A 72,089-nucleotide genomic window follows, 5' to 3' on the forward strand; every position below is an offset into this window, starting at 1 on the left:
GCTGACGAGTTGATGGGTGCAGCACACCAACATGGCACATGTATACATATGTAACCTGCACGTTATGCACATGTACCCTAGAACTTAAAGTATAATAAAAAAAAAAAAATATGCCTGCAATGGTTAATCAGGAAATTGACAAAGTGAGCAGATATTGTGTAATATTACATCAACCAGAAAAAAGAAAAATGGAGCAGAAATCATTCTACTCATCAGGGATGATTTTCTGAGGCAGCAAAAGAAGAATCAACCATCCTGTCTCTTCCCACATGCCAACTATCCCTGCTTCTCCACTGAGTGGGCTAACATGACTCATAAGTCACAGCACATAGGAATGAGAAGGTCACAGGTAGTGGGATAGTGGGTAGTGCCTTTTCTCAAAGCATGGAACTGGAGGCATAGAAAAGAGCCTCAGTGGCAGAGCATGCTAGAAATTGCAATGAGAGATGCTAACAGCAATAACAGAACTATAAACAAAAGCAAGGGGGTGATTATCACAAAATGAGGATAATGTTTATTCTGGGTTACAGGAAAGGTGCTGTGTTCCAGGACAGGTACATGAAGGCTGCTCAACTAGCTGGTGGTCTTACATTTCTCCACTTGAATGGTAGCTTCATAGGTGTTCACTTTATAATTATTTAAACTCTACAAAACATTTTACACATCCTTTCATATGTACATTTCATAGTTTTTTTTAAAAAAATGTTAAGGCTCCTAGAAATCTCATAGCAAAAAACCTCTAAACACTGGATTACAGTAGATAGACCATTCTAAGGTTTTAGACCTGAGGAATACTCTCTATTGGCAAATGTCAGTATATTATCAGTCTCCTCATTAAAAGATGAAGAAACAGCAAACAAAAACCAGCCTTGTAATTCACAAAAAGCACTATACAGCCCAAGGTAAAGGGTGCATTATCCTTTAAAATCAGAGGAAGTACATACCTCTAAAAATTACTACACAAAAAATATTTCAGGAAACATCTGCTGATGTTCATTGTATATCCTGAAATGCATACAATAAAAGTTGATCTCTGTGAAACAAGAGAAGGGAGACTTTAGGAAGAAAACGTGCAGGTTAAAATATATAGATGAAGGAATATTAGTTGAGATGTGAAGAGCATAGTTTGAAGAACAGGCAACACACACATACACACACACTTAAAGACAAACTGTAGGAAGTACTAAAGAGAATAGAATTACAACCCATTCTGGAATTAGCAGCTGACAAATTGAATTAGTGTACATAGAGCTCTGGCTGCCAAACCCAGTTGGTTTCAGAATTACCTGGGGAGCATTTTAAATATGCGTCTTACCAAACCCCACCCTAGACCTAATGAATAAGGATCCTCCATTGTTTTTGTCTCTAAATCTGAATGCTATTAAAAAAAAAAAAAAAAAAAAAAAAAAAAAAAACACACACACGCCCCAAATGACTGACAATCAGGCAGGCTTAGAAAACAATGGTGTAGAGAATAAATTTTAAAAGTTCATCAGGAGAGTAGAAGAAGGAACAAGAAATAAAAGTGTGAGAGGAAATAATTTGGAAGAGAGAGTACATATCTAGAGCACCAATAAATCAGTGATAGAAGTACCTGGGGGAAAAGTCAGGATAATTGAAACAGAAGGAGAAACCAGCTATGATAGAAGAGAAACTTCCTTGAGTTAAAGTATATGGCCTTGACAAGGCTGGGCACAGTGGCTCATGCCTGAATCCCAACACTTTGGGAGACTGAGATGCATGGATCACCTGAGGTCAGGAGTTCAAGACCAGCCTGGCCAACATGGTGAAACCCCGTCTCTACTAAAAATATAAAAATTAGCTGGGCATGGTGGTGGGCACCTTTAGTAGTCCCAGCTACCCAGGAGGCCAAGTCAGGAGAACTGCTTGAACCTGGGAGGCGGAGGTTGCAGTGAGCGGAGATCGTGCCACTACACTCCAACTCGGGCAACAGAACGATACTTCGTCTCAAAAAACAAAACAAAAGAAAAATAAAGTATATAGCTATAAACAGTACAGTATTAAATTACACAGTATAAACAAAAATGCTTTAGGCATTCCACCTCAAGAGGAACCTAACTTCTACCCAGGAACTGCTGTTTCTCTAATCCATTCACTCCCCGCCCTTTTAGACTGCCATTTCATGCTTTCTCCTCACTCCTCAAATCTCCACACCCTCTCCTTGACTCGACGTGACCTTACTTCCTACTTCCGTTAGAAAGAACTTCCATGAGCACCTTGCATTGCATCTGCCCACCTACCTCCATCTGTGCCTCAGTTCTTGCTCTATCATCCTATTACCATAGATGAATTATTTATGATCCTAATTAAGGCAATGCCTGGATCCCATATCCTCAAAGACTCTGCTCCAGCAGTCTCCCCATAGCTCCTCCATCATCAGTTTTTGTTTCCTACTGAATGCCTCTCTCCCCTCAAACATGCTATTATTTCTCCCTGCCTTGGCCCATCTGGCTATGGCCACATATTTCTTCCTTTTACAGATGAAATCCTCAAAAAAGCTGTCTATACTTGCTGAGGTCTAACTCCTCCATTCTCCTTGAACCTGTTCCTATCATGCTTTTGCCCTCCCACACCCACCAGTCTACCAGCCTCCTCTTCCATAATGATTTCATTTCAAGGCTGCTAACTCCACTGACCAATTGTCTTGTCTTCCTCTTACTTAAACTTACCAGCACTTTTTTCACTTGGCTTCTTGGACATCATACTTTCTTGGGGTTCTGCTTTCCTCAGTATTTGCATCTTTTCAGTCTTTTCTGGTGATTTCTCCTCATCTCTCTAACTTCATAATGCTGGAGGGCCACAGAGCTCAGGCTCTGGACACCCTCTCTCCTTCAGCTATATTCATGCCTTTGGCAATATTATCCACCTCATAACTTTAAACACTACGTGCATGTTGACAACCCTAAACTTTACATCTACCACTTAAGCTTATCCTCTCAACTCCAGATTCAGATAACCAACAGCCTACTCAACATTTCCAATTGAACATCTAATAGGCATCTCAAATTTCAATGTTCTAAATTGTGCCACACTTCCCTCCTTAGCTGCTGGCCCCTCCCGCAGACCTCCCACCTCAGCTGAGGGCCCCTCCCACAATTTCCACCCTCAGGTGATGGCCCTATTTAAACTGTCAAACATTTACTCCCCAAACTCCCTATCTATCTACTTTTCTCCTTTACTTTCCCCATGGTGCATATCACCATCTAATGAATATGTTTTACTTATTTGTCTTTCATTCCAACGTAAGCTACACTGGGGCAGATATTTTTATAAGAGTGTACCTTGCTACGTCTGTAACACTGAGAACAGTGCATGAACATAGGGAATAATCACTAGTATTTGTTGAATTAAATAAAAGAAATACTCCTCCAAGAGCTTAAGCTGACAGAAGTCAGAACTCATATTCATGATAAGTTAAAAATGGTTAGTTATACTATAATAATTCCTCACATAATCCAAGCATATGCTGATTACAAGAGATAGACTTAAAAGTGACAAAAATGACTATCATTCATAATATAGTAACAAACCCTGGACTTAATCTTCTATGGTAAATAACTAAAATGTTGAACAAAATACATGGAACAATTGTTTTCGGACACAGGGCAACAGCTAGCACAAGACTGTGGTCCCTGAGAAAAGGGAAACAAAATAAAGAGCCCTACAATTGCCCTAGTTTTCTGGATAGAGGCAGTTTCCAAATGGCAGGAGCAGGAAAGGAGAATTAAAACAGTGCTTCCAAACTGCAGGAGCAAGAAAGGAGAATTAAAACAGTGCCTGGAGATGTTGCTGAAGAGAGAGAGAATGGTGCTAAAAGAGACTGAGATTCCACAAAGTTGTGCAAAGAATGCCTGGAGAACTGTAAAAAGAAGAAAATCTCACAGCTAACAGGGAGCTAAGAGAAGTTCAAGCCAAAAGTAGATAGTTCTCCGTGACCATTCTAGATCCACCCAAGGAAAGATGAAAAATAGCACTTTAAGGGATCGAACTGATTAACCAGTAACTGCTGGCCAAAACAAAGCACAACATTCCTTACAGGAAGATTTTTTTTTAAATCTGGATTCTAAAGAATATTGAAAGTATCTGGCGTTAAATTTCTGAATGAAAAAACTGAAAACTGGCGATGTAGAATTCTATATCCACTGAGATATGAAAAGGAAGACAAAATTTAAACTTGAGCAGATAAACCAAATTTGGAAAAAATTGTCAGACCTGCACTACAAGAAATGTTATATGAAGTTCTTTCAGTAGATGGAAAATGACACCAGATGGAAACTCAGATTTACATAAAGAAATAAAGAGTACTAGAAAGGGTACATATGGGAATAAATTAAGAAGATATTTTCTTCTCATTAAAGAAAACTGAAGACAGTAGACTACTCATAACAAAAATAACAGTCATTTATTGATGGGCTTATAATACATACAAAAGCAATATGTATGACAATAATAGTGTAAATGATAGGAGGGAGAAATGTAAGTATTCTGTGGTAAGGGTCTTGCACTATACATAAAGTAGTATAATTTGAAGGTAGACTATAAGTTAAATTTCTACATTGTAAGCCTTAGAGCAATGACTTTATAAAAAGGTACAGCTATATGTTCTATATCTGGATTGAGGTGAAGTTTACACAGGTAGGTCTGTGAGTTTGTGTGGACACACACATAAATATTTGTCAAAATTCATTAACTTATAATCATAAACTAGGTACATTTTATTGTATGTGAATTCTACCTCAATAATGTTTGATTTTTTTTTTGAAGTGGTCAGGCAGATTTGAAAACCAAATAAAATTTTTTAAATGTTTCAAAAAACATAAATGCTAAAGTTATAAAATTAGACATCATGTTAAACAGATTAGATACAGCCAAAGAGAATATTAGTGAGCTGAAAACAAATTTATGAAAATTGCCAAAATACTATATAGAGAAACATTGAAAAATTGAAATAAAGTAGAGACACAAAAGATAGAAGAAGTAGTCTTTAAAATGTCTTATCAAATTCTAAGAATAAAAGGGAAGAAACAGGATAAGTAATCATGGTGATGACAGATAATTCTGCAAAACTGACCCAAAAAAACTAGAATCTACACAGAAAGCACAACATATTCCAAGATAACACTTTTAAAATTCATAAACATTTTATAATAAAATTGTAGAGCTTAAATAACAAAGCCAAAATATTTAAAAGCAACCAGAGAGAAAAGATAGATTACCAAACAGCAGTTGGTTTTATAGCTGATTGTTTTTTTTGTTGTTGTTGTTTTTTTTTTTGAGACGGAGTCTCCCTCTGTCACCCAGGCTGGAGTGCTGTGGCCGGATCTCAGCTCACTGCAAGCTCCGCCTCCTGGGTTCACGCCATTCTCCTGCCTCAGCCTGCCGAGTAGCTGGGACTACAGGCGCCGCCAAGTCGCCCTGCTAGTTTTTTTGTAGTTTTTAGTAGAGACGGGGTTTCACCGTGTTAGCCAGGATGGTCTCAATCTCCTGACCTCGTGATCCGCCCGTCTCGGCCTCCCAAAGTGCTGGGATTACAGGCTTGAGCCACCGCGCCCGGCCATAGCTGATTGTTCAACAGCAACAATGGAAGCCAGAAAAAAGTGGAATAATATCTTCAAGGTCTTACTATAGAGTAACTATCAACCAGAACTATCTTTTTAAAATGAGAGAGAAAAAAAGAATGAAGACGTTTTTGGCAAACCAAACTGTGTGTATGAGAGTCTTCATGGGAACTACAGTTTTACTCTCTGCAGCTTTTTGCATATAGTTTTGTGCATATAGTTTTGTGTGTACTTGTAGTGTTATATTTATGCATAAAATGTTTATTACAAAAGATACAGAATATATAGAAAGAATTTCATATATGTACATAGAATTATGTTTCATATGTATATATAGTCTAGGTATAAGTATACCTCTAAATAGCTCTACCAATAGAACTTTCTGTAATAATAAAAAATGTTTCATGTTTGGGCTAATACCATTGCCACTAGCCACATGTGGCTATTGAGCCCTTGAAATGTGACCTAAATTTTTAGTTTTATTTAATTTTAATTAATTTAAACATAAATAGTTACATGTGGCTAGTCACTACAATACAAGAAAGCACAGCTATAGACCGATGGTGGGAAATGGAAGCAAATCCACTGAAATTGGACAGTGACTGTTTCCAATTGGTAGAATTTTGCTTTATATCTGTATTTATGCATTCCTTTTATAATATGAAAAAAACTTATTTAAAATTATGCATTACATTTCTAATACCTAATTTGAAATAAGTAGTGATTTTACCAGAAAATTTTAGAATTAAACTTTAATAGGGCAGAAACTGAATTAGCACTTAATCCTTATAGTGTTTATCTCTGGATATTTTTATGCCAACAAGGAGTCTTGCAATGGAAACTTCCTGTTTTTAAATTCTTTTTTCTTTTTTTGGTAGAAAAGAGACATGTTGTCCAGGCTAATCTCAAACTCCTGGCTTCAAGCCATCCTCCTGCCTCAGCTTCCCAAGGCATGAACTACCACACCCAGCTAGAAACCTCATTTTAATTTAAGTACATCAGCTTTGAGTTTTCACATTACAATAAAATCAGTAGTTTCTTTACAACAATATTTCTTTTGCACTATGATGGATCTAGATAGGATTATTTGTGAAAAATGCATGAAAAGATATTCTATCTCAGAGACATAATGGATTTATACTCTGAAAATATAAAAATAAGTTAGAATGATGAAACTTTCACTCATTTATCTAATTGTATATCATAATTTTAAAAAAGAAAGATCTTTAGGTTTGTGGTTGCATACAATCTAACAAATATTTTAATAAAGTCAAAAATAAAATAAGTTTAACAATTGAGATGAAGAAAGGATTTAATATTAGATTTTTAGGAAATTGGGAGGACACACTCTAAATTCTTCCAATTTGCCTATGACCTCCTTACCATCCCTCTCCCATACCAATTTGCTTGAATTTAGCAAGAGTAAGAATTATCTTAATGGGTCTCATTAGTGCCTACAATATGCAGTCTGCATAATACATTTGAGACATCAGCATTCTGGTATTTAGGCTGTAGCTTAACTCTGATTTTAAAAGGAATGCCAATGTTCCATTCATTGTTTCACCCATTGTTTGAAAACAGAGTGGGGAAAAAAAATGAGCTATTTTCAAATGTCAGCAAACCCGGGTAACTGTAAATGTTTAGAGCTGTCAATCCACGGCACATCACGGAGGTTTAATTCAGCAGTACGTGTATAAGCAAGTATCACTGCCAGCCATGAGTTCAGACTACTAATGCAAGTTTAATTTCTACTTTGCATATCCTTTAGTACTACAAGTTTCACTACATTTAAAAAATAACCAGATGCAAGGAAAAAACTTGGGTATGTTAAAGGCTCTCTTCATTCGATCACATTTGAAAGTATCACTTTGAGATATTACAAAACAGATCAGTTTCATGATAATCATGTTTTTCCAAACCATAATGTGCATTGTTTTTTTAAGTGGAAGACTTAAATGCTAGCTGTCCTTAAGTGGCCCACAATTTGACTGGGACACAAGATAGTCACAAACACACATCTAGAGTAAAATTCTGAGGTAATAAACAAATGATGCTATGATACTATAATCTGTGTGGTGTAAATCCTAAAATTGAGGGTCAATATTGTGAGTTGCCTTGACATCTGGTGTAATTGGGAGGGCCTCAAATGGGTTTCCTGAAGTTCCCTTGCCCCCAGCTCTGTTCCCATGAAAAAGGTTCCCTACCCAAACAACCCTCCCTGCTTATCACTAAATTCGGTTCCTTACCAGCCTGCAGAATTATTTAAAGAAGCCAATCACATCCTTGGGCGGAAACTGCAGGTCATCCCATTTTCTTGATACCCCACAGCCTGCTTCCCACAGCTTCTGGTTCCTCATTCTGTTTTCAAATGCAATCCCCATGTGGCCCTGCATGGCGTCCTCTTCCCCTTGGCTATTAGTATGTGTGACTAATAAACTGCTGCCAATCACATCTGCTCAGTGTCAGGTGTCATGAGTTTAACCATTTCCCCTAACACTAGGACAGGAATCTCTGCCTCATCAGCAGGGTGAATAGAGGTGATTAAAACAGGATATACCTCATAATACTGTAAGAGGTATAGTTTTAGAAAAAGACCCTTATAATGGCTGTCTGGAAAGGTTTTGTGAAAGAGGTTGGTCTGGATGGAGACTAGTATTAGGATCTTACCTCTGGGATTCTCTGCTGAGGGAGCATATAGGCAAGAAATGATGACAAAATAGTCAACAAAACACTGATTTCATTAACTAGACAAAGACCCATTGCAATAATAAAAACTTGAGTAAAAACTAACTACAGAAATTGATTTAGGGTAAGAGGCCAAGATGAACTCTCTTATTTCTTATACTCTCTGCCTTGAAGTCTATACCCTCTCTCCAAATAGTTGTGTGATTATGGATGACTGGTCCATCAGCTCCCCTAAGGTGCAGGTAGGACAGAGAGAGTTGAGATGAGGAGGCCAGCTAAGACAGGCCCTGCCTGCTTCATCCAATCACTGGACACAGGAAGTGAGAAAGGGCAAGATTGTGTACCATCCCTGAGCACAGACCTTTAATACAATGAAGGTGGTCCCAGTCAAAATCTGCTTCTTAATATCTGATTAGCAAGTTCGTTCTCCAGTGGAATGAAAGTGGGTAAAGAGACGGACGCCAGAAATGAAGTGATAGTTTCCTTCTAATCCATGAACTAAGGCAAAAATAAGTCCATTCCCCCACAAATAGGATAGAACATACCCCAGAAAAGTTAATTAGATCAACAAACAGAGTAAAGCAGAAATGAGGATTGTTTGTGGAAAACCAAAGCACAGTTTGGAGCAAGGAATCCAAATTGTGGAGGTGTGAAACCAATGGAACCAGTGGTAAGATATTCATATTTTTTTTGACTGTGTGAAATCCAAAGCCAGAAAAGAGCTAAAAAACCACCCAAGAAAAAAAACATGAAGTCTCATCATAAAGATGAAATCTTTTTTGCCTATCACCAGCGTCTCAGGATACCCTTGGTAAGTCCAGTCTCTGGCACTCATAACTTCAAGTGAACTATTCCAGAAGCAGGGCGATACCAGTGGGCTGGAGAGGAAGACAGGGGTCTGTATAAAACTTAACGAGATGCTTTTGCCATTCATTCAGGAAGTATCTACTGAGAATCTGCCAGGTACCATGTACTATGCATGGGGCTAGGCACAACAGAGAGGAGTAGACAATCTCAACTTTTAAAACACTCATATTCTGTGAAAATACTGATGGATAACAAGTCAATGAGCACTTGCTTTGTGCCAGGCAGTATACTACGGACCACCTTATTTTTATCCTCACGAAAACTCTATGAGGAAGGCAGGGGCTATAATTATTATCATTTTATAGATAAGGAAGTATCAGAAAGATGTAACTTGCTCAAGGTCATGCAGCCAAGAAGTGGCTCCAACTCCAGAGCCCAGCTTGTAACTATTCTGCTATAGTCCTTCAAATACTGAATGAGAAGCAAAGAGAATATTAAAAATAGGAAGTAAAATTCAGTTCTATCTATATTCAGTTCAGAAAAAAAGACTTAGAATCTAGGTTTAAAAATGTTCATAGAAAAGGTAAAAATAAAAAGTTTCAAGAGTAGTACCCATAAGAAGTAACATAAGCCTCATGATACTATATATGAATAGAAAGTGATAGAAGATAAGAAATTTGGAATATGACCCTATGAAATATGCCCAAGATAAAATTAAATAACTTAAGTTTCCACTACTTACATAACTTCAAGCATTCATTAGGAAAATAACATACTTACAATCATTATATTTTACTCTTGTGAGGTTTTCTGCTCTCATCCAAATTAACCAAACCACAATCAAGTTAAAGCAAAAGTCTAAAATTAGTTCTTTGGTCCTATATTCTACATTATTCAGGCTCATGTTTAGAGAGACAGATATGAGTTTGGAATAGCTGAACTCACGAGTGGGCTCCTCAGCCTGATATTCTTATAGAAATGAAATCTGGTTTAAAATAAGGATTAATAGCAGGCTCAGCAAACAAACAGAATCTAAAATATAAACAAAAAAGCAAGGGCAAGCAACAGTTTTGCAGGGGAGGCTGTTACCAAAGTGCATGCTGATGGAAACATAGTTTACACACCGGAAGTTGTCTCCTCCTGGGAAACTAATCCCAAGAGGGTGAGGTTAGGACATTAGCATAGCCAACTACTGGATTTCATAACGATGACGTCTCCCACTTGCTAAGCAAAGGCAGTTTAACAAAGTTCTTTCGTATGTAACTGCTCCTTCAAGCTTGCTATGTAGGTAGGGTAAATGGTAGCATCCCAGTCTACAGATAAAGACAGAGGCTCAGAGAGGTCAGACTTGCCGACTGTCTTAGGGATGATAAACAAAAAGCCAGCCCCAAATCTGGATTTCCAGCAGGAGAATCTCCTGCCCTTGTTCACTGTGGTGGCTTAGACAACAATGGCTTGCAAGGCTTAGACCTGAGGCAACAATAGCCCCCCCAGGCTTTCCTGTAGTCCCCATAAGGTTGACTAGCCATGACCTAGGAGAAGCAAGGTCTGTGATGCTTTCCATATCTATTCTCTACGTGACAAAAAATTGTAGAAATGCTGCATTTCTTTCTAATGGTCATTTCTTTTATAAATAGAAAAGGTTTTCTAAGATTTCTTTTCCTGAATCTTACAACTCATTGAAGTCTTAGAGGTTGGCAGAGAAAGCAAGAAAAAGAGAAGCTCATATCAGCTAAATAGTTTGCTCCCAGGCTTACTATAAGAGGATAAAAAATTTGGCTAAGTTTCCAAACTCTTGAAAAGCTTATAAATGCTGCAGTAATTAACTATAACTTAATGCCATTATAATTAAATGCCATCATAATTAAATAAGGGGAAAAGTGTAGGTTAGAATAATAGTTTAAAAGAAATGATTTGCAAAACCTTTCTTTGTCACATCATTTTGAAAAGAATGGCATAGGTCTAGGAGATACTTGCGGTAAACTAAACCAACACTTATTAGCGTTGTACTTTTCTTTTTAAAAGCTATAATTGACAAATAATAATTGTCCATATTCATGGGGTACATAGTGATGTCTCAATACATATAATATATAATCACATCTCTGAACTTCTTCAAATAGAACGAGGAAAATTGCTTTTAAGAGAAGCTAGGAGACATAGAAAACCTTCAAAACTAAAGAACTTAGGCTAATGATATGGTTTGGCTCTGTATCCCCACCAAAATCACATCTTGAATTGAAATCCCCATGTGTCAGGGGAGGGTCCTGGTGGGAGGTGACTGGATCATGGGGGCAGTTTCCCAAATGATATTCTCATGATAGTGAGTTCTCATGAGATCCAATGGCTTTAAAGTGTGGCACTTCCCGTTTACCTTCTCCTGATGCCATGTAAGACATGCCTTGCTTCCCCTTCGCTTTCCACCATGATTGTAAGTTTCCTGAGGCCCCTCAGTCATGCAGAACTATGAGTCATATTAAATTCCTTTTCTTTATAAATTACCCAGTCTCAGGTAGTTCTTTATAGCAGTGTAAACACAAACTAATACAGAAAACTGGTACCAAGAGAAGTGGGGCACTGTTATAAAGATACCTGAAAACATGGAAGCAACTTTGGAACTGGGTAAAGGTCATAGGTTGGAACATTTTGGAGGGCTCAGAAGAACACAGGAAAATGTGGGAAAGTTTGGAACTTCCTAGAGACTTGTTGAATGTTTTTAATCAAAATGCTGACAGTAAAATGTACAACAATGGCCAGGCTGAGGTGGTCTCGGATGGAGACAAGGGAGGAATTTACTGGGAACTGGAGCAAAAGTCACTCTTGCTGTGCTTTAGCAAAGAGACTGGCTGCATTTTGCCCCTGCCCTAGAGATCTGCGGAACTTTGAACTTGACATTATTTATGGTATCTGGAAAGAGATTTCTAAGTAGCAAAGCATTCAAGACGTGACCTGGCTTTTTCTGAAGTGTACAGTCATCAGCTCACAAAGAGATAGTCAGAAATTGGAACTTATGTTTAAAAAGGAAGCAGGGCATAAAAGTTTGGAAAATTTGCAGCCTGACCATGTGGTAGAAAACAAAAACCCATTTTCTTGAGGGGAAATTCAAACCCAAGCCAGCTGCAGACTTTTGCATAAGTAATGAAGAGCCAAATGTTAAGACAATGGGGAAAATATCTCCAGAGCATTTCAGAGATCTGCATGGCAGCTCCTCCCAACACAAGCCCAGAGGCTTAGGAGGGAAAAATGGTTCTATGGGCCAGACCCAGGGCCCAGCTGCTCTGTACAGCCTTGGGACACAGCACCCTGCATCCCAGCTGCTCCAGCTACAGCCGTGGCTAAAAGGGGCCAAGATACAGCTCAGGTCATTGCTTTGGAGGGCACAAGCCCCAAGCCTTGGCACCTTCTATGTGGTGTTGGGCCTGTAGGTGCACACAAGACAAGAGTTGACCTTTGAGAGTCTCTGTCTAGATTTCAGAGTATGTATGGAAATGCCTGAATGTCCAGGCAAAAGTCTGCTGCAGGGGTGGAGAACTCATGGAGAACCTCTCCTAGGGCAATGCAGAGTAGAAATGTGGGGTTGGAGCCTCCATACAAAGTCCCCCACTGGGGCACTGTCTAGTGGAGCTGTGAGAAGAGGGCCACCATCCTCCAGACCCAGAATGGTAGATCCACTGACAGCCTGTACTGTGCACTTTCAAAAGCCACAGGCACTCAACACCAGCCCAAAAAAGCAGCCGCAGGGGTTGGACCCTGCAGAGCCACAGGGACAGAGCTGCCCAAGGCCTTTGGAGCACAGCTCTTACAGCAGCTTGTCCTGGATGTCAGACATGGTGTCAAAGGAGATTATTTTGGACCATTAAGATTTAATGAATGCCCTGTTGGGTTTTGGATGTGCGTGGGGCCTGCAGCCCCTTTGTTCTGGTCAATTTCTCCCTTTTGCAATGGGAGCATTTACCCAATGCCCATACCTCCAATGTATCTAGGAAGTACATAACTTGCTTTTGATTTTACAGGCTCATAGGCAGAAGGGCCTTGTCTCAGATGAGACTTTGAACTTGGACTTTTGAGTTAATGCTGGAGTAAGACTTTGAGGAACTGTTGAGAAGGCATAATTGTTTTTGAAATGTGAGAAAGACATGATATTTGGGAGAGGCCAGGGGTGGAATGATATGGTTTGGCTCTGTGTCCCCACCCAAATCTCATCTCGAATTGTAATCCCCACGTTATCAGAGAAGGGACCTAATGGGAGGTGATTGGACCATGGGGGTGATTTCCTTCATGATGTTCTCATGATAGTGAGTTCTCATGAAATCTTGTGGTTTAAAAGTATGGCACATCCCCCCTTGCTGTCTCTCTCGCCACCATGTCAGACATGCCTTGCTTCTCCTTCACCTTCCACCATGATTTTAACTTTTTTGAGACCTCCTCAGCCATGTGGGACTGTGAGTCAATTAAATCTCTTTATAAATTATCCAGTCTCAAGTAATTCTTTATAGCAGTATGAAAATGGACTAACACAACTAGTGATTCCTAACCTTTTGAGAATGGTATCACCCCAGCCACGCTTCATTTTCCAATGTTCCTTCTTCAAGAAGCTAAATATCCATAGCCATTCATTCAACCCATCTTCACCCCATGACCACTCTATTTAAAATATCACTGCAATATGGAAATGGCCCTTCACTATTTTCTACACCTAAGACAGGCTTTTTCATTCATCCTTTCTTTGGTCACGCAAGATCTATACAGGAACCATATTTGGGATTATTTAAAAATAAACCTTAAGTCATGAAATCATAGAGGGGCCCGGATTAATAAAATATAAGCCCTCCAAATTCACAAAATACAAATTTCTTCATTCAATCAGGTAAACTTGCAAACTAGTGAGTTCTGATAATTTTGTAGTAACTCAGGCTGTTTTAATTCTTTCAAGAGATCTCATGGAATTAAGATTTTAATTTATACCTCTATATGAATGTAAACATACCCATGCATATATCCAGGATTTGTTTTGTTTTTTGTTTGAGATGGAGTTTCGCTCTTGTTGCCCAGGCTGGAGTGCAGTGGCGCAATCTTGGCTCACCGCAACCTCTGCCTTCCAGGTTCAAGCAATTCTCCTGTCTCAGTCTCCAGAGTAGATGGGATTACAGGGACCTGCCACCAGGTTCAGCTAATTTTTTGTATTTTTAGTAGAGACAGACTTTCGCCATGTTGGTCAGGCTGGTCTCAAACTCCAGACCTCAGGTGATCTGCCTGCCTCAGCCTCCAAAAGTGCTGGGATTACAGGTGTGAACCACCGTGCCCAGCATATTCAGGATTATTTATATCAGAAGTGATCTATATGATTTCTACTAGAGATTTTTACCCTTTAGGAAATGTAACAACTTATACTTATTTCGTAATATGTCTTACGAACATATTAAAAATGTTCTTAAAAGCATGCTACAAATCAATTAGCTTTGAACCTGGACCAGAGGAAAACACAGGGTCCCTTTCATTTCTGTGATTTATTTGAACCTATCCGTCTTCAAAGATAGGCAGACCTAACACTACCATTTTTCATTCCCATTATCCTCAAATTCATGTCTATTTTGGTTTGATAAAATTTTTATAGTGTAAGGTAATGAAACAAAGACAACATAATGCATGCACTTAATGAATCTTCTACCCTACTAGTTATAAAAACAGAAAGACTAACAGCTAACTCTTAATGAGTGCTATGTGCCAGGATAAGTTCTCTGAACATATTTTCTCATTTAATCCTTACAATACATATATACAAGGCAAATAAATTGTCTTTTAAAAATAGAACTAGGACTAGCTTTTGTTTATGTTGTATTTTTGAGATTCTCACCTGGATCACATGCACATCACTGAAAAAAGAACTGAGAGGGAGCTGGATCTCCCTAGGCCTCAGCTTTCCTATCAGGTTATACAACTGTGTCATTCTTTATTTCTGGAATTTTCCTATGGTTGCAAAAAAATGTTGAAAATTTTCTACATCTATAACATTTTGGATGTGCAATTTTCATCTTATTGTGTTCCCTCACATATGGTGTTCTTGCTCAAAGAGCATCAGTATTTTTAACTTGCACAGTATTAGTAACTACTTTGAATGATTCTTTGTTGACAAGTATCCAAATATCTATCACAAATTAGAAAATTACATGTGTTATTTAGGCTAGTGTTTTCATTGATTTTTCAGACAAATTTTCCAGTAGAATCACTGTATTTTACATTTGGAAGAGATCATGAAGACAATTTAATATGAAGTTATCTTTGTACAAGTGAAAATCTATAGCGCAGAGAGGTTTAAGTGTCTCCCCTAGGTCAATGCTTAGTTAGTAGTAAAAACCACTAATGGCAGCCCAGTGCTTTTTCTGTATAAAAACATTAAAAGTTATTATAAAATTTCTATTTTTATGCAGCACCCTGCAGAGGATGCACCAGGAATAAATAATTGGCACATTATTATACTATCAGTACTGCAATGTAATACTTTATCGGTTGTATAATACATTCATATATCATTGATGTTTTGGTCACAGTTTTTTTTACTGTATGTCTTATATCCTTAACTAGATTGTGACTTCCCTGTGGTTGGCACAATTTCTTTTTCTTTCTTTCTTTTTTTTTTTTTTTTTTTTTTTGAGACTGAGTCTTGCTCTGTCACCCAGGCTGCAGTGCAATGGTGCAATCTTGGATCACTGCAACCTCTGCCTCTTGGGTTCAGTGATTCTCCTGCCTCAACCTCCCGAGTAGCTAGGACTACAGGCACGTGCCACCATGCCTGGCTAATTTTTGTATTTTTAGTAGCGACGGGGTTTCACCGTGTTAGCCAGGGTGGTCTTGATCTCCTGACCTCGTGATCTGCCTGCCTCAGCCTCCCAAAGTGCTGGGATTACAGGCGTGAGCCATGGCGCCCGGCCCACAATTTCTTTTCCAAATGTTTCTCATAGCTTTTAATAAGTCCTAGACATATGCAAACTACTTAACAGAGATTGACATAAATATATTTAAAACTAATACCATAATGCTCATTAAGAGAGGCAAATTACTCTAATCCTGTATGGATGCAGGTGAACTTGTCAGTCTGAAAGGAGCAAGTTGAGAAAATGCCCTCATTTCTTATCAAGCCCTGAGACTGTTCCTGAGGGTAAGTGGTTTTAGGATTTGAAGCGATTGGTGAAGGCTGAAACAGAAATTAGAGGGAATGATAAGGGAGTTGTCTAACCCTCAAGGACATGTGGCAGCATAGTAGATCAAATTAATCAATAAAAACAATGACAAAGCTGGCCGGGCGCGGTGGCTCAAGCCTGTAATCCCAGCACTTTGGGAGGCCGAGACGGGCGGATCACGAGGTCAGGAGATCGAGACCATCCTGGCTAACACGGTGAAACCCCGTCTCTACTAAAAAATACAAAACACTAGCCGGACGATTTGGCGGGCGCCTGTAGTCCCAGCTACTCGGGAGGCTGAGGCAGGAGAATGGCGTAAACCCAGGAGGCGGAGCTTGCAGTGAGCTGAGATTCGGCCACTGCACTCCAGCCTGGGCGCGAGACTCCGTCTCAAAATAATAATAATAAATGACAAAGCACTTACTAATCATCGGGCCCTGCTCTCAGTACTCTGCCTGTATTAAATCATCACCTCACAACAACCCTAGGTATTTTCCCCATTTTGTGGATGAAAAAAATTGAGGCTCAGAGAGCCTCAAGTGAACTAGCTTGCCCAAGTGAACTAGCTAGTAAGTGGTAGAGCCAGGTTTCAAACACTGACTGCTCCCAGGCCCTAAGCTCCTAATCACAGTGTGATGGTTAGGATAAGACCAGGTAAGCAGGTGGTGGTTAATACAATGCCTAACAAATGCATGGTCCCCTAGTGGAAGCTCAACTGCTATTAGTTCCCTCTGCTTTCTGGTTTTCAACCCTCTCACCCCGTATTTATTTACTCATCCAATCCTTACTCACCACACACACACATACAATGACACACTCACACACAGTCAAGTCTTTAACAACAAAGTCCACACTCGGGTATCTAGGTCACTAGGTGTCAAATCTATACGTATATTCTTCTTCCTGATAGGATTTCAGGTCACATACATAAAATGAGTCCTAGGACCAACCTCTGCTCTCCCCATCACTCTCCAAGGTGAATGTAAATACACACACGAACACTGACTCTGGATTCCAAACATATGCATATGCATAGCCTAGTATAAGGCAGAATTCAACTCCGGACTCTTCGTTTTCCGTTATCCAGGGAAATGCATGAGTTACCAGGACAGATGCCAAAGACTTTTGGCTCTGGTAGTGGAAACTGGGAGGCAATGGTGAAATGAAGTAAGAAATTCCAGGGCCAGAAGGTGGATGCAAGTCAGCAACGGCTTTTCCCAGGAGCTTGCTCTTTTGGGGTAAGTGCTACACGTACAAGCCCCAATCCGCTGCGTAAGCCACCCTATTCCGAACCCTGCTCAGGCTGCAACAGATGCACACACTGCAGGAAGCCTCATTTGCAGGAGCTGAGTGTTCCCTTGCTCTATTTTAATCCTGGCAGCCCAGCCGCGGAAGGTTTTGTCAGAAATGGTGGAAAACAGTGACAACCAAGCTTTCTGGAGTAAAGGCTAGGCAACTCAGCAGCAACGAATCACGACTCGCACAGTATTTAATAATTCAAGGGAAAACAAGTATCCTTCCTGCAGGCCCGCACTTTTGCAGCCAGCTTGGGCAGCCGTGGTAGCGCCTGGGCAACGACCTGCCAGGCTCCGGACTGCAGGCGCGGCGGAGACGCGAGCAGCGCTGCCCCGCGGCTCCGGAAACAGCCCTTCCCCTATCCTCAAGGGCCAAATCCGTCCTGATAAACACCCCTCCTGGCCCTACAGTGGGAAGGGCAAGTTCAAAAGCAGGGCGTCAAGCCCACACGCCTAGAGACCCGGCCAGGCATCCCCCGCCCTCTTCGCTGCGCAGTCGCGCACGGTGAGCAACAGTCCCCACCAACCCCGCTTACTGCGCCTGCGCACTCCGGGGTGCCCCGACGCCCCTTTCTGAGGCTAGTGCCTGTCGCTCAGCAACGCGCGAGTCATAGTCCTCGCGCTTTGCGCGCACTTTTCCTGGCAGGGCTGCGTCCCTGTTCTTCCCGGGAGGCGCCTCGCTGCCTGGTCCCGTAGAGGCCCATGGAGGGAAAGAAAGATAAGCATCAGTAAGTGCTGGGGTTTCGTGTCTTATTTCCCCTTCCAAAAACTGTTTTCCTCCTTCAGGGGGAGGCCGGGGTCCAGCACGAACAGTCCAGGCCAAGCTCAAACAGTCCTCTTGCTTCTCTAATTTCCACTTGGCTGAGCGCTTACAACAATAATTTTTAAAACACACCGTTTACTGAGCACATACTGTGTGTCAGGGACTTGACTTGCATTACTCGGTCTAAAATTCTTAAAGTATCCACAATTCTCACAATTATTAGCAGATTTTGTAGGCTTTGCCTTTAAAATTATCCAGAATCTACCACTGTTCATCACTTTCAGTACTGTCCCCACCCAGTCCCAAGTACCAGCTTCTCTTGCCTGGATGCTGCAACAGCCCTCCAGTTGGTGGCTTTGCTTTTCTCTTACCCCTCTGCAGCCTCCTCAACACAGCAGTTAGAGCGGTCCTTTTACAGCCCAGGTTAGATCGCCGTTCTCCATCCTACATCGTAGAGTAAAAGCCAAGGCTCCTCCAATGCCTTATGGAGTCTACACAACGCGCCCTTTCCCGTTTCTTGCCTCCCTCTGACAGGACTCTGCTACAGCAAACAGGCCTTTCTGCTATCATCTGCAGTGATAAAGACTAACATCAGCAGCACCTGGTTGTTAGGAATGCAAATTTTGGGGACTTCCCACCCCCGAGACACACTGAATCAGAAACTCCATGGCTGGGGCTCAATAATCTGGCTTCTACCAAGGCATCCAGGTGATTCTGATGTACCTTAAATTGAGACTATTAATCAAGGTAGTACATGCAGCCAGTCAGGAATGATGTGGAGCCAGTGATAACTTCTTCCAAAGCCTGTATTTTTGACCCTAGAACAATGGTTCTCACACTTGAACGTGCATAAGAATCAGCTAAACAGCTGGTTAAAACACGTTCCTGGGAACCAGCCCCAGAGATTCCGAGTTTGTAGTACTCACTAAAAACAAGTAAACAAAAAACTAGGTACATAAAGGAAATGGGGCCCATAAATTTGTATTTCTAACAAGGTCACAATTGATGCCAGTGCTGCTACTCCAGTGCCCATACTTTCAGAAGCAGTGTGCTAAGGATGGTTACACTCCTGCTGGGAAGCTTTGGCAATTACAGTTCACTCTGCTGGAATGCTTTTCCCACAAATATCCACTTAGCTCTCTCCTCCCCTCTTTTTTCAATTGCCACCTTCACAGTGCAGCCTCCACCCTACTTAAAAATGCAAACCTACCTCCCACATACATGCACTCCCTTTTCCCATTCCCTATTTTATTATTGTCCTTAGCACTCAACAGACTATGTAATTTACTTTTTCATCTGCCTTTCCTCCATTAGAATGTAAGCTCTATGAGGGCAGGAATTTTTGTCACTGCTTTATCATCAGTACCTCCAACAGCACCTGGCATGCAACTCAATAAATATCTGTTGGAACAATGAATTATTCAATGTTATTCTCATATCTCTTACAATAGGCATTGTTCCTATCATGCAAATGAGACAAAGGCTCAGTTATGGCAGAACTGGGCTTCCAGTCCCTGTCTGACTCACCTCAGAGCCCATCAGTGTTTTTATCTGTGCTTTTCTTCTGGCAAGAGATTGCTAGAAGCATATATTTCACGCTTACTTATCAACCCATAGGCATTCATACCACAAGTGCTTAATCAAATGAATTTAACTATATAAGCAAATAGCCCCAGTCCTTTTCTTCAAGGACTATGATCACTACAAGTGTATATTGTTGGATGATAACTATGAGAAACAGGTGGAAAAAACTGATGCCAGAAGCCTACAATAAATTGACCCCCAAAGAGTCTACCTTTAAATGAATAATTATATCTCTGGAAAGATAATAGAAAAAGGTTTAGAAGTTTTTTACACTTTACCAGTAATCACTTTTTCCAAATCCTTTGCAGAAAGTAATTTTTGGAAAGAAGGAACTAGAATCCAAGGATTCTGAATGTTGTTTTTATGTGTACTGGAGGGGTGGTTGAGGGTATTCAAACAAAGCCAGAGTAAACAACTCCAGCAGATTCAGCAGAAACATGTAAATATTATAATGGCAGTCCATTTACCTTGGATGAACAGGACACTTTTCCTGATGTCGGGCACGTGATGAATTGAAAAATCTACACCTTCATGGAACTTATTGACTAGTAAAGGATATTTGTAGTGCTTACTAAAAACAAGTAAACAGAAAACTAGGTACATAAAAAATTGTGGTGTTAATAAAAGAAATGAACAAAGTACTAAAATAGAGAATACATGTGGCAGGGGAAGGAAATCTAGGAAAAGCTGCTGAGGAGATGGTTTTAAGCTGAGACCTAAATATCCTGAGCCAGCTGTGCTGGGAGCTGGGAAAGAGCTGTCCAGGCAGAGGGAAGAGCATGTGCAGGTGCCATGAGGGAAAGAGATTGATGTGTCCCTGGAACTGACAGAAGGCAGTCTGGTTGGAGGGTCTTAAGTGAGGTTGAAGAGAGATTCACTGGGGCAACTCACACGGGACCTTAGAAGTACGATTAGGAGGCAGTATTTTATTGCAAATGAACGGAAAACTACTTGAGGGTTTTAATTGAAAAGCGAAGTGGGCCAGGCACGATGGCTCACGCCTGTAATCCCACCACTTAGGGAGGCCGAGGCTGGCAGATCACCTGAGGTCAGGAGTTCAAGACCACCCTGGCCAACATGGCGAAACCCTGTCTCTACTTAAAAAAAAAAAAACAAAACAAAACACAAAAGTTAGTCGGGCGAGGTGGTGCGCACCTGTAGTCCCAGCTACTCAGGAGGCTGAGGCAAGAGAATCACTTGAACCTGGGAGGCAGAGGTTGCAGTGAGTGGAGATAGTGCCACTCCTGCCTGGGACAGAGTAAGACTCTGTCTCAAAAAGGAAAAAAAGGAAAATGATGCAGTAGAAGAGATGGACCTGGCATTCATTTGAAGGAAGGCAGGTGTTATACTTTAAGGGCTGTGTGTAAGGTTAAACAGTGCTCCCTGCTTTCTCTGTGAATTTGGGGTTTCATTGACTCACCTGCTGTGGGATCACGGCTTTGATTTTAAAAGCTTCTATGTAAAAAGTATTCAAATTCATGTATTTCATTCTTTATTTTTCAAGCAGGTGAATTTTAAAAATACTGCCTTTTATAATTTCAATTTCTCCTTATTTGAAAGGAGAAAAATCTGATAAGCTATTTCTTCCCATACATTTTTAAAATATTTTACTTTAGTAATTTTCATATTTGTAACAGTGTACTTATTAGTGGCAAAAAATGAAGAGATTTATTTTGACTGCCATATGGTGTTCTTTTCTTGAAAAGATAATAATGGTGCTCCTTTGGTAGCTTTAAGTTTGCCAGACAAGCTTTTGAAAATGAACTGGTTTATCCTTGTCCAGATAGCTGTTTACTAGGTAAAGGGGGGAATAAAGCCATTCTCTTGGAAATAAAACTTTTAAAGAAGATGAGTTAAGTATAGGATGTAACTTGTCCACACACGTAAGTACTACAAACATGATTTGGAAGCATAATCCCATCACTACTCTTTCTTTACTCCAAGCAAATGAGAGGTGGTGCACTGCACTGGTATATTATAATGAGTAATCATTATTAACACAAACCCCTTTATCGCTTATATGGTTTAGAATTAGAAAATGGCCTCCTACATTTTAATAGCACAAACCCTTTTAACTGTTAATACAGCCTAAATTGTCTTGACTGATGTTTGTAATATATTTAAATCTTATATAATTTTGACTCAATTTTAATGGTTACTTGGGTAAATGATTTACTATTTGTGTTTTTCAGACAGCATAAAATAGAGGATGCTGCTATAGCATATGTAACTGAAAATGAAGAAATTAAACATGAAAAAAAACCTGGAAAAAGCATGCAACGTTCAAAACCACATGTCGGAAGAGGACGTATATATTATGCTAAATTCATTAACACAAATGCAAGAACATACAACGAACCAGTTCCCTACATAGATCCCAAAAAAGGGCCAGAAATACAGGTTGGACAGATGTTCATTGTATACAAATAGAGATTCAGATTCAGACACTGTTTTACAGAATAATTTGGTCACAGACTATAAAGGATGAGACACATCTCAGAGTAGTACTTATCATAATCCAATAGTTAAAAGCAATAACCTGGAACTATTTTGGCACATGACTTTTACATATAAATAATACAGATACAGGGAGGGAATCTAAGTAATTGTTTCCCTAGATTGGGTCAGATTATTGCCACGAAGTAGTGCTTTGGGGTTACTAAAGAAATTTCATGTATATATTGTATTTACAATATATATTCTAATATAAAAATGTCCCATGATACTCAGTAATTCACGTACCTTCTGTAAAATAATAATCATTTATTAAAAGCATATGAAGTTCTAAGAATGAGCCAAGTGTTTTATATATATTCTTTAATCTCTACAATTTTTATGAAGTCCTACTGGAAATAGTTTACAGATAACACATATTCCGATGAGGTTAATTAACATATCGAGATTAAGTAATAAGCAAATGTCACAGTCATATTTCTGACCCAGGGCTATTGGTTTAGCCAAACCACACTTCATTGACTGTACCATGCTAAAAATATTCCCCTATCTTTTTTATAAAGTCAGGTTTGTTGCAGTACAATTTATTGTATTAGTTTCCTATTGCTCATCTTAAAAATTTTCACAAACTTAAAAGATGGTTGAAAGCAGCACATATTTATTCTCTAGCTTAGAACTCCAAAATCCAACTCACTGGCTGTTGCCAGGCCTAGTTCTTTCTGTAGGCTCTAAGGGTGGATCAGTTTCCTTGCCTTTCCCAGCTTCTAGTGGCTGCCCACATTCCTTAGTTTATGGCACCTTTTTGTTCGAAGTCAGCAACACAGCATCTTCAAATCTTTCTCTGACCCACTCTCCTGACTCTCTCTTATAAGGACCCTTGTGATTAGATTGCACCTACCCAGATAATTCAGGATAATCTCCCCATCTCAAGATCCTTAATCACATCTGCAAAGTCCCTTTGCCATGCAAAGTAGCATTCACAGATTTGGGGATTAAAACATGAACAATCTTCAGGGACAGAAGGAGGGAACATTATTATACCTACCCTTACACAGTAAATTAGTTACCCTTGTAGTATATAATTCTCTGAATTTTGGTAAAAGTGTAGTCATGTTACTCCATCACAGTCAAGCCATGAATCATTTCCATCACCCTCAAAGGTTCCCCTATGCCCTTTTGTGGTCATCCCCTTCCTCTACTCAAACAGCCACTGATCTGTTTTCCATAGTTTTGCCCTTTCCAGAAAGTCGTGTTAATGGAATTATACAGTATGTAGCTTATTGAACCAGTCTTTCAGAATAAAGCATTTGGGATTTGTCCGTGTTGCTGCAGCATGTCACTAGTTCATTCCATTTTGTTGCTGCAACACACTTGCCGTGTGACTTTGGGCAAGTCATGCTAAGCTTCAATTGCCTAATTTATATAATAAGGATAGTAGTTGTCCCTCATGGGGTTTTTGTGAGAATTAAAATATTTTTGTCGGTTACTGTTCTAGACACTAGAGATACAGCAGTGAACACAGTAAATGGGGAAAAAAATCCTGTCCTTACATAGCTTACATTTTAGTGAGGGAATAGATAAGTAAGCTGTATTCGAATGTTATATGGTAGTAAGGGCAGCATGCAAGGCAGGATAAGGAATGCTGCAGGCAGAGCTGCAATTTTAAATTGGTGGTCAGAGAAGGCTTCACTGAGCGACATTTGAGTGAAGACCTGAGGGAGAGTGAGGGAATGAGCATGTAGGAACTTGGCAGAAGAGCATTCATAATGCACAAAGGAAGCACTCACTAGACATTAGCTCTTAGTGGCAGCAGAATCCTAGTCTACTGCTCTTTGCAGTGATGGGGACTCATTTGCAGCTGAGAGCGGGATTCTATGAGAGAAGACCTAGTACAGTTGGAAAAGGAAATGTGTACCATCTAAATGGTCTCAGATCACTGTGCCAATGTCAGCCTCCTCCTACTCCACTTCTTTCCTCATCTCTCTGTGTGTTAGGTATAGTGATTTAACATTTAGATGGAGATTGCTTTTTGTGAGCTCTCTTCATACTGATAACATCTGTTCTTGTCATAGACAGCGCACCATGGTGTGAATGTGAGATCTTCTTGGGGCAGGAATTCCTGTGGTTAAATGTACTTTAATTTCATGAACTAAACCCTTTTAAGGGCCATATTGAGAGTACTTCATTTTGTATATTTGCTTATGCTCTCGTACCAATTAGTTCAGATTTTAAAGAAATCAGTTGTTATTGTTAGACCAGACCTACACTGGGGAAATTAATTTGGTACCAAAATCCAAATTAGTGAAGTTCTTACATTTCTTATAAAGCCTCATGAATGACTCTGAGCTCTAGTTCAGGGTTGAATTTAAAACTGTTCACTGAACTCATCCTTACATTGGCAGTACTAAGAAAAAGAAGCTGGTTTGAGAATAGAAATATGAAACATAAAAGTTTAAAAGCTTTATCCCAACTAATTTTCTCTTACTTCTTACTCTATCGGTATGTTGGGAAAAAAATGAACAAAGGTGTTAAGAGCTACTATCCGCAAGACTAGGTGACAGGGCAGTAGTAGAATCATTATTAGCGCTGGACCTTTAAGAGATGGTGAAAGTGAGTTTGAGATGAAGAGCTCAAATAAGGGAAGCTGTCCATGAATACTAATGAGGAGAGTTACAGAGAAAGACTGAAGATATCACTGAGTTACAAGCATGTCTGCTTTGGGTGTGGCAGGAAGGGAAAGTTTATATTTTAAAAACATAGCCTGGGCAACGTGGTGAGACTGCATTTATACAAAAAAAAATTTGTTTTAAATAGCTGGGTGTAATGGTGTATGCCTGTGGTCCCAGCTACTTGAGAGGCCGAGGCAGGAAGATTGCTTCCACCTGGGAGGTCAAGGCTGCAGTGAGCTGTGTTCACGCCGTTGCACTCCAGCCTGAGTGACAGAGTGAGACCCTGTCTCAAAAAGAAAGAAAATAGGCTGGGCACAGTGGCTCACACCTGTGATCCCAACACTTTGGAAGGCCAACGCAGGAGGATAACTTGTGCCCAGGGGTTTGAAATCTGCCTGGGCAACATAGTGAGACCCAGCTCTACATACATACATACATACATACATAAATAGCTAGCTAGCCAGGTGTGGTAGCAAGCCTCCGTAGTCCCCACTACTTAGGAGGCTGAAGCAGGAGGATGGCTTGAGCTCAGGAGTTCAAGGCTGCAGTGAGCAATGATCGTGCCACTGTACTCCAGCCTGAGTAACAAAACAAGACCCTATCTCTAAAAACAAATTTTAAAATAATAAAATAAAAAACAAAAACAACAATGAACCTTAAATCTACTCATTTCTAAGTATCCAACGATAAATAAAGAACATATATTTCACATATTTGTAAACTGTTCCTCTAAGATGACAGGTTTCTTTTTAAAGGTTAGCTTGGTTAAGAAAAAAACTGGTTGACAGTAATGCTGACTTTATAAGAGTAAAGAATATAAACTTGCCTAAATATTTCAAATGACACCTGTTGTTTTATGTGTTTTGCTAAGATAGTATCTTTAGGATGCAACACGAGATTGGTTGGTTTTATTTATTTACACGATTTTTAAGATTTCGTACATTTCTACCTAGGAACATAAAATTGAGGATGCTAGAAAAAGTAAGAAGTTGTTTTAGCTCAGTCACTTCCAAAGAAAACTGGTTTGATTGTCATGTATTTTTGGCTGGGTGAGGTGGCTCATGCCTGCTATCCCAGCACTTTGGGAGGCCGAGGTGCCAGATCACGAGGTCAGGAGTTCGAGAGCAGCCTGGCCGGCATGGTGAAACCCCATCTCTACTAAAAACACAAAAAAATCAGCTGGCCATGGTGGTGCATGCCTGTAGTCCCAGCTATTTGTGAGGCTGAGGCAGGAGAATTGCTTGAACCTGGCAGGCACAGGTTGCAGTGAGCCAAGATCATGCCACTGGACTCTAGCCTGGGCAACAGAACGAGACTCCGTCTCAAGAATAAAATAAAATAAAATAAAAATACTTTTAAATATTGGTACTTTAAAAGAGATAGTGCATACTAGGTTGGTATTTTCAAAAATTTATTTTTCAGAGCACTGACCCTTGTCTACATGCTTGACAAAATAAATTTGCAAAGTCAAATACGTTTTGGAAAACCTGTATTTTTATAAACCTTTCTCAGAGCTTCACAATTCACATTGGTGTATAAAGGTTCTGAGAAATCTTGTGATAAACTTATTTAGCTTTGTTTTTCTATTTCCCAAAGTTATTTAACTGTGGACACCTATTAATATGCTGGAGAACTAGTGTTCCACAGAACACAATTTTCAAATTTTTTATGGAGGGGTACATCATGAACTGCTTAAAAACAGACTTTTGTAAGCACTCATAACATCTATAGCAAAATAGAGGTGAATTTAGGTACAGTGTAACCAATGCGACCTTAGCTGCCCCAGTGTCTGTGATAGTACTTCAGTTTTTTAAAGCCACTGAGCTCTACCAACAACACGTGATTGTTTGTGTATAGGTTTTGTCAAAAGCCCACATTTCCTTGGGAATCCACAAAGTATGATTTTATGTTCCACAGATGACCACCACCAGCCATCTTGGCTAGGCCACTGTGGCTGTGGAGCTTGGCTTATGACCTCTTACATTCGCTTAACTGGTTTCTCTAGGATACTTCACTTGCTTTTACTACTTCTCCTCTGAGGATTCTCCCTTAATTTCCCAAAGAATGGAAAATAGGTAATCTTTACTAGAACATCTCTGAAAGCTTAGGGGTACTAGGAGTATAACATAGAGACTGCCTTGCACTGGCTTCCACAGACTAAGGGACCCACAGTGCAACAGCTACTGGCCTTCCCAGAGCTGCGGGTTAGAAGCAGCCCCGTCATCAGGAATCTCCAAGCACCTCCTGACCATGGAGCCCAGTGACTATCATCCTGGGGCAGGAAAGAAGACAGGCCTTAGACTGGGAGGGATAACTCCTCTCTGGGTCCAAAGTTTGAGTTAGGCAAAACCCCCTCAACAATCTGCAGGATATGGTCTGTTGCCCAGTGCCTAGACAAAGCCATCACGCTAGGTAACTTCCCAGCTTATTTTGTCATAAGTAACTGTGTTAACCCCCCACAATCCAATATAAGTGATGGTACACAGAGCAGTAAATTTTGTGTTAGTCTTTCCTTTCAGTATGAGATAAAGATAAAAACAAGCCTCCATCTATCTCTTTCCTTAATCTCATAATCTTTTATGAGTAAATGCTTGGACCAAAAAGGCACGCACATGTTACATGGGCACGTACGCACTCTCACTCTTCCAGGAACAAATCAAACTTTTTAGGCATAAGGAAGACTATCCAGAAACATGAAAGATAACCTTTTTTTTTGACTGTAAGATTTCACTCAGCTAAAGTGAAGATGCATCCAATTTATAACACTCATCAGAACACTTTCACAAACTGCAGAGTCTTAAAGTCACCAATCACATTTTAGGAAAAACTGTTCTCTATTTCCTTTATATTTGTGAAACAAAGACCATTTTGGCAAAATTCTCAGTTTAAAAGAAGTTTGCTCAAAAGATGAAATTATCTCTCTGCTTTAAGGATAACTTTGCATTACACTTTTAAGAAAAAATTATAGCCAGGCATGGTGGCTTATGTCTATAGTCTCTGCTACTCAGGAGGCTAAGGTGGGAGGATCACCGGAGTCTGGGAGTTTGAGGCTGCAGTGAGTTGTAATCACACCACTACACTGCAGCTTGGGTGACGGAGGGAGACCCTGTCTCAAAAAAATAATAACAACAAATAATAATAATTAAAGCCCATCAGCCATTTCCTAGTGGTTTGCTCATCCCAGTCATTTTTCCAGTAACTTGAATATTAGCAAAATAAGTTTTCGATCAACAAAAGTAGATGATATAAAGTGTTTGTGCATGCTTTACAATCTTATCATAGAGGAAATTTCTCAGGATACTTGCTGCTATGGTTTGAATGTTTGTCCCCTCCAAACTCATGTTGAAATGTAATTTCCATTGTAACTGTATTAAGAGGTGGGACTCTTTAAGAGGCGATTAGGTCATGAAAGCTCCACCCACATGAGTGAAATGAATGCCATGATAAAAGGGCAAGTTTGGTCCCCTCTTGCCCTCTTTTTGCCCTTCTGCCTTCCACCATGTGAGGATGCAGTGTTCAAGGTGCCATCCTAGAATCATAATTACCAAACCTGCCAGTGGCTTGATGTTAGACTTCCCAGCCTCCAGAACTGTGAGCCAGTAAATTTCTGATCCTTGTAAATTACCCATTCTAAGGTATTCTGTTGTAGCAGCACAAAACAGACTAAGACATGCACTTTGAGCCTCTATTTTCATTTCTTCAATAATTTAATGTGGTTTGTGCTTACCTGGTTTTGCATTCCACAGCCGGTTTGATACAGCAGTGCAGCACAGAAATTAGAAGTGTGCACAAAGAGTTGAGGGTTTGAATTGTGGCAGTGCAGCAGTCTGCTAGTGATATACCTTGGGGAAGTTACTTAATCTCCTGGCAGTTTTCTCATCTGTAAAGTGGGTGTGCCTGCCTCATAGAATTGTGATGAGCATAAGACAAGACCTATAAATCCTAGACCTTGGGACATAATAAGCACTATTATAACTGTGAAGTGGAGTGGAGAAGAGCTGCCAGAAGCAGGCGCTCTGACAACAGTAGGATGTAACTATTTTCAGCCAGATAGTGAGAAGACACCATCTGTTTAGTAATCTGTTCTAGAATTTTCCTAGGATCTGCATCAAGTAGTCTTAATTTTTAAAATGCACCTTTTAGCCCATTCTGAAAAATGAAGCATTAGCCAATCTATTCTCCAAAATGCACTAGTTCCTAAATTTCTGTGATCTCTGCAGAAATTGCCCCTAGTTACAATTACCAGTTATTCCATTACTCCTGCTTACAATTTGTCATTGGCCTAAAAACTGGCACTCTTATAAACTGACAAAGTGAAGTCCAACTGTCTCATCAGCTCTTCAGGGCTTAGTTCTTTGGTACATGTTCATCCCATCTTTTTCAAGTTAACCATAATTTTCCTTAACAACCTCAAGTTGAGTAGTTCTGACTTTCCTGAACAAGATTCTTCTCTCCAAATGGTTAGCTGGAACACAAAAGATAACCTTTTATGGGGCTGTAGGATTTCACTCAGCTATGAACAATTTTTCTAGAAAACCTATTTTTGCTGCCTTTGACAATTTTATAAATTATAAATTTATACAATTTTATAAATTTATAAATTTCTTCCGAGTTTCTTGACAATCTTCTGAGAAGCTGACTCCATTAATTATTTTTTAAATCTAATGTTGTATATGTCTTTTATACATGCCTGTCTTTTTAGAAACTAAGCTCATTTGAGAGCTGACTCCCTATGCAGCCACATAGGCTTTTTATTTTTATTTTTTTTAAAGAAACATCTCCCTTTTTGCATCAATGTAGCCCCAATTGTATTGTCAGAATTTTACCTATTAGAATTGCATATTCATCCCCCTTGAATCATAGTTTAGAAGTCTTTGGCTATGGAATCATAGTTGATTTTTTAAAAGGCAGACTTGCTTCCTTATAGTCCACGGTAGGTGTTTGATTATACCGAAAGTTACTTTCGCACCCTAATTGTATTCCGGGAACTCCTAAGGGTCATGGGTTTCTCAAGGGTTTTCTTACTACCACCTAACAACCAGTTTTAAAATATTTGGTCAGAATTAAGTTGACTAACAGCTCCCCTCTGTACTCTGTGAACTTCCAAGAAATCAAATTGTCATACAGGTTAATGAAGAATCTTTCAGTTTTCCCTTTCTTGTATACTTAGGTTTTAGTGCCAAAATTCAGTAACATTGGAGAGATTTCCCCTTAAAACAAAGTTTATCAAACTGAGTCATTAGTGAACCATAAATCATTGAGTTACAGTCAGCAATGTGAAATGAAATAGGAAAGCAATAAAATAGAAGAGAAAAATAGCTGAGCACACTGCATATAGTAAGTATAAGTATTTTGTGAAACTTTTGTTTCAGTTTTATGTATGTGTAGCATTGTGCGCTCTTGTATGACATAAAATGTATCTCATGGTACAGGTTAGGGACTAAAAACTCTAAAAACCACCATTTTTAGATGATAATACATTATTTGTATTGTCATAATGAAAAGTTTAGAACATAATTTTTTAGATTAAATATTTAAATATATACATACATGTGTACATATATAATAAAATTATAGTACAAAACAAATACAGCTATTTTGTTGATTTTTACCATTTTTTTTTGTTGATGGAAGGTAGCTTAAGAATTTAGCAGCTGTATTTTAGCTAAAAATACATGATAACTCATTTTTCAGTGCCTTCAAAGAAATACATTTTTTGTGAAAAGATATTTCTAGATTTCAGAATTCCACATTAGTACCAGGATATCCACTAACTTGTTAAAGTGAATTACTGAATATCCATAGACATCAAGCAATAAATGAAAATGCCCTACAGTATCCAATATTGTGTTTCCAATTATTTTCTATGAAGGGTGACTGGTGGTCACATGGTAAAGCACTGGAACCTGTCTTCCTACCACCTTATGACTCTAAGAGCACCCAGAGGAGTGACTTCCAAAAACCAGCGTGTCCACTGGTTTTGCCAGTCAAACACAGCAAGATGCAAAAACCTTCTTGTGGAATAGGTAAGGTTTTGCAGTGGCAAAAACCTTTTTTGTTATCTCAAATTATTGCTGTCAAAACTAAGATGTATTAGATGTCCTGACACCTCCTGAAAAAGTTACGTCTTTACAGAAGTTGAAAATACACACACAGCAAGTGCAGCCCTTGGGAAGTTTGTTATTTCTTCCTAGTGGACAGTTTGTCTCCTAACAGTTAATGTGACATAATGAAAATTGTACTGGTCATTAATAACACTAGCCTCAAAGTCAGAAACTTAGTAGCATTCTGCTGGTTGTTGCCACCACATTTTAATAGTTATAACTATTGTCACTTCAAAGAAGGTAGTTGATGAAGGGGGCTATTAGATAATCTGTAATAGTGACCTGTCATTTAGAAAGATAATAAAGTTTCCACTTCTGGTTCAGGATAGTAGACTGAGCACACATACCTATGTTTTCTGCCTTCCAAGACCCTATTACTATAAATAGTAGCAAAGCAATAAACTCCTAAGGGTGAAGATAATAGAAGGAAGAATTTTCTACATTTCTGGAATGTAGAAAAGACTGGAAGCCTACTGACAGATAAAAGAGAATAAAGAAGCAATAGCTAGAAGGAGATGCACAAAGAAGAGACAATCTGCCTAGCCAAAGCCCTGACTGAGCTACATGCCGAGCCAGCACGCATAGTGGAAAGCAAAAATGAAAAGTGAGTAGGAGACAGAGAGTTACTTCAAAGCCTGTCCCTTAAATAAAGGCTGCAGTCATGAGCACTCCATCCTATCCCAACGTTAAGACTACTAGAGCGCTGTGGCTTAGCCAGATGTCAACTACCACACCAGTTATTTCAGTAAATCAAGTTGATCCCCCATCCCCTTCTTATGAATGGACAACCAAAGATTAGAATTATGCCAATTAAAAAAAAAAGATTTGGAGGATAAAGGCAGGGAAATATCACAGAGCATAAAACAATAAAACAAAGACTTCAAAAATGAGAAGGAAAGCAAAATAGAGGATCTGTTTGGGAAATCCAACTTTTCTGGAGCTCCAGAAAAGAGAAGAGTAAAAATAAAGGTAGATAATTAGCAAAACATAACATTTCTTGAGCACATACTATTTGCCAGGCACTTTATGGAGCTTTCTGAATAGTAACTCATTTAATTCCCACATGAACCCTATGCAACATAATAGTGTAGTAATACTATTAATATTCTTATTTTTCAGATAAGAAAGTGTAGGGAGGCAAAATTTTACCTCTACCCTCTGAGTGTTTTTGGCTGGGCTTGAGAATTAAATTGACACAAAGATCAACAGGAGAAAAGCATACAAATTTATTCGATACAAGTTTTACATAGCAGGGGAGCCTTCATAAGGAAATGAAGACCCAAAGACGCAGAAACAACACAAATACTAAATTGGACAAAGAGTAGAAAATTATAAAAATGGGACAAGGCAAAGGACTTTGGGCTAGGGTAATTGGGTAGAGAAGTGACTAGGAAGATAAGGGTGAGTTGAACAGGTTTATTTGTCTAGATTTCCCCTCACCTCAAATTCCTGTGCTTGATGATAAGAATGATGCTTTTCTTCTGGTATAGGAGGATATCTTTTACACAGGAATTTCATCTCCTGCTTTTGAGAAAGAGAAGGAAGGTCAGACTGTTTTTCTTGCATCTGCTGTTTTTCAAGTGCCTTTAACTCAATACAGTCAATATGCCAGAGTGGCATTTTAGAGTGGCATGTTCTGAACTCCTTTGGAAGCAAGCGTGGAGTTGAAATAATGTGCCCAAGGCTACACAGTGAGTAATTGGCACTTGCACCCAGCTAACCTGACTCCAGTACATATACTCTTAACCAGTACTGTACAGTACTCTACACAACCTCTAAAATAGTAAGAAAGTTTCCCTATATAAAATGCATTAAAAGGGTCTACTGAGTACTTCTAAGTATGAAGGGGTAGAAGATGCACACCCTACATATCATTACAAAATTGCAAAACAATCATCAACAGAAGATTCTAAAAGTTTCCATAAAGGGACAGAAAAATAAGCCACCATCTAAGAAGTAAGTATCAACATGGAATCAGGCAGCACTGATGCAAGAGTACAATGGAGATAATATCTTCAAAGTTCTCAGGGGAAATACTTTTTGACCTAGAAAAGGGAATTTATTTGGCATGGATACTAAACCATTTTTTTTCAAGTGGCACTGGACATTACACCCACTGAGAAGGAAATGAAGTCCTGGCACAACATTTGACCCTTAAATGAACAAGATGTATGTAATTATGTAATACTATGCATGCTGTTTAGTAGTTTTCAACTTTTAGGCTCAATCTATGGACACAAGTTTAAATATGGTTACAGAACAGAATGCATCTTAGCATCTTTAATAAGAAAAGTAAGTGCACAACGATAGAAGATGAGAAGTAGAAGAGAAGAAGGGTGCTAACATCATTATTTGCGATATAGGTAACCAAGAGATACTATCCAGTGGGGGTGAAACAAGGAATAGATGTTTAAGGTGAAAGGTCAAAGGAACCAGTCTAAAAACCAAATTTCTCTAACCCTGGCTTCTTTACTAAGCTTCAAGTTCACATATCCAAACACCTACTTAACATCTCTTGGATAGCTAGTCACCTTCTCAAACTTGATATGGCTGGAATAGAATGCTTCATTTCCCCCATCCAAACTTACCCCCACGAGTCTTCTCCATCTCAGTGAACGCCACCTCCACTCTCCCACCAGGTGCTCACGTTTTGATAAGCTAGAAGGCATTCTAAAACTCTCTCCTTTTGCTCCCTGCCCCTACATTCAATCCATCAGCAAATCGTGACACCTCTATCTCCAAAACAGACCCCAAATCTACTCCTTTCCATCTTCACTGTAAGCAATGCAGTATAGCCGCTATTACCCCGCTTGCTTTCTTCCTCCTGGGTATGTGTTTTCTGCAGCATTGTCAAAGGATCTTTTTTTTTTAAAAAAAAAATGATATTCTCCTCCTTTAGATTCTCCAGTTACTTCTCACTGTTCACAGAATAAATTTCAAATTCCTCGCTATGGCCTAGACGGCCCTTTTTGATCTGTCAAATTTACCTGCATTATCTTCTATTGCTCATGTGAGGATTTAGAGACAGAGAATATAACTCAGACCAAGGAGGCAGAGACACTCTCTGAAAGTCAAGCTTGTTTCCAAATCAGATTTATGTCTATGTACTTACTGTATTTCCATATTTTAATTACATATTCTTGTGAATTAAAATCTGAGTAAGAAAACAGTTGTTTCTATAAAACATTCAAAGTTGAATGTGCAGACTTGATAAAAGGTCAATTGCTAAACTTTAAAAAATGCTAATTAGGTATAGGCAAAATAACAAAGAGGAGTTGGACTTAATTTTTAAAATCTTGAAGGATTCTGCACTCATTTTGCTTGAAATGTGTCTTTACGTTTCATTCTGTGTCAAAGAAATAGAAACTGGAAGTGATGCATTAGAAGCATGGTTTGCACAAGAAACACAAAGTGGAATTCCAATCAGTGGACACCTCCTCAAAGAAAATGGCTTGGCATGCCAATAAAAATTTGATGAGCTGGTTAAAATATGTATCTACATATGACATATGATTTTTTGCTTTAACTTTCTTTGGTAGCCAACCAGTCCTTTCCATATAAGAAGCAGTTATGGTACTTTCCTACTCAAGTTGAAGGGAGGTAGAAGAGTGGTGAAAGATGATACTGGAGAGATGGGCTTTGTTCTGGGTTCATAAGGCAGGGCTCAGTCATTTCATAAGGGGTCCCCCAAAATCAGGGTCTGTAGATCTACTTAATTTGCCCAGAGAGAAATCCTCCAAACCTCTGCCTAGGATGGAGGACAGAAAATCCAGGAGTCCCTTAAAAGCAGTCCTCTGCAACATCACCTTGTCCCCCTGCCCCACGCTCCCTGCCTCAGGGGCATCTGAGACCTCCGGATTCCGGGGCACTCCTAGAATGCTGTGGCATGAATTGGCTTAATTTTTACCCCACCCTCTTCCCCATAGCACTTAACTTCCAGTTTTCTGTAGTTTACTTGAGTCTATTGCTACTTATCCATCTGTTTTCCAGCTTCCAAATGTGTTAACATCTTCACTCCCATTTAGTTTTTCCCTTAAGGATGTAAGCCCTCTTAAATTTCTGTAGTGTGATTGTACTGGGGCTTGGGGAAGGAATAGGGGAAATGCACGTTGAATTTGCCATGTTTAACTGGAAATCACGGCAACTTTGTCACTATCAATACTCATTTTGTAATATTGGTTCAGTATTAAACTTAGTACTGTGTGAACCTGAACCCATTAAATTTAATCATCCTGTTTTCCTCAATTTGTAAAGTGAGAATAATTCCTACTTTGCAGGATTGTTGTGAGAAACAACATGTAAAATGCCTAACACAGTGTTTGCTACATAGTAGACAATAAATGGTAACTGCTTCTATTATCAATAATTGCATTGTACTACGTTGTGCGTTGAGTTGAAATTTAACTTGAGAATCTGGCATGGTTCTCTCTCTGTTCTTTTATTGGTATTTCTTTTTCTCTCTCTGTTCTTCTGTTGGCATTTCTCACTGCCAAGTTCATTATTGTATCCTAGTGTCTAGAACAGTGCCCAGATTCAATAAATATTAGCTAAATGATAATTATACATTCTTCAATAAAGTCATAATGTAAAGTAACATATACTACATAATATAGGCCTGCAATTTATTCATATTTTAGGTATTTGCATATTAGATGACAATGATTTAAAAAAATGTTTTAATGTGACATTAAAAAATATGTATATAAACTAATCTATACGTGCTAGATTTTTAACTATAAGCATATGAACATAGAAAAATGTGCATATAAATATGCACTAATACCAATTAAAAGTCATCTCATAGTCATTCTGTTCCATCAGCCCACTTAATTACGCCTGGACTTTGGCATTTCAGCAATGTTATCTTGTGCCGATAATTCAAAGCACCCTTTATGTCTTCTACCACACACAATTTCCTGGCTGCCATCCACAGTCAGTTAACAAATGGCTATGCTCCATCATATTTGAGCGCCTGTAAGAGTAAGTGTTCACATTTGGTTTTATATAATAAAACTTTATAAATTGGAAAGCCTAATCTAATTTGTGAATGGGGTATTTTGTACCTAAATAAAACCTTGCTGATTATCAACAACTTGATACTTCACTGTTCTTTTGAATTGCAAATTCAGATATAGTGGTAAAATTCATTTTCTAAAATAGGTTTTAGTTTGTGTTGCTTCTTTTGCACCAAAATGTAACATAACGATTTTTTTGCTACAGTTATGCTTGTTTTTTTTACTGTATTTTGAAAATCTATACTATTATTTTTATATTGTCTTTTTATATAAGATCAGAATATTGAGAAGAGTGGGATTTAAGAGAAAAATATTACTGATGAATGATCTTTAAGCAGACACAAAGAGTTAAGAAAAGAACATTTCTCAAAGTAAAACTGCTAAGTTTTCACCAATATAAGAAGCAAATTGTATGTTTGAATAAATCCTGGCTTTGTTGATAAAATATAAATAGTTAGATAGCAACTTGTTTAGAAAATTCTAATTTTAATGAGATCAAGTTTCCAAGAAACAGAGAGTGGATTTCAAACATTCTTCATGGACTTTGCCTTATTTTTTGCAGTTCTCATCTAACAAGGCTTCTTTCAAGTAATTACTCTGGCTACAATTTGAATTCTTAAGTAGAGTAACCACTAAGCATCTGAATATCTTCTCTGATGTTTTCATGTTTAGATATTCCTCACTATTGTGGGCTTCTTATACAAGCATTTATACATATGCTTGTATAAATGAACATAGTCGTTATGTCTAATTTTAATAGGTGTAATGTCTGAATAAGGAATTTCCCTCTATGATAACTCGGATTACTTTCTCCCCCGTTTATTTCCATGAAGAAAAAAAATTTTTTTTGAGACGGAGTTTCGCTCTGTAGCCCAGGCTGGAGTGCAAGTGGCGTGATGTCGGCTCACTGCAACCTCTGCCTCCCAGGTTCAAGTGATTCTCCTGCCTCAGCCCCCCAGGTAGCTGGGATTACAGGCACCCACCACCATGCCCAGCTAATTTTTAAAAAATATTTTTTTAGTAGAGACAGGGTTTCACCAAGTTGGCCAGGCTGCTCTTGAACTCCTGACCTCAGGTGATCCACCTATCTCGGCCTCCCAAAGTGCTGGGATTACAGATGTGAGCCACTGTGCCCAGTCAAAGAATTACTTTTAAAGTTATTATTTGTGAGATTGTGAGAGGTTTTAGATTACTATTTAAAAGATTCATTTTAATTGATTTAATTGGCTTCCTTCTGAAATATTGGTTTTAGTTATTTGCATAACAAACTACCTCAAATTTAATTGCTTAAAACAACAATCATGTTATTAGCTTAATGTTCTGCAATCTTGGCTGAGTTCGGCTGGGTAGTTCTTGGTCTGGTCTTGGTAATGGTCACTTGTGTGGCTGCATTCACTTGGCAGATGGACTGAGGACCGGACTCAGCTGGGATGCAGGAATGACTGGGCCTCTCCTTCTCCATGTGGTCACTCCACGTGGTTTCTCCAGCCGGGTAGCTGGACTTCTTACTCCCAAGCATGCAAAAGCAGAAGCTGTAAGGCTTTCTTAAAGTTTATGGCTAGTATTGGCATAGTGTTACCTCTGTCATATCCTGTTCGTTAAAGCTAATCATAAGACCAGTCCACATTTATGGGGAGGGGACTATACAAGGATTTGAATACTGGGAGGCCTGATTCATTGGGGCCAGCAACTTAACAGACTACCACAATACCCTTAAACAGTTATTTAAATGAGAGTTTAGGAGTAGCCAACTCTTCAGCTTTCATTGTCTGAAAATGTCTTTAAGTTACCCATACTCTTTAATGAATGAAAGCATAGCTAAATGTAGAATTCTGGGTTCACAATTAATTATCCTTTACACTTTGAAGATATTATTCCATTGTCTCCTGGATTTTATTGTTATGTCAAGTCTGCAGGCAGTTCAAATTTTTTGAGGGTTATCTGTTTCAGTGTAAGATTTTTAATTTAATTTTAAGATTTTTAATTTTCTATATAAAAAGGTATTCATAGTTACTTATGATTTAAATCTTCCAGTTTGAACATTATAAATTTTAAAAATGTTTCCTTAAGTCTTTAATTTTTAAGTATTGTATAAAATAAGAATAACATCTTTCACTTGTTTGACATTTAACTCAAGTTGAACAAATGAAATATATCTTAACAATGACTCATTTATGAAACATAGTCAATTAATTTCTGTTAGCATTTTAAATTGCAAGTTTGTTGATTTAATTATGTTCTGTTTTCCAGAAGTACCATTCAACCAGCAATCTCATTTTTGGGTATATACCCAAAGGAATATAAAGACACATGCATGCATATGTGTTCATTGCAGCACTATTCAGAATAGCAAAGACATGGAATCAACCTAAATGCCCATCAACTGTAGACTGCATAAATAAAATGTGGCACATACACACCATGGAATACTATGCAGCCATACAAAGGAATGAGATCTAGTCCTTTGCAGGAACGTGGATGGAGCTGGAGGCCATTATCTTTAGCAAACTAATGCAGGAATAAAAAACCAAATACCACTTGTTCTTATAAGTGGGAGCTAAATGATGAAAACACATGGACATATAGAATGGAACAACAGACACTAGGGCCTATTGGATGGTGGAGGGTGGGAGGAGGGAGAGAATCAGACAAAATAACTAATGGGTACTAGGTTTAACACCTGGGTGATAGAATAATCTGTACAACAAACCCCATGAGACAAGCTTACCTATATATAATAAACTTGCACATGTACCCCTGAACTTAAAACATTAAAAAATAATAGTTATTATATTCTGTTTTCTTCTCAAATACTTTAAACATCTTCACAAGGAAAACTTAAAGCTATGACAATCAAAACACTTCCAAATACTTATCTATAAATTCAATGAAATCTAATAAATCTTATAAAACCTAATAAACCTTGTGGCTACTGTGGGCTTACTACCTGTGGGGTAGCCCTGTTTCACAAGGAGAAGAAAAAAAAAACCTAATAAATCTTGCAAAACTTTGTAAATCTAATAAATTCAGATATATTAAATATTTTAATACTGTTTATCAACTTAATCAGATTTCCCTGAAATTGTCAGCACAACACTAGTATTTGATCAAAATTTTTTTGACATAGTGTACTAAATAACAAATTATAGATGTAATTGTCTTTGCTTTCTCTTCTGTATATTTGATCCCAAACCTTCCCAGAATTAAAAAAGTTTACCAACCATTTACCTTAGTAGTGTGAATCCCAGAATATTGGTTTTGAGTATTCGTAAAGCATTAAATTTGTTTTACATTTGTTTTGTAAAGAAACTACTCTATAACCAGTCTTTACTTGTTACCCTATGAGAAAAAATGTCTGATATGCTATTTGTATTTAATCTGATCCATGGCTAGGTATTACTGTGATTATTACAGACAGTGTTAACTGACAAAAATTGTATGTATCTATACAAAACATCATTACAACATGATGTTTTGAAATATGTATACATTGTGAAATGGCTAATTATTTATTTCCTCACATCCATTATTTTTGTGGTGAGAACACTTAAAATCTATTATTTTAGCAGTTTTCAAGAGTACAATACATTAACTATAGTTAACATGTTGTACAGTCATCCCTCAGTATCCAGGGGATTGGTTTCAGGACCCCTATGTATACCAAAATCCACAGATGCTCAAGTTCCTTATATAAAGTAGTGTAGTATTTGCATATAACCTATGGACATCTTCCCATATACTTTGAATCATCTCTAGATTACTTAGAATACTTAATACAATGTAAATGCCATGCAAATATTTGTTATTGTGTTTTTTTATTTGTATTATTTTTGTTGTTTATTTTTCCTGAAAAGTTTCAATCCATAGTTGGTTGAGTATGTGGATACAGAACCTATGGATAGAGAGTACCACCTGTACATCAGATCTTTTAAACTTATTGTTCCTCTCTAACTGAAATTTTGAATCCTTTGACCAAAAAAGTCTCCCCAGTCCTGCTCCCTCCAGAGGGCTTTTATTGATGACAGATTTTGCTTTATGCAGTTCACTTACTAAAACATCAGTATAACTTAAATTCATCATACGTACATCTCCTTGCAGTAGGTAGATGTGAACTCTGTTGTCTGAGGATTTTTCAGGTGTGGAAATTGCTGTCATATGATTTTAACCCAGTAGAAAGCATAGCATATACATCTCCGGTTTGGGGCAGCTTATTTGCCCCAACTGTCACTGTCACCTTAGGCAGCTGTAATGTTAAACAATTGTCCCTGATTGTTTTGGATGAACACCTGGTCATGGGGTGAGGCAGGGGCAGGGTGACGGGGGTGCATAATTCACTTTGAGGGCTCTGAGTCATGTCTATAAAGATGAACGCTGCCAGCCAGGTTAAATAATGACAGTTCTCTGAGTTGGTATTTGTGAGACACTCCAAACCCCTCCTGCTTCTTCCAGTAACTGATAGACTTCTGGTTTTCCTCATAATTGCAGGGCTCTTGGTTTTCAAGGCTTCTGCAGAGGGGAGATAGGAGGATGGAAACTGCATGAGTTAGAATATCATCAAACTTGCTTTTGTTATAAAGATTAAGCCATTTTTCTTGAATAAATGCTCCTTAGATTATTGCATGCCTTTGGTTAATTTCCAGAATTCTAAAAAAGTTGATTTTGATGACTTTTGCCAGTGTATTCATTGCTTTTGTGGAGAAGCAGCTTTTTCAAAGGTCCTTACTCTGAAATTAGCACTGATGTTCTGTCCCATTAGTTTCCATGTTACAAATATCTCCTTCCAATCTGCCATCTCTATTAGCTTTGCCCATGGTGTCTTTCGTCGAGCAGTTATCCTATGTTTTTTAATATAATCAAGTTTTTACCTTATGGGTTGTGTACTGGCTATTTTAAGAAGGGTTTTCCTACCCTTGGGTAACAAATGTTTTCTCCTACATTTTCTTCCCTTGATTTTATACTTTTACCTTCTATAATTAGGTCTTTAATCTTAGAGTCCACCATGTGTGCACTATTAAATAGGGAATCAATTCCATTTTCCAGCATGGAGTCAACCACTTTTCTGAATACCATTTATAAAATAATCTGCATTTTTCCCATTTACTTATAGGACCTCCTTAATTTTATGTTAAGGTTCCATATATAAATGAGTTCGTGTGCAAGCTCTCTGTTATGTTACTTAGGTTAATTTTCAGTTCTTGGATCAGTACCAAAATATTTTAATTATATGAATTTTTATCTGGTATTAATATCTGATATGGAAAGTCTCAATTATTTACCCTTTCAGAGCTGATCTATTTATGGGATTTATTTTTCTACTTAAAGATTGAAATGTATGATATTCCTCAAAATATCCAGCTAGAATTTTGATTGGGTTGTGGTGACATTATATATTAATTTAGGAAAAAGTCACCACTATAATAAAATACTATCATCCTATTCAAGAGCATAGAATGTCCATTCAGTTCTACTTTTAGGTCTTTAATAGAATTAAAAATTTTTCTCTACAGAGATCTTGTGAATGCTTTTTTAATTTCTAGAAACTTCATACTATATAGTTTGTTTCTACTAAGAATATGTTATTTTTTATTATATCTTCTATTACTATATACAATAGTTACACTGTTGTAGAGAAATGCTCTTGATTTTTTATTTTTATACATTTATCCAATGTCTGTTTACTTTGCCATACTCTTATTCTCATAATTGATGGACTCTTGTGGCTTTTCTACTCAGGTAATCATATCACCTACAATTACTTTTCTTCCACCTTTGTAATCATTACACTACTTTTTCTTTTTTATAGTATTTACCAGGGTCTCCATTAATATGTTAATAGATAATATAATAGTTATCACTATTGTAAAGAAATGCTCTTTTTTATTTTTATACATTTATCCAATGTCTGTTTACTTTGCCATACTCTTATTCTCATAATTGATGGACTCTTGTGGTTTTTCTATTCAGGTAATTATATCACCTACAATTACTTTCTTTCCCTCCTTTGTAATCATGATACTACTTTTTTCATTTTTATAGTATTCACCGGGGTCTCCATTAATATGTTAAACAATAGAATTTTAGTTCTGAGTTTTTATGGGTATAATACTTAGAATTTTCTGTTCTTTAATCCTTATCTTTTTCAGGAAACAAAAATTTTTGTTATTTTCTTTCTTATATCTCAGACATCCCCTTTGATTTATTTCTAGTCTTACTTGAGTTCTTCCTCTAGTTTTTCAAAGTAGGTCTGTTTTTTGGGGAAATCATCTGAGGCCTTCCTTTCCTCCCTGCATTTTTTAAATTTTGGCTTCACAGTTAAATGAAAATTTGGTTGGATATAAAAACTCTAGGCTTAAAGTGCTTTTCTTTTTAATATTAAAAAAATTAATTATCTTGTGTCCAATGTTGCTGTTGAGAAATCTGATATTAACCTGTTGTTACTCCTTCATAATTTACCCTTTGAAAGCATTTATAATTTTTCTTTGTCCCAGATGATCTTAAATTTCTCTATTAAATGTCTTAGATGTGAGTTTTTCCTTTATCTGTACACTGCAGGATTGAGAGGAGAGTGAGAAGCCCAGCTAGGGTGTAAAATTTAAGGAGGCACTTGCTCCCAGGGTCATGCAAGCGCCTCCTTAAAGTTTTGCATCCTTTGTGCCTCACTGCCTCATCTTTCTCCGGCCCCTGCTACCTGTTGGATATTTTGTGAGCTCTTTCAATCTGAGGTGTTTGATCTTTAATTCTTGGATATATATCATCATCATTTTCTCAAATATTTCCTTCCCTTCCCTCTATTTCTTCTTAGTTCTGGTGTTGATACTTCCACCTTCCATGCCTCTGAACTTTTCTTTAATATATTCTTTATCCTTTCCTGCTGCCTTCTGGGACACCTTCTCAGTCTGATTTTCTAGTTCATGATTCTTGTTGTTTAGACCATCTATTTTCTTGTTTTAACTGTTATATTTTTTATTTCTAACATTTTATATTATTCCTTTTTATGACCTGTTCTTGTTCATATTAACAATACCTTCTTCTGTATCTTTGAGGATATTTGTTACGCTTATTTTAAATTCTTGGTATATTGGTTCTGATAATTCTGCTTCACACAGTATATGTTTTAAAATTTTCTTTCTTTTATAGTCAAATGTATGGTAGATCATGTTCCCCTAGGGGAATCAGTAGCCCTCTGCAGGCAAAGGCTGAAGACCAGGGTCTGGTTTGTGTGCCTGCCACTAAATTTAAGGAAAGAAAATGAGACTCAGGCTGGAGAGCTTCCGGTACCAGAAACCCTGTTTTGACCATTGTTAATTACTGTCACTCTACTGGGCTGGTCCTCTAGTAAGGAATTCACCCTACCACCCTTAAACTGTTTTTTAAACAAGGCATCACTGAGAAGGCAGTATATTGATGTTTTTAATTCACCAGCATTGATGGTTGCTGGGGGAATGTTGCAGGAAGAAATGCCCAAGGGGGCAACATGTCCCCATTTTCATCAGCTCCTTATCCTGGAGGGACTTCTGTGCTCTTCTGATATTACTGTGTTGACAACAAATGACTAGGCAGTTGCTGCCAGTTTCTGTGGCCCTGGGCAAGCATGATCTTCCCAAGAAAATGTGAGGGAAAGTCAAGAGCGGATTTTAAAAGCTCTCCCCCAACCTATTCTCTCTTGGCTACATCTGACCTTCCTACCCTCCAGCCCAAACTGCAACTAACCCTTCATACCAGCTCACTAAAGCGTTTGGGTTTCTCACAGTTTTTTTGATAGCTCCAGTTCCTGCTTCCTTCTCTCTTCCATGGTTTCCCCTTTTGTCAGGATACAAAAGAGCTGGCCCTTTGCTAACTTTGAAGACTCCATAATTTGACCATAGCATCCTAGAGACTTCACAAACGCTGCCCTTAATTTTCACAATGCCAAAAGCAAATTATTATTTTCTTCATTTTAGAGAGGAGGAAATAGAAAATTTCAATGAAGTTCAGTGATTTTTTTCAAAGTCACAACTAAGAAATGTGGTAAAGCCAGAATTCGAAAACATGTCTATCTTATTCCCAAATGCATGCTTTGGATATTTCATTACCACCACCTAATCAATGCCTAAATTTGGAGCTGCTTCATTCTGTCTATCCACGAAGTTATGAAACTGTATTCAAACATACTAATGTTCTGTGAGTTGGACCATGATATTCATCAAAAAAAAAATGGTCATCTTTTCCCACTTGGTGGAAAATAAGTTATGCATAGAATTTTCTGTGTCATGCTTATTAAATCTTTGCACTGCCTTTTTTTTGTGTTCTAGCAAGTCCTAAAAGAAAGATAATGATTTAGTAGAAAATGAGTTTTGAGCAGTTGATTGCAATTAGAAATCAAGAAAATGTTAACAGTTAACTTTTTTTATACTGCTAACTGGGAAAAGATTGCCATTTTGTATCACGTAATGTGTAAGTATTTGAATACTCATTATTCTTGCTAATAAAGTTAGCTCATAACAATGTCTGAATATCAAAGTGAATTCATGAATGCTTAATAAATATAAATTTACTAACATTTTTCTTATGTATTCCTCTAATTTTAAAGGTGTGATTTTTAAAAATTAAAATTTTTTAATAGTTAATATATGCGTATAGCACAAAATTCAAATGGTACAAAAAGATATACAGTGAAAATTGAATCCACTTCTCCCCACCTGTGTCCTCCAGTCACCCAGTTCTCTTTCCCTACAGTCACCACTGTTACCAGTGTGTTACATAGCATTTCGTAGATACATTAGGTGTACATAAACTCTTACATACTTTTTTTTTTTTTTTTTTTTGAGACAGAGTCTCGCTCTGTCACCCAGGCTGGAGTGCAGTGGCACGATCTTGGCTCACTGCAACCTCCGCCTCCCAGGTTCAAGCGATTCTTCAGCCTCAGCCTCCTGAGTAGCTGGGACTACAGGTGTTCGCTACCATGCCTGGCTAATTTTTTTTTTTTTTTGTATTTTTAGTAGAGACGGGTTTTCACCATGATGGCCAGGATGGTCTCGATCTCTTGACCTTGTGATCTGCCCATCTTGGCCTGCCAAAGTGCTGGGATTACAGGCGTGGGCCACTGCGCCCGGCCACATACATATCTTTTAAGGGAGAAATTTTTGTCCTTGATAGAATTTTACTTCACTAAACTCTTTTTATTGCCAGCAACAGTACTGCAAGTTGCTCTGATTCTTTAAATAACTTTCTCTGCTAAAAGTAAAACTGAGTTTTAAAAATTATTTAACATGTTAAACATACATGGAACAGAGACCAATATAATGAACTCATGTACTCATCAACCAGATTGAAAGATTATTTAAAAGCGATTTTTCAAGGATTTCATACTCTTGCAAATTTTTCAGAACCCCTGTTATTGGGTGAAACGAAAAGAATTATGTGTTCAACTACAACTGCAGCAGCCCTAGAGTCTTCCAATGGATTCCATTAGTGCTAGCTTCAGCATATAATTTCTAGTCCATGGCCATAGCCACTGGCCAGACTATAGATTCAACATAGAATTTTTCATACTCTTTCTAGTAGTGAAAAGTTAACAAATTATAGTTATGCTTTCCCTAAAACATATTGGTATGTGTGTAAAAAGCATAGCTAACAGTTTTTATTTTTTTCTTAATGAGACAAGATTTCTCTTTCACCCAGACTGAAGAACAGTGGTGCAGTCATGGCTCACTGCAGCCTTGAACTTTTGGGCTCAAGTGATCCTCTCACCTTGGCCTTCCGAATAGCTGGGATTATAGGCACATGCCACCATGCCTGGCTAATTTTTTGTAGAGATGGGGTTTCACCATGTTCCCCAGGCTAGTCCTCAAACTCCTTGGCTCAAGCAATCCTCCTGTCTTGGCCTCCCAAGGCATACTGGGATTACAGGTATGAGCCACCATGCCTGACCATATTATTATATTAATTTTAGTTTTAAAAATTACTAATAATTCCACACGTGGGGCTAATTTGATTATTGTGATTTGGTTCCTTTCATGAAGAAAGAATGGTGAATCCATTCTATTTATTATTTAGATGTGTGTAAATAATCTTGCATACTTAAAGAATTTAGTTTTGTTACCATATTTTATAAAGCATGAATATTATTAATACTGATTATATTTCCATAAACAAATCTGATTTTTTGTCCTGACTTCACAAAATCTTTTTTTCAGTTCCACTTGTCTCTCCTGGTGCATCAACAGAACTTCAAAACAATTTTATAGAATATATCTCTTTTATACATCAATATGACGCCAGGAAAACTCCAAATGAGCCTCTCCGGGGAAAGGTGAGACAGTATTTAGAATTAATTATTTAATACTTCAAGACAGAGTAGATTTATAGAACTTTAAGCCTTTTCAAGTCATAATTATCTTTCTAAACGTCTATTTAAACAAACTACTATAGTTATTAATAGGCTAGAATCTTAGCCACATACCATAGGAAAATGTGAGGAATAATACTATCCTGGTATGGTGGTGCCACCTGTAGTCCCAGCTACTCAGGTGGGTGAGGTGGGAGGATTGCTTGAGTCCAGGAGTTCAAGGCTGCACTGAGCCATAATTGTACCACTGCATTCCAGCCTGGGTGACACAATGACACCTCATCTCAATCAATCAATCCAAACATTTGAATCAGTCTTTGGAATTTGGTCTACTTAAATTATTGAAATAATTTGTATAAAAAAAAAAAAACAAGGCATGCTGGGTACAGTGACTTGATGCCTGTAGTCTCAGCTACTCTGGAAGCTAAGGTAGGAGGATCACTTGAGTTTGAGGCCAGCCTGGGCAGCATAGCAAGGCTCATTTCTAATAATAATAATAACAATAATATCAAAGCAGTTTGACAAATGTTTTGATATGCTTAATACATGTGTGTGGCAGGGAGATGCATATAAGGTTTATAAAGCCAAATAGAAATGTCATTGTCAATTAGTGGATTTTTTCCAACTATAGATGTTTGCTTTAATCTGTTCATTAGCATTAATAGGCATTTGGGATGCCATCATAAATTCTTAGGTCTATGAACTGTAGTTTTTGTTGTATCCATAGCAATCTTTAGAGCAAGAAATGAAATTTGATGTAAATAGTCTATACAGTCCAAATGATAAAAAAGTTGAGAATGGGAGATGAGCTGCTGCTTCTTTGACTTTCAGCTTTTTTCCTTCCTGTTTATTTTCTGATGTACCCTATTTTATAATTTAAAAGGTTCACCCATATATGGTGGTGTCTAGTTTGGGACTAAGGTGACACCAGTGAAGAGGCAGAGAAGTGCCTGCATCACTGACTAGGACTTGAGCTAACCCACAAAGTCAGTTCACAGCTGCATCTTCCAGTAATCTGTGTTCTCCTGGTTAATGTCTACTTTGTTTTCTTTTCCAGAGACATGGAGCTTTTGTACACAGAGAGATAAAACCAGGGAGTAGGCCAACAGTTCCTAAAGGAACAGAGGTAGTACTGAACGCTCCAGGGTCACGTTCATCAGAACAGTCCGAAAAAACAGAGAAAGGAAGCTCAGCGGAAAGCAGAATGATCTCACCAGGTCTCTGCCAACAAAATTCCCAAGAACTGTTAGAGACTAAAACTCACTTATCAGAAACAGACGTGAGACAGGCAGCCAAGGCATGCCCCAGCAATCCTGAGAGCAGAGAAAAGATCGCAGGCGCCACTCAAACAACTGTAGGAGATGCTCTTTTCACTAGGCACAAGCCTTTAAATCCACCAATTAAAAAATCAGAATAAATTACGTTCTTCACATAAAACTATAATCCCTAGAATATGGGGAAATTTCACAATCATCATCTTGGCCCTCCCATTTACTTTTCTGTTATCAGTAACTTCAGAACATACAATTTATGTAAATGGAAAAAGAGAAAAAAGACAATTAAAATACAACCAAATGTTATTAATAAGTGTGGTCTCCAATAAGTGGAGTGAGACATTATTTCTATGTCACATTCTTCATAAACACAACTTTGTTTTGCACAACAAATGAACATAATTAACAGATGTAAGACTTTTAGAAGAGAGGCCCTGTTAGACGTAAGTGACAGCTTTGGAATCAAACAGAGTTGTAATGTTGGCTTCACTTCATTCCTTAAGCTGTGTGACCTTGGGTAAGTAACTTAACCTCTCTAGACTTCAGTTTTTTCAACTGTAAAATTAGCAAAATAGCAACTTCATAAGATTATTGAGGATGTGATTATGCACATTGATCAATAAGTGGTCAATGTAATCATATCATCACTGCTACTATAATTCAATTTTCAATTTAAGGATAATGTTCTCTTATATATTTAAATTTTCCTCCTTATTCTAAAACTTAGAACTCCTCCATATATAATTCAGAGTGTGAAAATCTAAAAATACTTCTGTCAGTACAAGATGCACATGCAGACACATACACACTTAATTCAAAGACGTGTGGGTAGAATATTGAAGTATTTTCTAAATTGTTTTCTTTTTACTCGGATCATTTCTAACACCAACTCAGCCTTTGCTTTTTGGATGAGTTTGGTAAGGATTAATTCCACCTTGCTTTTTGGATGAGTTTGGTATGGATTAATTCTTCTTCCAATTTCGTGTGTTTTGTGTGCCGCGATGTATTATATGTTATATCGCATACAAGTGGAAGCAGGTGGAGTATTCCTCTGCTATAAAGAGTGTTTACAAATTTCCATGGGGGAATATCAGCTGCTCACTATTATCTGCAGTATTGGTAAGACTACAGCTATATCTTTATCCCTTTATTCTCCATTAAAGAAATTGTAAAACACTGCAAAATAATGAATATCATTGTTATCTATTTTTTTGTGTTAGGGACTTCTAGTTCTTGCCACATATGTATCTCCAATATATATTTTGGAGATCTTTCCTTGTCAACACATGTAGGCTACCTTGTTATTTTAATAGCTCCATCGTCTTCGATAGCATAGGTATACTACTATAAAATTGGAAAAATAAGAATGCAAGTTTTGGCATCAGGACAGGGAAGGGAGAGGTTGTCAGCATGTTTGGAAAAAGATCTTAAAACCTAGGGACTTGAATTTTTATCCTCATTGGAACAGGGATGGAACCTTATGTCTTCCAAAGTAGAAAGATAAAAATTGAAATCTGCATAAAGCTAGAACTCTCGAATGACTGGCCTGTCAGTACAAGGCAGACTTCTCTCTACTCATATAACCAGGAAGATAGCAAGAAATTTTGCCTCTGCCTGGAGCTATGGATAGTGAATAAACTCTTTGTGAAAAAGTAAAACCCCAAGCTTGTAGCACGCTCCAGTTAGGAATATAAATTTACATGTAAGACTTCTCTTAGGACACAAAACCAAAAAAATCCTGCTGGTGATACCACCGAAGTACCTGACAAAAGCAAATGCAAAACCCCCCTGGAGAGACAGTTTCACGATCAGCACAAAAAAGGAATCCCTGCTAAAGATAGTCACAAACAAAAATTACAAATCACACCAAGAAGAAAACCAAACTGAGCAAGAGTCTGCAGTACAAAAGAATAACTATAATTTCAAAACTGGAGATAAAAGCATTAAAACACTCTCAGTTTGAAAATCCCTTGGTTTTTCTCTACCTTAGAAAATTTTATTCTGTTGCTTTTTCTGTTATTTCCATCCCTTCCATTCTTTCTCTTCCCTCTTTCTGAAACAGCTATTAGCTAAATGTTAGAACACTTGGATCTATCGTCTATGTCTCTCATTATCTGTCTGTGTGTGTATGTGTGGTTTTGTGTTTTGAGACAGTCTCTCCAGAGCCAGGCTGGAGTGCAGTGGCTTGATCTTGGCTCACTGCAGTCTCTACCTCCCAGGTGCAAGCAATCCTCCAGCCTCAGCCTCCAGAGTGCTGGGATTACAGGTGTACACCACCACACCTGGCTCATTTTTGTATTTTTAGTATAGGCAGGGTTTTGCCACGTTGGCCAGGCTGTTCTCAAACTCCTGAGCTCAATTGATCCGCCTACCTCAGCCTCCCACAGTGCTGGGATTACAGGCATGAGCCACCGTGCTTGGCTGTCATTATGTTTCTCATGGTACTTCACCACTAAGTAATGCAAGAATTCCCTGACACTTTCTACTAATTTGCTTTTCAGCCTTGTCCATTGGTATGCCAGACCATTTGATGAAACTTAGTATTTGACCATCTATTAAACTTGGTATATATTTAATGTCCAATCTATGCATGTTTCCTCAATACCTAAGACTCTTCCTCTATTATGGATATGATCATCTCTCTTAGGATACTGTAGTTATGCCTAAAATGTTTTGTTTGCTCTCTCAATTCTATTAACTTTTGTCTGTTAAGTGTGAACCTCACACTCTGGGTATTGTACTTTTTCCCAAATGCTTTGCGTCTCTTAATTGTCTACTCTCCTTTGATTGTAAGCTTTCCAGGTTATTATCAATGTCAAATGTTTCTGTTGACTATAGCCTGACTTTGGGACAAGTTTGGGATGTAAACAGGATCTGAAGATGATTTGTCTGATGAGCTCTTTGGTCTTCCTGGGGGTCGGTAGCTACTTGGGCATTACCCTCCTTCTCCAGCCCCAGTCTATGATTTGATTCATGCCACAGTTACCCTGGCTTAACACAGCAGGAGAAGAGAAAGGGGATGACTGGTTTGCTGCTCCACATGCAGTTCCCTAATTTTTCAAGTTGATAAATGGTCCAGGGCCTCTTCTACCTCTTCATATTGATTGAGGCTTGTAGTTCTATCAGACATACCATCAGGTCATCTCTACACATGTTAGGCTTTTGTTTCCTTTAGTTTTGTTCTTCCAAACATGAGTTCTTTGGTAACATCTTTCAAAATTTATTTTAAAATATATTTTTTTCTGATAAGTTTCCCTGTTTTCTAATTCTATTAAAATGGATTTCATTATCTATATTGATCTACATTCGTGTTGTGGACTTTAGAGGGCAACAGGGAGCAGCTGTGTATGATCAGTCCACCAGCTTGAGTCAATCTCTAATTTTCTTTCTAAATCATTTGCAAACTCAGTACTTTAACCATTAGGAAATAACACATTCTCTGCAACAGACTTCATAGTTGAGTGACAAATATCACTGAGGATTGACACAGTCCTTGTGTCCCCCGCATAATTTAGTTAGAGGAGAATGGTCTGGGGTCATACAGCCCAGTTAGTGGTTCTCAATCTTTTCAAACATAAAGGCGTCTTTTCTTCATTAAAGTAAAAAGTGTATGTTTCCTCACAATGACTGAAAGTCATTGAACTTTCAGTATCCATTGTGTGGGAAATGTATAATAAAATGCAATGATGATTTCCAGGTTTAATTCTCTATTTTTTTTAACTGCAAAGGGTGTCTCTCTCCAAAATGAATTCCATAGTCTATTAAAGTCATAACTGCCTGTCAGTACAAATAGTGCTCTTAAATTTCACAAGAATATTTGAATGTTTCCAAGTAGTTCCCTCATTAAGTACTTCCAAATAATGATAACCTTTACCAGGATACAAAATCATTTTTCAAATTACAAAAAATAAAAAATAAAACCAAACAAAAACCGTCATTTATTATTAAAGTCAAAAATACTTTAATGAAGGTGCTAATGGTTTCTAACATCGCTTATTAATAGCATAAATTTATATATGTTAAGTATTGGAGCATTTAAAAATCTATTATTTTATGTGACTCTTATAATAATCCTATGAAGCAGGGCAAATAATAATTGCATTTCACAGCTACTTACAGAGAATGTAAATGATTTCTCCAAGTCTGCAGTTAGCAAGCAACTAGGACCAGATCCAAAGTTTCTCAATAACCGGTCCATTAATTCCCAGATGTTAACCATCAGGGCAATGCTGGCCCATAACAAATGAAAAAACAAGGATAGTATAAGGAAGTACCAAGACAAATAACTTCAATTCTTTTATTGAAGAGACTGCAACTTTACTGCTTTTTGGGATTTAAAATACTCTTTGTTAGATTCCTTACTGCTGTAATGGACTACATTGATGTTGGAAGCACCCATCATTCCGAACACAGATAAATGTTGGATAAAATATAACAGAAATGTTTGAAATATACAACTAAGCACTAAAACAAGAAATTAAAATCCTCAGGTGCCAGAAATGGAGAGAACACAAAAAAGCAATGAGCTAGAGGTGAGACTAAATAAGCAACTGCAGAATCGGAATCAGAGGATGAACTTGGGGGCTGAGATTTCAATGCCTGAGCTGGAATGGGAGTGGAAGCCCCAGGTGCAGTGGAGTTGGGAGCTGTGCAAAGAGCCAGGATCCTAGAAGAGCTTTGCTGCTGTGAAAATAATTCTGGGCTATCTCCTCCCATTAGCCTGGGAATTAGGGGAAGTAGTAGATTCATTACCACCTAGATGACACACCTACCAAACCAAGCTATGCACAGGAGTGGGGTCCAATGTGCATTCATGAAGAGGAAATCCAAACCAAGAAAAGCAACAGAAATACTGGTTTGAACCAGGGGAACTTGAAGAACCCTGTTAAAAACAAATAAGAAATTGCCCCATAGTGACAATTAATAAGCTTCCACACATGAGACAATGTGGAAAATCCCAAGATGAGATGGTTAAAAACAAAAACACAAGAGACAAGAACAAAAACTTCCCAGGAAAGGAGTTAGCAGAATTCATATGCCAAGAATTACAGCCAATAGAACAAACAGACTATATATAAAGTAAGTATACTTAAAATGACTCAAGACATAAGAGAATAAAAAGTATACAGAAACCTCTTGCTTCTGCTCTTACCATGTGATACACTGGCTCTGCCTTTGCCTTCTGCCATAATTGTAAACTTCCTGAGGCCTCACCAAAGCCAAGCAAATGCCAGTGCTATGCTTCCTCAACAGCCTGCAGAACCATGAGGCAATTAAACCTCATTTCTTTTTAAATTAAATAAAAAGTATACAGAAAGATCAGAACACCATAAAAATAGGCACATTTGGGAGTGAAGCTATAGAGATTATACAGTTTAAAATGTCTAATTTTTAAAAAACTTAATTCAGTAGATTAAACATAGCTTAAGAGAAAATCAGTAAATTGGAAGATAGGACTGAAGAAATCTCACAAAATGCAACACAAAAAGATGTTTAAAATATTAAAAGGAAGACAGAGAATAGAATTTTATGAAGTGTTCCAGAAGGATATAATACAAGGAACATGAGAAAAAATTTGAAACAAAAATGGCTATGATAGAGACTACTACTTGTTTCCCAATAGCCAGTCATCCCCTCTTTCTTACTAATAAAATCAACCATTTTTAGCTGGAAATTTGGCTGACCAGAATAAAGACAGTATTTCCCAGCTTCCCTTGTAGCTGGGTTGACTATATGACTATGTTCTGGGATATAACCTGAGCAGCATGTGCAACTTCTAAAAATGTCCTTGAAGGGAGGATGTAGGCACTATTTTCTTCCTAGTAGCTGGAATGCAGCTGTGATCGTTTAAGGTTTTAGCCATCTTGCTGAAAATGGAGGAGCAATAAAACACAAGGATCCTTCAGCCCCTGACATCTTCAAACACTCCTGGATGGCCTAATCTGTCTGAGAAAGAAATAAACTTCTATCTTGTATAAACTACTCTGATTTAGGATTGTTGTTTTCTTTAATCACTTGTAGCAAATTCTACTCCTAACTTATACAATGATTGAGTATTTTCTAGGATTAAAGAAAGATGTGAGTTTTCAATCTGAAGGAGAAAAATAAATTTTGAACTAGAAAAATGAAATCCACACATAGACACATAATAGTGAAATCACAAAATATCAAATGTAAATAGAAAATCCTTAAAAACAAATCAGAGATAAAAGAGCTCTTACCCATAAAGGAAAGACAACCATAATGTCAGCAGACTTTTCATTCACAACAATGGATGCAAGGCAGCAATGGAGTAATATTGCAAAAATACTGAAAGCAATAATGGTCAACACAAAACTCCATGCTAAAATAAACTAAGCCAAGAATGAGGGTAAAATATGGACATTGTCTGACATACACAGAATAATTATTGCAAGCACTTATATAATACTTATATAAACTGTACAAGGTACTATTCTTAGTGCTATATAAATATTTTAACTCAGTAATCTCCACAACCCTCTGAGGTAGATACTGTTAATATAACCATCTTAGAGATGATAAAACTAAGATACAGGGAGGTTAAGGTAACTTGCCCAAGGTCACACAGCTAGTAAATAGCCAAATTGGGATTTAAGCCCAGGCATTCTAATCTAGACTCCATTGTTTGATTAATCACTGTGCTTCACCATCTCCATGACTAAGAGAGTTAGCTGCTCACAGATCTTCACTGAAACATTAAAAGATGTCATTTAAAAGATTTATATTAAATCTAGACAGAAAACGTTAGGATGTAAGCAGAAAAACAAGGCAAATAAATCAGTAAATCATACTGATTAACCTATATATTAACCATAAGAATGTTCTTTCATGAAATCATTCTGATAATAGATTCTAGGGGACATATTCCCTTATAGTTTCTTCATTTGGCAAAACATGTATATTTGACAACCCTATGTCCGTTCCCCCACTCCCCCCAAAATTGGTAATTTTCCTGGTCTGTGACATTCCAAAATCTGGAAATTATTGGTTTGATCTATTGTGAAACAGGATTTTTTTGAAAAAGCAAATTTGCAAGGTTTATTACTGTATCATACAAAAATATATATACATATTTATTGGTAATTGGGTATTTGTACTCATGATGTAGGGAGGACAGACTGCATGATACCATTAGTTAGAATTGCTGTTCTCTAAGGAATATGGCCCTAGGAAAGGGTGTGCTATAAATCAAATGTAAAAAAGGAGAAGAAAAACCCTTTCCACCACAGAAATTCATTGCCAACTTAATAAGATTTATGGAGAAAATGCTTTTGGTCAGTAAAATATATCAAGATGCTCTATAATATTTCAGCCAAGAAGGCAGAGTCCAGTGCTATCTGTGACCACAAAAGCCAAAGATGGATTTCAAGAGATAGAGAAAACATGTTACATTTTACTTACTTGTAGTATTTTCTTTATTATAAAAATTTATTCAAATTACTCTGTAAACTCTTTTTAAAGACTGTAGATTGAGAAAGTATTAGTTTTACTCTTAAGTAACCTTACAGGTCACATAATTTCCTCATTATCTACTCAACTTTACACTAGGAGACATCTCCAAAAAAAGGTCCCCAGAGTTCTAGCTCTTTGTTTCACAATCATAAGCAAAAAGAGTTGAAGAAACTTATAACCTAACACAATTGTCATGGCTAGAATAGTAATTGTAGCACTCACATATATTGAATTTCCACGTTTGGTTCTTCTGTGAAAACAATTTCTTTGTTTGCTTGCTTTTGCTTTTGTTTCTTTACAGTAGTTTCATGAGCAGCTTATGTGTATTTTGTTGTGGTGGGAGCTGGGGATAGTGGGAAAGTACTTTTAAACATCAGGCAATAAAGTTGAAATTTCTTTGAAAGCCCTTACATAGTTTCAATGTCTGGTATACATGGCTTTGTGTACAGTAATTCTTATATGCACTAGAAAATAACACTGAGCTAGAAGGACAAAAGGAAAAGCCCTGTCAGATGTCTGTCTGCTTGTAGTCTACTCCATTGGGTTTCAATATGAGATTTCCATAACCCTAGCGCATGCCTATGCAATAAAGGATTAATCTGTCCCAAAGAGAGTTCTGGCCTTTGCCCTTGGATCCTGTGAGGTAACTTCTAAGACCTTGGAATGTCCTGTGTAGGAGTGTCTTATGTTTACTTGGGGGCATTGAGGCATGTCAGATAGTCTATAATAACAATGTGATTTATGGTGAGGGGTCTTGGGGCACATGGCATCAGCTTGACCTCTGGAGGGACTCGAGACTGAGGTCAGTCACACAGCTGTCAACCATGTCTTATATGACGAAGTCCAAAAAGAACTCTGGACACCAAGGCTCAAGTAATTTCCCTGACTGGCATTACTCCACGCCAAGTATCATCACACATTGTTGCTGACTCCACAACTCCACTGGGAGAGTACAACTGGAAGCTCATGCTTGGAATTCTCTCGGACCCTGCCCTATATGCCTCTTTTATTCGCTGATTTTAATCTGATTCTTTTACTGGGATAAACCATTATAATGTATACAAGAGCTCTCGTGTGAGTGAGTGAGTTCTGGGGTCATTCTAGTAAATTATCTAACATGAGGGTGGTCTTGGGAACCTCATCCTTGAATTGGTACTGCATACATCATATACATGAAGCGTACCAGGCCACAGGAGCCTGCAACCATCACACTGGGTCACTGAACAATTTTCCTCTCATGACAAGTACTTAAATCCTCAGTTACCAAAACACTGGGATAAGCAAAATGTGTCAGGAATTTGTGTGGGGGTTGCGTGTGTGTTTGGTGTGTCCGTCTGATATGAAATGAACCTGGACTTACAGACATTTTGACTCATACCATCTAACAATAATCTTAGGAGGCTAAAAAAAAAAAATCCTTTAAATCACTGGGGAAGGCAGCTTAGACCAAATGCTGAAAAATCTGGTTTCTAACCCTAAGGCAGGTCTTGGAGCAGTTCATCTCATCTACATGAACATCAGTTTTCAGTCCATGAAGCAAGAACAATTAGAGCAACTCTACTTAGGTTGTGGGTCATCTTAAGGATCAAATTAAGAAAGGAAATTGATTTGAAAGTGCTTTAGAATTTGTAAAGCAACCAGACAGATGTACAGTTTCATTATATCTTCACAAGCCTATGAAAATTTTCACTGGCAAATTGAAATGGTTGCTTAAATAACCAGGAAAATTCCTTGGTTACAGCAAAGCACTGTTTTGAAAGGAGGAAAAAGACTACTACTGAGTGCATTTGTTTTCTAATATACAATTTCACAGGTCACAAGGTAGTTTGTCAATCAATGCTATGCTGACATTTCTCACCACGCCAATCACACCAAAGTTGCTAGAGTTATTAAAATAATTCAGTGAGGGGAATGAAGGGCATCCCCACTGCAGAATAGCCAAGTGAGATGTTCCTTCCTTCACCTTGCTTCTAACGTTATTGCTGGTGAAGTCACATAGTACAAAAATATGGAGTAATTCTATACTACTTTAGTCCTATATTTTGGTCTGGCCAACTATTAAGAAAAAGAAGTCAGCCAGGTGCGGTGGCTCACACCTGTAATTCCAGCACTTTGGGAGGGCAAGGCAGGTGGATCACCTGCGGTCAGGAGTTCAAGACCAGCCTGACCAACATGGTGAAACCCCATCTCTACTAAAAATATAAAATTAGCGAGTTGTGGTGGCTTGTGCTTGTAATCTCAGCTACTCGGGAGGCTGTGGCAGGAGAATCACTTGAACTCAGAGGTGGAGGTTGCAGTGAGTCAAGATTGTGCCACTGCACTCCAGCCTGGGCAACAGAGTAAGACTCTGTCTCAAAAAAAGAGAAAAGAGAAAGAAAGTCAAAATCACATTTTCAGAGAAGGAAGCAGGGAAGAAGTTAAAGCTCCCTGCCACCTTTACGAGAGTGTTGTGGAAATTATAAAATGTTACTCATAAAAAGTACCTTGCAAATCCAAAGGTATATCACAATTATTTTAGTACTAAAAAAAAAACATGTAAAGACAACTAGTAAACTTAGAAATACAGAACTGTTGCTGTACAGTTGACATGTTTTTTGGTTTTGCCATCCAGAGTTCTCTCTCTCAGAATCTGAACTGGGCAAGAACAGAAATAACTTGAAACACACAAATCTGAGTAGTTCTGCCTAGTGACTCCTAAGCTGGCCCTGGTCAGTTTGAACTGTGGCAGAAGGTGAAGCAGTCCATTGGTCTTTAGGAGAAAGTTCTGTTGCGGGGGCCTGCTTCCCTTGTGACATGTGTGGAGAGGAAGCCTGAATGGAGGGGTGGGCTGTGACCCACCAAGGCCAGGATAGCAGAGTTCCTGACGTTCTCCTGAACTTCCTGGAAGTCTTGAGAGGTGAGACAGTCCCTGGAGGGGTAGTCTGTCCCGGTCAACTTTGACCGTACCCACGGTCGCCTGCCAAGTGAACTGCTTTTATTGTTAGCAAATGTCACTCCACCCAGGGCAGGATTTTCAAAGATTCCTTAGATGAATGGGAACTTCTGGTTGCTCCTTGTTTTCTGAAGTGTGTTATGACAGGCATTTGATCTGTTCCTTCTTTGTAATTCAGGAAAAATTCCTCAGGGCCTAGAGGGTGACCTTTAACAGAGAGCAGCAGACACTGTTACTCCTTTCCAGGCACTGCAGGGCCCGATGGGTTGACAGTTTCATTTTCTCACAGATGTGTCCATGTTTTTAGGCTGTTTAAGAAGAAAGAGGAAACATGTCACTGCTCTATTTCCTTGCTTGATTTTTGAAACCCCACCTGGGAAGATGGGGAGGGTTGAGAGAGGGAGGTGAGGTGCCAAGCTCAGCCACAGAGGAGAGCCCAGGAAGCAAGACGGTGTACCCAGCAGGTGCCACCGCCAGGGCTGACCCTCTTCACCAGGGTGCTGGCTCCTGTTGGGTCTTTAGGGGGAAGGCAGGCCTGTCCGTATTCCACATTTGCCCAGAGTCACCTTGGGCAGGCACATCTGGGCCTGGCTTCTATTCTGATGCGGTACCAAGGGAACGCATTGATGAGTTTGGTCCTCGGTTCCGAGTGGCCCTGGGAAAGGGGCTATACCCCACCCCCACTCCACACCAACGGCAGCCGTCTGGAGATTTCCAGCAGGGAGGCTGGGTGCCTGCAGGCATCACACCTGCTGTCACAGTTGTCCACGTCTTGCTTCTAGTAAATTTCAGACATGCCAGTCATGGGCGAGGGCAGGGGCAGCCCAGGCGGCATCTCCTGGGAGGACAGCTTCAGTGCCAGAAACACAGCGGGTTGGCCAGGAAGCTAATCCCACAATGTGGGTGGGCATAGGAGTGGTCCCAGGCATGCTCCTGTTTGGGAAGCAGCTGCACAGCCATGGGAAGAACTGAGTCTATGGAAGCAGGAAAGCAGGTTTCTGAAATCATGGCTCTGTAGCACTTGAGAATGGTACCTAACCTCTCAGGGTCCGGGTCCTTTATCTGTTGAATGATAATGCGAACAGCTACATCAGACGTCCTAGGAAGGAATACATGAAATAGTGCATGCGGTGGTGCTCTGTCAACAATACCTACTAACGTTCATGGAACTATTCTATGAACTGTGTATGTTTTAGCTAGCATTCTCAGCAACCTTTTAAAGTAGGTCACTATTATTATACCCATTAAAATGGGATAGCAGATAAAGAAAGCCGGGGGGCGGAGGACAGAGAGATTAAGAAAGTTGCCTGTGGTCAAACTGTAACTATGCAGTGGAGCCTATCTTCAAACCAAGTGGTCAGATTCCACACCCACCCTCTTCATCACTAGCAATGATGTTATGATGTGGGAAATGTCAGTGTTCACATTTATCATAAGGCTTCCTTCCTCCTTAGCCTCAGTCGGTTGTTGGCATCCGCAGAGTGTACCTATAGCTGTATTTGTACACTTGTTTTTATTATGTCACTCATCGTGGCAGCTGTAAAATATGGCCTCAGGCTTTTTGAGGCTCCTTTTGAGAGGTGGAGTCTGTGTCCCCTCTCTGCGAACCTGGGCAAGCTTGTGACTGCTTAGACCAACAGAGCAAGGCAGGAGCGATGACAGGAGACTTCTAAGGAGACGTCATAAAAGGCCACTGTTGGCTGGTACACAAGGCCACCATGTAAGGTCGACTACTCTGGGGCTGCTGTGCTGTGGTCATGCCAACCAGCAGTCCTGGCAGAGCCCAGCCTGCACTCTTCCCCAGGGTGCCAGGCACACAAGTGGAAAAGTCATCTTGGAAGTGGCTCCTGCAGCTCCAGCTCTTCAGCCCCAGTCACTTGAGCCCAGTCTTTTTAGCTAAGGCCCCAGATTGAGGAGGAGGGACAAGTCATACCTACTGCATAACAAAGTGATGTTGTTTGCTGCTCTGTTTGGGGTCCTTTATTGTACTGTGATAACCAGGGTCATCTCTGCCTCCTATGTTTCCCCTCCTATAGTTCTGCTTTCCAGTTAATGGTGTCTTAGGTTACCAATGGGTCCCTCTGAGTCCTCTTTTCCATTCCCACTGCCCCTGCCTTCCGTAGTTCAGGACCTTACCACTCCCCTCGTCCACAGGTAGTGGTCCCCTACTGACCTGACTTTACCTTCTCACACCCTGTCCCTTCTCTGTACTGCAGCTGGAACTGGTCTTTCCAGATGCACCTGAGTCATATCCATCTCAGCCTTTCTTAAAATTGTCTAAGGGCTCCCCATGGCTGCCTGAAGGAGTGACACAACCTTCACAGTGGGGCGGCCCCCCTCCAGCCAGCCATGCTCCCAGCCTAGCACTGGCTGCTCAGTCTTCCCGGAACCTGCCGTGCATGCTAGTGCTTCTGTCCTTCCTCCATGCTGCTGCCTGGGCTGCCCAAGCCTTCACACCTCCCATGGCTATAACTTTTTATTCTTTCTCCAAGGCCTAGTGCCAATATCACCCTCTCAGAAGTTCTCCCTCCACCAACTCCACAGCACAAATGCTCCTTCACGGCTATCCTATCCTTCCCTAGCTTTTGTGTCGCTTTTGCAGCACTTCTTGTCTCTACACTTGGTATGTCCAGGGCTTGCCATGTAGCCTTCCTGGGATATAATACGTGCTCTATAAATGCTCCTAGGAGTTCCTCTGCTGCTGCCCTCAGAGAGTAATCTTCACCCTAGTATCATTAGTCTTCTTAGAATACAGCCCCAACACTTTGTCTCCTCCTCAAAAAATGTGGGTGACTGCCGATTCAATAAAGACACAACTCCTTGGCACGGCATCAGTGACCTCCACCTATGTCCTTGGGCTGCAGGAGCCTTGAGTAATGGTCAAACAGTGGAAGTCTCCCAAAAAGTCAGGTGAGTTAGTGCCTTGCCTGCCTCTGTGCTGCTTCCAGCCCTCCCTCCTCTTCTCTGCACCTGTTTATTCTCCAGCATGGCACTATCCTTGTTTTATGAATTTCTGCTCACATATTTACCTTCCTAATAGTCTGTTTCTACTAGACAGAGTCTATTCTTCCATTCTTCTATTCTGCCATTGAATGCAGAATAGAACATACTATCCCGTGAATGCCCATGAGGTCATATTTATTCCTGGCTATTAAAATGTCAAGTGCACTTTCGTTATTACGTACTGCCTAACCAATGGCACCCAGAACCCTGAGGTCAGCAGTGCTGTTTCTTACCTCCTTAGCCTGTACTGTACTGTTCAGCATGCCTGCCTGCAATGTTCCTTTCTCTCTTCTACTCCATACTGTCTATAGTAACTGATTTTCCCATTTTATCTGAGCATTTCTTGCCCTACTCTGTAATTCTTACAGATGGAATCCTAACATGCTGAAAATGGAAGTCTTTTTTTCTTTTGTTCTTTTATGAGGTATTTTAAGTACTGGAAAAGTGCTGGAAGTCCTTTTCAAAACAAGGTATTTTGAGTAATTAAATTTGAGTGGTCTGATTGAGAGATGAGATTGTAAAACTTGTTTGGACTTTCCTTTAGTCATGGATGGCATTTTAAAGTATAAAGTAAAAATTGTCTCAGGGCAAAGGAGAATTAGGATTTAAAAATTTTAAGTAAAGGTAAAATAATGCTTAGAGAATCAAAAATGAGTCTTTCCAAATTAACAGGACAGTTTGACTCCATTTAAAGAACTTAAATATCAACCAGTTGTTCACATCTTGTTCCCTTCAGAGGAATGTTATGCACGTTATCCAAAATGGGTGTTGGAAAGAAAAGGCTAGGATAAGCCTGAACTTGGATGTAGTGGTCACGTTTCCAACACAGAGGACTTAACAGATTTCTAATTCTCTTTCGTGTGTTTTTTCTTGGAAAAATTAAGGCAGAATCAGCCAGTGCTAAATTTTGCCTTTAGAGCAAATTATGAAATGCACGTCAAGATCCCCTTTTCAGTTTCCTGCTGGCCCCTCACCCCACTCCCCTACGTGTTTGCCGTGCACAGAAGGCTCCGCGCAGCCTTCCCCACTACATTTTCTTCCCTGATCTGCAAAAATCACTTATTAATCTTATTGGAGAAATTTTTTTTGTTTTGCTTCACACATAATAGAGTATCTAGTGAAGTATTAATATATGCTGGGTACCTTTTTATGACATTAATTCTTCAAACTTTTAAGGCTTCTTTTTCTCAAGGGTTTCCAGCTACCTTACCAGCATTTAAAAATATCCCAAACAAGACCCCAAACCCAGAAGCTGTGAAGGAACAGAAAAGCAGATTTATCTACAAAAGAATGTAAAGTGTTGACATGGCAAAAAATATAACTTTAATAAAGTTAAAAGATAAAGGGAAGAGTGGGAGAAAATATTTGTAAGATAACAAAATATTAATATTCCTAATAAAGATATTAAAAGTTTTATATAAAGAGCTCATAAAAATCAGTAACAAAGTCATCAAATTAATAAGGAAAATAGCAAAGGGGCTAAACAGGCAATTCACAGAATTCAGAGTAAATACTGTCAAATTATTGCAAAGGAGAAACAAAATACAAGTTTTCCCCTTTAGTTGGGCAAAAGTTAAAAAAATTGTTTATATACAATATTGGTAAGGGTAGGGGGAAGCAGGCACTTTTATGTTAGAGTATAAATAGGTATAACCTTTCAGAAGGGCAATTTGACAAAAGTTATCAAAATCATACACATGTGTACGTTTTTTACTTTACAGTTTTACTCCTTGGTGTCTGTGCTACAGAAATAACTATACAAGAAAACAACAGCATATTTACAAGGATATTTATTTGCTATATTTAGTGCAAACAATTGAAGAAAACTTCAGTGTTCACCAGGGAACTTTTAAAATACATTATGATACATCTGCACGATGGAATTCTCTATTGTACATTTGAAGCATGGGCTATTCTCCAAGATATATGTGAACAGCAAGTCACAAAGCTATTGATATAGTTATGTTCCAATTTTTTGTTTTAAAATTTTCAAATCATATAGGGTGTGTGTGTGTATGTGAAGTTATGGAAGGTTACTCACCATAATGTGACTATCCCTGGAAAGTAGAGATAAAGAAGCAACTCCCTTTTTTAGCTTTATACTCTTCAATATTGTTTAAAATTTTTATAGTGACAAAAATTGTTTAAATTTTTTGGTTTTGTTCTTGAGACAGCGTCTCACTCTGTTGCCAAGGCTGGAATGCATTAGCATGAACACAGCTTACTATAACCCCAACCTCCCCGACTCAAGCAATCCTCCTGCCTCAGCCTCCCGAGTAGCTGGGACCACATGTGCATGCCACCACGCCTGGGTGGTTTCTACTTTTTTTTTTTTTTTTTTTTTTGGCTCTCACCATGTTGCCCGAGCTGGTCTGCAACTCCTGGGCTCAAGTGATCCTCCTGCCTCACCCTCCCAAAGTGCTGAGATTATAGGCATGAGCCACAGTGCTCAGCCCGTTTTTCAATTTTTTCATGAAAACAGTTGAAGAAAAATAAAATTCAAAGACATATTCCTGTTGTGAGTACCAACTCACTAAGTCTTAAGGATCCCTAAAATATCATAGTTACCTTAAAAATCTCAAGTTTGCTTTATGGCCCCTCTCTTGGGATAGAAATTCCTTCACTGGAATAGACATGATTTTACATTTGAGGCCATTCATTTCATTTCTGACCCTCATCCCAATTACTCCATCTTGCTCATTTCCAGGCAATTATTCCCATGGACGTAAATCTGACCTTTGGTGACAGTCACCGAGGATAACGCACTATACACTGAGGCAATGGGCTGGCCGTGCCCAGGTTTGGGGGTAACATGGAGTGAGTTAAAGAAAGCTTGCCAGACACCACACGCCACCACCCGCTGTGAATGGTGTGCACACGCCTCAGCAGCCAGGGCCACCACTGCTTGCCATTTGCACTGAGGCCCAGGAAGCTGAAGGATTTGGGAAAAGTATTAGCTACACACCAGGGCTTCTCCCAGCTGGGCACTGTTAGCACAAGAAATTAGTCTTGGTTTTCCTCGAGGGCAGAGGCACTACCTTCCAGGATCACTGTGAAGTTCACACAAGAGTTTGCGTGCCAGGATTTTGTGAATGAGCTAGTGTCCTTCTGAAGAAGAGAGTCTTTACTTCTCACCTTAGCAGTCCGTTTTCCTGACTTCGGTTCTCTCGGCCAAGTCTCAAAGGAGAGGATAGCACTCTTGGGCTTACAGAAGCTACTCATCAGCCCTTGTGGACTGTTTATTTCCTTACAAAGGGAATTTATGACAACACCTGTCTGCATACTGTCCATGGTTTGCTGGTAAATGTTTAACAACTGGCTCCCTGGGAAACAACAGCCTGATTCATAATACTGACCAATTTCCATCGTGTACCTACAACTCCCATGGCTGATTTCAAGCTACCAACAAAACTTTACTGATTGTCAGTTGGGAAGAGATATATACAGTATATAGCACCATTATGTAGTATTTCTATCTCAAGAGCAGAGGCAATAATCAAGGACAGTAAAATGATTAGGAAATGATAACTTGTGAATATTTATGACATTTATTTTTAACATAATTTTATTTATATGATTTGTATAGTTTATATAATTTACATAACTTTTTTTTTTTTTTTTTATGAGACAGAGTCTTGCTCCGTCGCCTGGGCTGGAGTGCGGTGGCTGGATCTCAGCTCACTGCAAGCTCCGCCTCCCGGGTTTACGCCATTCTCCTGCCTCAGCCTCCCAAGTAGCTGGGACTACAGGCACCCGCCACCTCGCCCGGCTAGTTTTTTGTATTTTTAGTAGAGACGGGGTTTCACCGTGTTAGCCAGGATGGTCTCGATCTCCTGACCTCGTGATCCCCTGGTCTCGGCCTCCCAAAGTGCTGGGATTACAGGCTTGAGCCACCGCGCCCGGCCATAATTTAACTTCTAATAATAGATTTTCAGGAATTCTCAGCTGGTTGTGAAACCTAACAATTGGCTCTTGCAAGCCAATACAAACCAGCTCCAGCACACCTCCGAGATTGCTACACTGCAAGATACTACAGATACTATTTTTCCCGGGAAAATCAGTCATTATTTCCTTAATGAAAACCCAGGTCTCCCTGTGTTTTCAGCAATCCATAGGTATGTTTGTGTGGCAACAGTAGGTGTCTGTATTCACAGCTCCTTGGACTTGGTGTTGGGGCTGGAAAGTGTGTAGTAGATGAGAAAAGGCACAGATGTTAGAGTCAAATAGACCAGTGACTGTTCTGTGTCAACTTGTAATTTCATTAACCTTTAAGCCTTCATTTAATATTTATTACCTGTGGGATTGTTCTAAAATGAAAAAGATAAAGCAGATAGTGAATACACTTAAAAAATAGAGCACGTGTGAAGTATAAGGATTGACACACGTGAAACACCCAGCCCAGAACAGGAGCTTAGTACATGTTAGTGCTTCTCTTTAACATGTGCCCATAGAGTCCCCCCTTAATTGGTGGGAGCTATTTAGAGAGCCCTGCAGAGCAGGGAGCATCAGGACACAGCAGGCTGAACCTGGTTCTCCTTTCCTTTTTACCAGATTTGGGAATCCAGCTGGGAAAAACATTGACTTTATCATACTGTTACCCGGGAACAGTCAGTAGTTTAACCTTCTTAATTAGTGTTGCCACTGTTGGGGAGAAGGTGAACAAAACTGACCTGGGTTTGTGGTGATAATATTCCCCTGGGTTACCAAGGCGGAATAACCAGTGCTAGTCTTTCTTGGGAAAAATCCCAGCCTCACACAACTTTATGGCTCCAGAGCTTACCCAGGTGCAGGCCTGCACCTAAGCTCAATCAACAGGAGTTTAAAACAACATTTTTAAACAGGAAATCTACTGTAGCAATTTAAATTCTTCCCTAATTAGTTGACCAAATTATATGTTTTATACATGATAATGGATTTTTTTTTTTTAGAACATCAAAATTTTGTTTTGAAATGCATTTGGGAAAATATACATGTGAAACTACCAAAAAATTTTCTGGAAAAGAAGAAACACAAAGGCCCCGCTTTCTCAGGAAACAGAACATATTATCATTAACAATAAAATGCAGAGGTACCGGTTCTAACAAAAATAACTAAAGCATGTATAGCAATTCACAAAACAATACAGAAAAAGAAGTATTCAACCAAAGGAGAAAACTGGAATGTTGTCCCCTCTACTCCATTTAAATCAAACTCCCTTTTCAAGTCCCAGCTCAGTTCCCAAAAGGTCAAATAAACTTTTTTGGACCCACATGTCCTGAATTCTTATAGCCGTAGAACTTGTTATCTCTACTCCTAAGTTTGTGCTTTCGTGATAAAAGTACTGTACTACTGTCCTTTGCAGATATTTAAAACGTCGTATTTTCACATCTTTGGTTTTTGAGGGCAGAGAGCATGTACCTATGAGACAGGCACACAAGCCTCTACTTAAGCTTCACATGCAGCAGGCACCCAAACCTGTGAATGAATAATAAACCAACGAAGAAACAAATGAAAGAAGCAATAAATGAATGATATAGATATCAGCAAAACATAGCTTCTAGGGCTCCCAGTTTCCTAGCCTGGCTTTACACAAGGAAATTACATTGATTCAACTTAAAAACAAGTCTTTTACTATAAATGTAGTTTATTGGCCTGATCAGCTGTGACTGACATCTCTGGAAAGTGACCTGGCTGCCCCTAACAATGCCTCCTCATCTGGGATGCATTTCAGGTTTTATCCTTTGGCTTTTTTTTTTCTCCAGTTCCTCACTCTTCTAGTGTTTCATAATGTGTGGTTATTAGAGCCCCTCATCAGATCACCTGTGTCCCTAGTTCATATGCAGATTCCTAGGCCACACTTGCAGACTTTTGAATCAGATTCTTGCGGATGAGGTGAGATCTGCATCTCCTAGGTGATTCTTACATAGTCTAAAGTTCGAGAATCCCTTATTTAGGAGGGCAAGGAAAGGCCAGGAGTGGTGGCTCATGCCTGTAATCCCAGCACTTTGGGAGGCCGAGGCGGGATTTCTTGAGCCCAGGAGTGTGAGACCAGCCTGGGCAACACAGGGAGACCCTGTCTCTACAAAAATTCAAAAAATTAAGTTGGCCAGGCGCGGTGATTCACGCCTGTAATCCCAGCACTTTGGAGGCCAAGGTGGGTGGGTCACCTGAGGTCAGGAATCTGAAACCAGCCTGACCAACATGCTGAAACCCCATCTGTACTTAAAAAAGCCGAGCATCGTGGCATGTGCCTGTAACCCCAGCTGCTCCAGAGGCTGAGGCAGGAGACGCGCTTCAACCCAGGAGGCAGAAATTGCAGTGAGCCGAGATTGCGCCATTGCACCCCAGCCTGGGTGACAAGAGCAAAACTCCTTCTCGGAAAAAAAAATTTACTTGGTGTGGTGGTATGCACCTGCAGTCCCAGCTACTCAGGAGGCTGAGGTGGGAGGATCGCTTGCGCCTGGGAGGTTGAGGCTGCAGTGGAGCCAAGATCCCGCCACTGCCCTCCAGCTTGGGCAGCACAACAAGACCCCATCTCAAAAAAATAAATAAATAAAAAAAGAAGGAAGGAAAATAAATGTGTTATATGCCTCCTACATACTCAGTACTTGTATTTATGATAACTCCTTTGATGTTTACAATACCACTAAATGTAGACTTTATTATTCTTTCAGTAATGAGTCTTAGACACTATTGTATTGATGAGACAAATTGCCAAAGGCTCTTCAGTGAATTAGCACAAGCCTAGATTCCAAAGCAAATGCATCTGACCGCCTCCCCATGCAGAACCCCACCCCCAACCCTCCTGTACTGCCTCAGTTCTTCCCATGACATCACACTGCCTACTCCCACCTGGAGTGTCTTCTCATTTGCATGTATTCAAGGTTCCAGGTTCCAGCTGACAACTTTCTATATTGACCCAAAGTGATCTGAGATGCTACTCCACAGTTCATTTGGCACAAGAGTTAAAACACTCAAAAAGCTTCTGGGAATTCCTTATCTACCTGTGGACATTACAGGGAGACCTTGTGCTTATATGCTTTCCTCTAACTGCAGCACCACATGAGCCAGGGCTGTGTGTCCTCCACACCTAGTTCCCACACCTGCCTCTGACACAGACAATGTGTGCACGCACCCACATGCACACACAGACATACACATACGCATGATCACACCCATACCTTACCAAGCATTTTGTACAAACACATGCTACCATGGGAACGTGGGCACAAAATACATAGTTGATTCTCCTCTTTCCTTTATAGATATTTTCAAAACAGTGTTTCTGTGGTGATATCTTTTTTAGTCTTCTTGTTTCCTTGACTGCAGGTTAAGAATGCTGAAATGCCTTGGGTGCCTTTTAGTAGGTCCTTCTCCACTGGGTTTTGTGGCTGAATGACTGTATTCCTATTTCTGAGTCAAAGTCTATTGTATTAATTATATCATTCATCTCTTTGCAGTGAAGTCTCAGAATATGCTTGCAAAAAACATCTCTCTGCCCAGGAATTTGAGATCACATTTCCCTCTTTCCCGCATCAAGCTCAAGCTGCTTTCCTGCTTTCAAGGCCTAGTCCTGCCCCATCGTTCTCTGCCCAAACCTTCCCCTGCCATCTCTGTTCCATACCCACGTGATATGTTACCAACCTCTATGCCTTTGTTCATGCTGGTTCTAATCTGAGGTTCTACTCCAATTCCTAATTGACCCCCTAAAATGACGTTGGGAAGTCGTTACAACTCTCTAGGCCTGTTTCTTTACTCACCATAAAAAGGCTCCACAAATCATAAAGGCTACCATTTACTAAGGCTTACTTTGTACATTGCCCTGAGTAGTTTACCTATGTTTTCTCACGTCTTCTTAATATCCATTATAGGGAACATTACTGTCCCCATTTTTCAGATGAGGAAACTGAGACTGAGATGAAATAAATTGCCCAAAAGTATACAGCCAGCGAGGAACAAAGAAAGGATTAGAACCTGGCTTTGCCTAATTTCAAACCCCATCCTTTCAACTACTTGCTATGCTATTCTTCAAAGACTTTTCCAACCCCGAAGTCTATGATTTTATGAACCTATTCAGCCTTCCTCATCCTTTCGCTCCTGTGCCATCTGCCCCTTGGAGGCTTTGGCATTTGACCCATATGGAAATGGGCCATTTTCCATAATAGGCCCATTTCAGAATTCCATCTGATTTAACACTTGATTGTAAACCATCAAACTTTTTCCCATAATTTTTCAGTGGGTGTTCTTGTCTTCCTTCCAGATGAAACCTTGAGAAAAGGAGCCAAGACTATAATAGTGGTCCTGTGCCACAGTGCAGGAAGAGAATGAACACAGAGATCACTGGCTTTTTTTTTTTTTTTTTTTTTTTTTTTTTTTTGGTGCTTGCACCATATCCTAGGTGGTTTCATGCCATCTCATTTTCTCCTTGAAATATGTTCACAGTAAGTATTAGCAGCTTCATTTTTATAATGAGGAAGCTGAGGCCCAGAGAGGTTAAGTAGCTTACGCCATAATAAGTGGCTGAAGAGAACTTAATAAAGTCAGTCTGATTACAAAGCACAAATTTCCTGCTACAGAAATCTGAACAATGAAAGACAACAAACATTCTAATTTCCTTTCTCTTTTAGCCATCCCTCTAAATATCAGTACCATTTGGGTACTCAATACCACACAATATTCTAAATCGCTATATTGTTATCAATGTCCAAAGAGCTCTAAGAGTAAACAGTCAACGGAAATTGAGAACAGTAAAACTGAGCCAGTGCAGTAACATGTTTACTTATGAAAATCATTGATAATGTGGCCATTATAGATATGCCCTGAAAAGCAAGATAAATAATGAAGTAGTAATTATAAAACATTGCAACTAATCAAAAGACTCCAGTTTTATAGTTTCTGATGGTCCCAGCATGCCTTTCCAACCTGATCTTTACCTACTTCATTTCACCCATGCTACAGCCATCTCATTTCCTGCCTCCATGCCCTTTTATTTTTCCATTTGAAATATCCTCTCCAGTATCTCTACCTCTTCAAATCTTACCTATATTCAAATATCACTTCTTCCCTTCAGTCTTCCTTAACCTCCTCCTTTGCATCTACTAGCTAGACTCTCCACATGCTAATAAACACAGATGTTTTCCACCCCATATTCCATTCTCCTCTCCTTCCTGTGCTCACAAATAAACCACATTTCACATTCACTTAATTGGACCATGTGGCGGATTTATGCCAACAGAATGCAAACAGAAGCGATATTCGTCATTTCTAGACTGTAGTGGTTTGAAAATATGTTCACAAATTCTTTGATGCTTTCAAGAAGTAGAACTCGATTCCCCTTCTTTTGCATGTGGGTTGGACACAGTGATTCTCTTCTAATGAACAAATATGGTGGAGGCGGCAGTATATGACTTCTGAGGCTAGATCATAAAAGCCATTAAGCTTCTGCTTTATGTGTTCTCTCTCTCCTCTCTCCCCTCGCTCTTTCTCAGATGAGGTAACTGGCTCTGGGGGAAGCCTATGGCCATGTTGTAAGGACACTCAATCAGCCCAGTGGAGAGGTCCACATGGCAAGGAACTAAGGCCTCCCGCCAACAGCCAACAAAGAACTGAGACCTTCTGCCAATAGCCATGAGAAAGTCCTCTTGGAAGAGAATCTTCCCATCTCATTCAAGCCTTCAGATGACCACAGCATGGGCAAACTTTGATTGCAGTCTCATGAGAGACCCAGAGCCAGAACCATCCAGTTAAGCTGCTATCGAATTCCTGACCCCATCTAAATCGTGTTAATACCTGTCATAAACAGATAACTAACAGATTAATAAGCAACTTATATACAGGCTTAGCTACAAATCATTCCATACAGTATTTTACTCAAACTGTTTTCTCCTAGTTTTGCCTTAAAGTGAATGAAGCTCTAGAAAGCCAAAGGACAGAAGGAGACAGGACCTCTGAGTCATCTGGAGGAGTGGTACCCTAGAAAGCCATCCCTATCATGCTAAATCACAAATTTGGGACTTGCTTGCTATAGTAGTTAGTGCTACTAATTCTGTGTAATATACTCTCCTTTTTACTTCTCATAGCATTTATTGTTCTCTACCATATATAATTATTTGCATAAATATATTTTTTCATTTTAGTCTATTAGTTGTTTAAAAAAACAAACAAAAAAAAGAAAAACAAACAAACTACATTGCCACGGTTTGACTGTGTCCTCCAGAAGCATGTGTTGGAAACTTAATTGCCATTGTAACAGTATTAAGAGGTGGGACCTCTTAGAGGTGAGTAGGCCATGAGGGCTCTGCCTGCATGAATGGATTAACGCTGTTATTTCAGGAGTGAGTTTCTTATAAAAGGACAAGGTAGGCCCCCTTCACACTCTCTCTGTTGCACACTCTCTGGCCGTCTGCCCTCTGACATGGGATGACACAGCAAGAAGGCCCTTCCCAGGTGCAACCCCTCCATCTTGGACTTCTCAGCTTCTAGAACTGTGAGCCAAATATATTTCATTTCTTTATAAATTACCCAGTCTTTGGTATTCTGTTACAGCAGCACAAACCGGACTAAAACACGAAATGAGAAATTACAAGATGCTTGGTGGTATGTGCTTTGCAAATATATCTCAATTAATTCTTGCAATAACCCTCTACAGTAAATACTATTATTACTCTGATTTTTCAGATGTGAAATATGAGCCTGGGAGAGGTAAAGTGACTTGCTCATAGCCCAGAAGAGGCCAAGCTGACAAATCTGATGATTCCTGAAGTCACGTCCTTAGCCACACTCTGACACATTCCCTCCCAGTTAGCCCTGCATCTCACATGGTGCCTAACAAAGTGTCTTACACACAGTTGTTGGTTAATTTGTGCCAGTGACTGCATGAATAAGTGAATGAAGAAATAGCAGTATGTTAAAAGGGGAAATGTCATAAAAGTTCACAAAGAATCAAAAAATCCTGTTGCTCTCAAATAT

At 39.0% G+C, this 72,089-nt stretch overlaps 1 protein-coding gene across 1 annotated transcript; it reads left to right on the plus strand.

Annotated features, from left to right (window-relative positions):
• The first annotated feature begins 18,177 nt into the window (after positions 1–18,177).
• On the plus strand, positions 18,178–47,877 carry C15H2orf73 (chromosome 15 C2orf73 homolog). Its single transcript, XM_023190214.1, has 5 exons — positions 18,178–18,272; positions 22,084–22,291; positions 30,887–31,040; positions 46,309–46,424; positions 47,518–47,877. Exons 1-5 carry the CDS (start codon positions 18,247–18,249, stop codon positions 47,875–47,877), a joined length of 864 nt encoding a protein of 287 aa, XP_023045982.1. The 5' UTR covers positions 18,178–18,246.
• The last annotated feature ends 24,212 nt before the right edge of the window (positions 47,878–72,089 follow it).

The sequence above is a fragment of the Piliocolobus tephrosceles genome, chromosome 15 (assembly GCF_002776525.5).
Source record: "Piliocolobus tephrosceles isolate RC106 chromosome 15, ASM277652v3, whole genome shotgun sequence".
In the NCBI taxonomy this organism is placed as follows: domain Eukaryota; kingdom Metazoa; phylum Chordata; class Mammalia; order Primates; family Cercopithecidae; genus Piliocolobus; species Piliocolobus tephrosceles.

Excerpts from the sequence above, each read along its gene's own strand:
- C15H2orf73 (XM_023190214.1), top strand. The coding sequence starts at position 18,247 with ATGGAGGGAAAGAAAGATAAGCATCA. Across the intron at positions 18,273-22,083 it reads GGAAAGAAAGATAAGCATCA|ACAGCATAAAATAGAGGATG; the intron begins GTAAGTGCTGGG and ends TGTGTTTTTCAG. Across the intron at positions 46,425-47,517 it reads ATGAGCCTCTCCGGGGAAAG|AGACATGGAGCTTTTGTACA; the intron begins GTGAGACAGTAT and ends TTTCTTTTCCAG.